Here is a 59,416-nt window from a genome sequence, read left to right as displayed (position 1 = left end):
AGTTCTGCACTTGGTGACAAAATTTTTCTTCCTGCTCTGTCTCAAATACAGTATACACAGCTATGTATATGTATATTGCGATATGCGTGTTCATTAACCAATCAACTAACTCATTCCTGACATGTGGCAAGGGAATGTAAAAAACAGAATATAGTGATAGAAGAAAAAACGAACATTAAGGGAATTTTTCCATTCTTTATGGGTGTATGTTTCTAGAAAAATAAAGTGTACGTGTTTGGATATGGATATTGTTTTTAGATTAAAAACATTCAATCCACACCTTGCAGTTAATTAGATTAATTCAGCATTCCTGACTGTCTGTGGTGGGCTTGAGGGGTTATTGCATAAGCACTGCATCACCGCGTTGGCTGCAGCAGCAGTTGCGTGTGGCTGATGAGGGGGTTTTTCCTGCAGGTTGAGCCAGGTGGACATCCAGACAGAAAGACAGACACCCGCAAGGACCAATGTGCTTCACTATTCAAGAGGACTTTTTTGTGTTACCAGGATGTTAAACACTGTACTGCCATGCACCATTATAGCCAGCAATTTCTCTCATTCCTGAAGCAGATTTTTAGTCATCAGGTACTGACAAAATTTCTTTTGTGATAGATGCACTGATGTTTTGACTAGTTATTGATAAACTACCCCAATGAATGTTTAAGTGTATTTCAGCTGCAAACTGGCATTTCTGATGCAGTGGAGCAGGCAGTGTGAAAGCAATCATTAAGGTGGAGCTGGTTTATGAGGTCTCAGTTCTTGCCAGGTATTGCAGTCTGTGGTATCCAAGATCATGACCCATTACTGACAGGCTGTTTGACAAGCATCCTGCCAGCGTGATAAGCAATCGTGTGCTGACTTCACCCATGAAACATGAAGACATTCATTTGAATGAATATAATGCAATGCATGGCATTTTCTTTCCGTATTTCCCCAGCTCTTTGGTGGCCTTCGGTTTCTTTGACTTTCAACAAGTATAAAAACAGGTGTGCCAAACCACCTGACTGGTGAGGTCATGTGATCTGTGTAAACAGTCATTCAGCTACATCAAGGTCAGTTGTGAGCATTCAGTTTGTCCAATCCACTGCATAAGCATTTAACCAATATACAAAGCTGTATGATATACATGTATACAATAGTTCCTTTTCACATTCAATATCTATACCCATTTAGAACATTTTTAATAAGTACATTTAAGTTGCCTAGCAGGCACTCCAACCCAGAGTGACATGGTATCATGTCACAATATTTACACAATTTGATATTTACTAAGACAATTCAGAGTTAAGAACCTTGCCCAAGGGTACCTCGCCAGCAGAACTGTACCAGAAACCTTTGGTTTACAAGCCACACTCCTTACCATTACACCACACTGCTGCCCTTCTATACCATATAGACCAGTCAGACAGATTAGTGCATATCACATTAAACATTTTGTCTCTTCCTTTGTTGATGCATCTCATTTGCTGGTTCATTCTGACCTTTCTCAAAGGGGCATGGCCTAGCAGAATGTCCATACCGGACATGAAGAGGCAAGACCATACAGGAACTGTCAAAACAAAGGATGGAAGGAATGCTGTAGCTGAATGCCTGCACATAATAAATTTATTTACTTAGGCTGTAGTGCATTTGCATAAAATGCTCACAAACCTTGCCTCAATGTATGTACTGATTACATATTTTGGTTCATGAGGCTTCTCATATTACTTGTGACTACCAGTACAGTATTAATTTCAGCATGTGATTTGAGCACCATCAGTCTAACGAAGAAATGGAAACCTAATCAGTGCAAGGACTAGTCGCAGGTAGTTGGGACCTAGAATGTAGCTGTGGAAGGGCAATCACCTGAACTGGAATACATGCTGTGCCAGGAACCACATTCAGTTTACTCCATCAGTAAACCAGACAGACTGAGTCAATGACTATGCAAACACACCAGTCATTTTATTGAAGCATACTGAGTTCATTTAAGCAGACATGGGTCCACCTCACACTGTAGTGTTCTGAACCCGGAGTCTTGGTCTGCATGCAGCTACCAGGACCACAGCAGAGACTACAAACAGAATGGAGGCAGCTACTCCCAGCAAACCATTGCTGAGACTCGGTGCTGCAGAGTGAGAGGCAACAGTAAGAAAAGGAAACCTCAGGTACCTCTGAAGATATGGGCTCATCCTTTACCTATAGCGCCTGATTGTCTCAGCTCTAGGTCAGTCAGGATCACAGCTCCACTGAACACCACAGCTATTTCCTTGGGCCTGGAGAGGTTCTGCACTGCAGCAGGAGTGCCTCCTGAAAGACACAACCAAGCAAAATGCATGACGCGTTTATAGAATGTCATTTTACTATGATAACGGTACGTGTGGTCGAAGAATTGAGACATCATTGAAACAAATGGGAAAGAACATAAACAATGCGTAGCCTATTTGCTCTGGATTCTCCCTCACATTCACTGCCAGACTCAATGTTGTCTGACGCTAGGGGAGCTGAGTCAGACAGGATCACTTCCCCACTGGAAACCACTGCAGCTTCTCTGGGGGAGTCCCTCCGCAATGCAGAAAGTCTCTCAAAAACCGGACAGCTGTGTGACGAGACCGTAGCTACAGTGTCTAATTACAACTTACTGTCTGTTGCAACTCTGGTCACAGCTGCCAGCAGCAGAATATGGTGGCAAACTGCTGCCAGCTCTTACACTGAAAACAGACATATATGTGGCACACATGCATACTAAAAACACAAGCAGCAATTTACCCTCATTTGCATAAAAACAGGGCGTTTGGCTCATCTGGTCGAAGCAACACTTTTTGGCCTCACAGTATTCTTTGCCGATGTCAGACTCCCCGCACACAAGCCTCTCATCCTCACTGACCACACACTTCTCACTGGTGGCTTGGCACTCAGTCCACACCACATTAAATAAGACTGCAACAGCCAGCTGCCAACACACCCTGTCCATTGTGTGTTCAGACTTTCAGGAGCACTGATGCTACAGTCCTGTCCTGCCCATCTTACCTAACCCTTTCAGAGCCTTGATTGGATAATGGCTGAGCATGTGCCAGTGTCTCTGTGGGGAGATTTGATTGGCTAAGGAGCTCCATTGGAGTTTAAAACAATGATTGAGACATTCATGAGGGTGCTGGTCTGCTAAAACAATGTGGACTCCGTGGCCTACTGGTAATAGGACCACGTATGCTTATTTAAAACGATCAATTGTATATATTATTTTGAGCTCCACAAGCGGCTAATATAGACAGACATTCAACTTTATTGATCAAAGGTAAATAATGATTCAGTCAGGCCTAGTACAAATAATTAAACAAATTGTTAACCTTGGGTCATAATCAATTTAACCGCGCCATTAAACCTAATTAACGGAGACCTCTGAAGGAAGAAAAATCAGAATAGATCACATGCTCCAATACCATGATTGATACGTTCCATTGTTTTGCACTGCGCGTTTTCTCTGAATTAAACCACGCACCTGATGCCCAACAGAAGACGTTTGGTCAGCTAAAGTGTTAAGTTAACCGCCCCGTCTGAAGAGGTGCACCGTCCATCCATATCCATTTGTTGCGGAGAAAGGGGAGATTTGACAGTGGACGTGAAGGAGACATGTTGTGCTTTCTAACGCTGTGTTCTTACCTGAGTGGTCATTTTGGTTACGTCTTGTCCCAGGCTGAACCGATAGCCTCTTACAGTCCAGTGAGAAATGGCGTTCTCCTTCTGAATGGAATTCCGCCCGGGCGCCGTCAATCGGTCCAAAGTTCCGTTTTTGTGGAATGTGGCGAGAAAACCGTCAAGGTGTCAGTGATGCGGGACTTCCTTGGACGCGGCCAACTGATTAAAAGTACTGACCTTTCTCTAGGCGGCTGTGCCTTTGGCCGACTGCCTAATTCCTCAGATCTCTTTTTAGTGTCCGAGCTGCGGGGCTGTGGAAGCCGTAGAACGGTGAGCCAGCCAAGTAGCCTACAACATCTACTGTACAATGCAGTGGTTAAAAGAGAAATTCTAGCAAACGACAAATGGTAACATGAACCAACTCACACAATGAGCCGACACTGCCTGGCTCTGTTATCAGGTAGGCTACTTAGAGAAGAGAATACCGTGCCTACGGCAAACGGTGAAGAACACATTGTGACCTTATTCCAATTGTGGTTTGCAGGTAATCCTTAGCTCAGTTCAAATGTTAAAGTCAGCTTACTAAACATAATTCTGCTGCACAGACCATTCAAAGATAACAAAAGAACTGTGAGAGACGCCTCTAATATCCCGACAATTATTTAAAAATTACATACAACGGTACATTACTACCGTATTACCAATAATGATAACCCCGTGTAACATTCGAGGGACATCCTTTTTTGGGGTTCTGGGCACACTGTCATTAGTTATAGCGTAAAAACAATGCCTTTAACACCATTGTTGTTGCAAAAGCATTTTAAATTCAGTTTGATCCATGAACCCGTGTCCAGTCAAGGAGGTTTATAGATGTATGAGCTATATCTGTAACCCTCCTTGATTCATGCTTTATATCTATACCTTCAGTATAACCATGCATGATTTATTGAAGGAAGAAAAAACTACTTCCACAGATGTCTGGGGATGTCCTGGTTTATGTGTTCTCCCTGGTTCACAAGCCAAGTGTCCAGCCCTCCTCCACAATTGTGAGGACCACAGAGACCCGCATTGGGATTGAGTGTCACTATGTCAGGTGTGAAACTGTCAAGCCGCTGCTTTTCTGCTGTGGTTTGAAGGTTCGACTGTGCCTTGTGCCCGGTGCCTTGGCACAGTCTGCAGAAGTTTGTTTTTATGTGATAAAGAATCTACAACCCATAGAGTAGCTTGTGTATTCGTGTATTTGTGTAGCTGTACCAATTCTCTGTCAGGAAGCACAATGTGAGCAGCAGTACCCTGAGGCCGACCTGGATCTCTGTCACTTCCACTGAGCCTGCAGAACAGCCTGCATTCTCCCTGAGGCTTATGACTGGTAAGGCTGTGGATTCCATTCAGTCTGACTGCATTGCAGCATGTAAGTCATGGCATGATTTTAAACAAATTTGGCCCTCTTTTACCTTGCACAATGAGTTTGACAGTTGCTGAACTTAATCAGGAAATATTGTGTAAGGGAACTAGCTGTTAAAGTTGGTGTTGGTTGATTAAGGAGAAACCACAGTGTCCTAGGAATGAATAGCAGACTCAATAGAGTGTTAAAACACCACTTCAAGGTGACATTGTATGGCCTAATTCTATGCAGATGACTGGAGTTCTGAGAGATCCTCCAACGTCTATTTCCTCGGGGATCTCCTACACATCGAAGCTTCTGTTTCCCTGGACAGCCACCTTCCCCTCCGCCTCTTTTTAGACAGCTGTGTGGCTACCCTGGTCCCCGACAAGAATACAATCCCCAGATATGCCTTCATTGAGAGCAAAGGGTATGCAACAAATGAAATGGTGGCCTCTAAAATCTAACAAATAGGTTACGTAGGGCTAGGGTAAGTTGTAATATTGTGTATAAATTGATGGAAGCAGGGTTTTAAATGCTCCACACACCTTGTTTTATTATAGTCATACTGAGTCAGTAAAGTCTTGTGACTGTTCTTCAGTGACAAGTATATCTCTCTCTACAGGCGGATTGGTAGAGCGTTGCTTCAATCAAATGTCAGGCGTATAGAGACAAAGATCACAAGCCCATTGTGCGAAAGATGCCATTTTTAAACAACAATAACCCTGTGTTTGTAACAACATAAAAAGTACAAATTGCATTGAATAGATGGTGAAAGTGACTAGACACTGACATAGGAATTAAAAACCCATTACTGGTTTTGTGTAATTACTTAAATGTCAGACATAACCCATTTGGGTATTCCAGTAACTTCCTTCTGAACACCTGTTGATCTGGATCTTTGGGTGGACAGTGTGTGACATGTGGTCTAAATCCTAATCCCCTTCCCAGGTGTCTCACTGATGCTAAATTTTTGGACTCCAAGTCTCGATTTCTGCCCAGAGCCCAGGGCAACCAGCTCAGGATGCTGCTAGAGGCCTTCAGGTTCTACTTGGACTCTAGAACCTCTGTATGTATGCTCTAAGGAGGAGTGACAATTCAGACCACTGCTTTAAGACACCAGACCTAGTTTACCCAGCTTTCAAGTTTAGTATTAAGACAGCAGGAACTTGAATGGGCTGGAGTGAATTTTCATGCTGTAATTTAACAACACAGGATCAGAGGTGTGTACTTTGGGGATTCTCTGGCTCCTCATTGGATCTGCTCAGCCCTGTTGTCATAAGAGGAAAACCACGCCGCTTTTGAGATCAAAAGGCTGAGTCTTATGACAGTATTTGTGACAGCAGTTTGAAATGAGATGCACTGTTTTGCACTAGGGGTTCACCTTGCTCTTGCTCTCTCGATCTTGTCACAGTTCTATATCACCTGCTACCTGAAAGTGAAGGCCATGTCGGAGGTCGGACCACAGGCCAAAGCCTGCTCTTTCGGGTCTGACAGGTAGTGAAGGAAGTGCTCTTCAGTAGAGACAGTGCCCTCCATAGTTATTCATGCCTCTGACTAAAAAGGAACAAAAACATGCTATAAAGGAAAGATGTATACATTATATATTTTCATCCAAAAAATGTTGTACTTTAATCTTAATATCATTGCACAGAGCTAAATGGCATGGAAATAAAATATATATCACATTTGTTTCACATAAATATTTACTTTCTTATAGCATGTTTTTACATTTTTTGTCAGGGGTATGCACGCTGTACATCTGCTCCTATAGCTCTCCTGGGCTGTTCTTACAGCCAGGTCTGTCTGTCTTTGCAAATGAGGTGTGCGATACTTCTGTTCATGTAATGTTGGCAGAGTATTGAGTCCTAGTTTGGTTTCCCCTACTGCACAATCTTGACTCGAGATTTAATGGAATGTTTTAAAAGCAGATGGTGCTGGCAATGAAGTGTTCTGCACTGTAACTGGACTTTTATCATGTAGTGTCTGTATGTCCATCCATTGCAGGTGGATATCTGCAGACAGAAATGACCAGGTGTGTGATTGCTGTCACCGTGGAGACTGCATCAGTATTGGAGATCCCCTTGACCTAGAGACCAGCCCAAGTATGGATTTTCTCTGCATAATCCTTTTATTATTCCCTTTTGAAATAAATGTACTGTTGCTTAGAGTAAAAGACATTCCTTTGACAGGCAAGCACAGCTGAGGTCTTGATTCATTTTGTGCTGTTCAAGTTACAGCCAAAGTAGGCATGTTCTTGTCTTAAAGAGAACAGGATTTTCACCAGCCTTTTCTGATAAAATATTAATATATACCCAAAGGAGAATATGTGGCCACTGTAGGATGACTCTACCACTGACATCTGGTTCTTCCATGCAATTTCAAAGTATTTATCAAAATCTTAAATCTCAAAATCTTAAGTGCAGTTTAAAATGGGTTTAACATAAATTACATAAGAGGTAACTGTGTTACAGATGAAAGTCTCACCTTTCATGGTTGTCTGTAATACAGTTTTCTATGTTCAGCCATCAGTGCCTTATCATTCTTTCCACTCTGAGAGTCTCCTCTTTTTGTCCCCTCCAGAGTGGGAAGCAGAATCCATGCTGGGCCCATTCACTATGTTGGATTCCCCCATGGAACCTGAAACACAGAATCGAGATGGCCAAAACCCTGACCAAAATGGTAAGGTGGTCCAATTGTAGAAGAGCTGTCATGAAAAAGTAATCCCATTTACTTGTATAACTTGGGTGGATACACTTATGATCTCTTGTGCTAGAAGTTGTTCTGTACAAGAGTGTCTGTTAAATGCATGTAGAGTAATGTAATTGACGAGGTATTCTAATGTTAAGAATACTGGTCATTGCACTATCACTGGGAACAATAGACATGAAAATACAGGTGGAAGTCTATAACTTGCAGTGTGCATATTTCATCAGATTTATTCACCTGATCTCCCCTGTTTTCCCCCTCCCCCCAGGTTCACACTCCCTCCCTGTGAAGGTGGTCATAATGATTGTGATTGCGGTTGCCCTGGCGATGACTTGTGTCGTCTTGGCGGTGATGAAGCTCTATAGGAAGTGTAAACGCAGTCTGTGAAATAAACTCTCTCAGCTGCAGTGTGGGCCTTCCTGTGTGACATCTCAATGGCCTCACAATTTGAACAATGATTACTGAACTGCTCTAGTTATTCAAGGTTAGGTGAGTTTTTTTTTTTTAATTTTAAGTAGGTCCTTAAACATTCCATTTTTGGAGGTGTAGATACCATCTCAAGGACATACCTACCATACCATTACCTACCATAGGTTACCACCTGCTACACACACACTTACATTTATTCATTTGGCAGACGCTTTTATCCAAAGCGACTTACATAGGTTACAGTTCTTTACAATGTTATCCATTTATACAGCTGGATATTGACTGAGGCAATTGTGGGTTAAGTACCTTGCCCAAGGGTACAGCAGCAGTGTTATGCATCATTTATTAGCTATTCATCATTTATTAGCTATTTGCCTCCAATGGAGAGGTAGTATACTGTTTACAGTACCATTTGCATTATGAAGCTGTTATTTTTGGCATGCAGGGAGTTTGCATATGTAAGGGTGATCTGGGGTTGAAATAGGGAAACAGTTACACTGTAAATCAGTGAGTCACAAATTATGGGTTGTGACAAAGCTGGTCACCATGAGGTTTGAAAAATCAAAACAACTTGACTCCCCAATCGGCACTGAGCATCAGCAAACTATATCTGTGCTTGAAATGTTTACTTTTGCCCTTTTGAGACTACTCCTTACTCCTACTACCATTCCTTAACTGTAATTAAGCATTATCTATAATACTGTATTGAAAGAATAAATTAACACTAAGTATATTAATCTTAGTTTATTCGTAGGTAACACTGAGATGCCCATTGTATTGTTACTTTATTTGTGGAAGAAAACATTCTGAGTAGATTGACTGTTTGTGAGGCTCTGCTGCTGAGGTGGCACAGTAAACAGAACGTGCCATCTGAATGCCAAAAAGTCGGTCAGTGGGCGCTGCGGTTTGAACCGTATAACACCAAAGCAGCAACACACTGAACTGTATTCATCTAGCGCAGGGGCGGAGCCCATGGATCATTGCAGAGGGGCCGAGGACCTGGAGTGGGCCCTTATACTGAGAGAAATTGCATGAGACCATTTTTAAATACCGCGGCGGTGGGAAATAAAACAAGACAGCTGGCGATCGCCTAGTTCCTATACTTTGGGACTCGAACAGAGGACGTAATTTTCTGTTTGTACTCTTACACAAGGATACTAGACAGCGAATAAAGTCTTCTGTAACTCTTGCGTCTCTGCCCATTCAAAATAAATATCGCAGCGAGAAACTTAGCTATTTTGCCGCAATCAAGACACACAAACTTTATTCAAAATATTCAACTAAACAACAAAAATCCATGTTCAGTCAGGCAGATTGGGCCCAAGGTGGGCCCCTTTGTAACTGGAAGAACCATGGACCCGGGGCAACCGCACCCTCTGCCCCCCACTCCCGCTCGCTCCGCTACAGACCTAGTGATATCTCTGATCGCGATCTATAAATGAAAGAAAAATACAAGACCCATAATTCCACAGAACAATCGAGAAAGGAAACGCTTTAATGCTAAACGTGCGTCACCGGAAAAGCGACGTTAGCAGGTCCTCGAACTAAAAAAAACTGCAAAAACAGCTAGCCGGCTAAGTTACTTTGGTAACTACTTCCCTTGTGCCGTACATATATTCTAATTCTGACAATACACCAGTCAAAAATAAAACTGAAATAAACAACGGCTTGGGGAAGTAAATTGAAGATTTCACGAAAACTCTTAATAGCCTGGTAAGCGAGATCTGAAGGATAGCTGACTTAGCTACAAACTGTAGCTATATTAATACAACACTGTATATTTTGATCGGCCAGCTACGTTGAGTGCATATTACAAATGACGCCCATAAACAGAATGGTTCTTGTTATTTTTACGCATATTACCAGTAGGGTAACACAATAGCACCTTTGCTTGTTGAGCTGTACAGCTAACTTCGGCAGAGGACATACTTAGCTAGCTAGCTAATGTTAGATAGACAGGCAGCTAATGTTAACGTATGTGTGTATGCGATCATTTACCAGCTAGCCAGGTATTAAGCTAGAACCCCAGTCAAATTGTTAGGTTCATTTTAATGTTTGAGTTTACAAAGGATACGTAAGATCAATGTGGAAAAGTTACTTCCACCAGTTGTGAAATTCTTTATCGGAGCTGCACCCGCCCCCTTGTTTTTTTTTTTTCCTCCTAAACTTTTCTCTCTCCCTCAGCTGGCCCCGCCACTGACCGCCGCCATGCCTGCTCTGTTGGAGAGACCCAAGCTGTCCAACGCGATGGCCAGAGCCCTACACAAGCACATCATGAGAGAAAGAGAGCGCAAGAGACAAGGTGACGTTCAGTTGCGACCCCACCACCCCAGACAAACATACGCACCGCAGCCACGCAGAATATGAGAAGTCCTTCATCACGCGCATAGTACGAGGCAGTGTACACTGTCGACTGCTTACTCTCATTACAGCACACCCTTACATATATGATGATTACTACCTGCTCCAATGAGCTCGTTTACACCTCCATGTCGCTGGCTCACTGTCCCACAGTGCCTCAGTAAATGGTTAACCTGATGGGTGACAGGCTCACACACAAATTGATGCCGCTAGTGTAGTATCCTTTCTGCCCTAACCGTGGTGTGCTGTCACAGAGGAGGAAGAGGTAGACAAGATGATGGAGCAAAAGATGAAGGAGGAGGAGGAGAGGAAAAGGAAGAAGGAGATGGAGGAGAGGATGTCTTTGGAGGAGACAAAAGAGCAGGTGAGTGATGCGCTGGTGTGTGACAGATAAACAGAAGCCTCCCTGTAGCAACAGAACGCTTCATTTTAGAATGGAACCTGCATGTCCAGTGGCAAATGGATACGGAGCTGGGGCCTAACGTACACTGACCTGCACACGATGGGGCCACAGGGACAGCACTGGAAGGATTAACGTTGCATTACCTTTCTTCTCAAGGCCTGAGGGACTTTCATCGCTTACTGTTTTTAACCCTTTAATCTTAACCATTTATACAGCTGGATGTTTACTTAATTCAGACAATAGAGTACCTTGCCCTAGAGCACAGCAGTGGCTGAGTGGCAATAGAACCAGTAAACTCTAGGTTACCAGCCCTGCTCCTTAACTTCTACAGCCCTTCACCAACTCTGTCTCTCGCCCCCTCAGATCATGAAGATGGGGGAGAAGCTGCAGGGCTTGCAGGAGGAGAAGCACCAACTCTTCCTCCAGCTGAAGAAGGTGCTCCACGAGGAGGAGAAGAGACGCAGGAAGGAGCAGAGGTGAAGGAGGGGAGGGGGGCGGACGGGGGTCCCTTTCAGGACACGCTGGTCCTCGTTTCGTTCTGAGTGCACGCACCAGAAGTGACTCCAGCCGCCACGGAAGGAGATGTCATCCCTTGGTAGAAACAGCCACAGTAAAAGTGAAGCCAGTACCTTTGGCTGGGGACTTTAGTCAGCAAGCTAATCCTGTTTTTCTTGTTGTGTGATTTGGGCAGTGAGGTTTGCAGCCCAAAAACTAGCGACAGGTAGTTACCACCAGGTAGGTACCACTCCCAGTATTTGTCACTCAAGAAGCATGAGTGTGAACTGAGGGTGCGTTTCCAGAGATCTCCTGCATTGGGCAGTGAAGCACAGTCCTGTAGAATATGGAATGCTGGGAAGAGGCACAGCGTAATTTGTGATTCTCATCATCTATCTGACACCCCCCCCCCCCCCCCCCCCCCCCCCCCCCCCAACAGTGACATGACCACACTGACTTCAGCCAGCTACCAGCCCAGCATGCCCATCCACTCCGGACAGCACCTGCTCAGCATGCAAGGTGAGCTGAACACCTGCAGCCCGCTCTGTCATCATGGTTACCCTTGCTGTGTTCATGGACGTCTCCTTGAGGGAATCAAACTCAGCTACATGTACTGGTGAAAGGATGAAATGAGTATTCTGACCAAAAGCTTTTGCTCCTGTGAGTTAGTGTTGCAACACAGTACATACAGTCATATCTGTGACTGTAATTGTATAGTTATTTGCTTTAGTAGTAATGTTAACACAAATGGACAGGCTCATTCGTACACAGTTGGTTACAGGGACTCTGAACTTGTCTCTCTGTGTCTTCTCCTGATTTATCTTTCTCTGCCCTTTTCTCCATGGTGCTAATCTCTCTGCTCCCATGGCCCCCTGCCACAGGCAGTCCAGTGAGTCACGGCCGTCCGGGTGCCCTGTTGGGGGAGCGCAGTAAGCAGCTCTTCCAGGCCCCTGTGATCCCGGTAAGAAGAAGGAGCTTTCTGTTAGAACTGGCTTTTACTCTCAGTACTTGTGGCCTGTTCGTTAACTTGCCTCCACCCACTTCAATAAAGTATTCCTTAACCAAAGGTGCACTCTGATCTCTGATATTCTCCCTCTGAAGTGAAATGTTCACCACTTGACATTTCGTAACTCACGGTCTTGTGCTGTGCAGGGATTGATGGTCTTTTAGCAGTGGAGGATACTGTTTTCTGGTCTACAGCACTTTGCTGCACTTCTCTGTGGATGTACTGTGCATTGTATCATACTGTGTACCATGTCAGTGAATTGTTTTTGGTGCATAGCATCCTTTGGTATTATTTTTGATTGAACTGGTGGGCTTTGTTGTTTGATAGGGGCGGCACTTCCAGACCCAGCCTGGGTTCAGCACAGGAAGCACTGAACACGGGCAGTACTCATCTAGCCAATCAGCACACGGGCCCTATGGGGTCAGCCAACCACAGCATGCCTCCCCCTACGCCACCAGCCAGTCTGTGCCTGTTAGCTACGCTGGCAGCTCCCAGCTCAGAGGTGCGTGTGTGTGTTTGTATGCATGTGTGTGAGAGAGACAGAGTGTCAGGGAATATGTGTTTCATGCAGTAAATGTGGTGTGGACAGATTACAACGGGTGTGTGTGTGTCTGTCTGAGTGTGGGGGAAGTGTGCTTCCCACACATAAACATGGTCACAGTACAAGGTGTGTGTATGTGCTGCGAGAGGGAGCAAGGCCAAGAGATCGTCACAAGGTTTGTGATTGTGGAGATGAAGAGGTTGACTGCAGTTACAGCAGAGTAAATTGGTGCCAGAGATCCCTTTACCCTGGGTATCCATTAGAGTGGCCTGACACCTCATGCTGCGGTGACCTCGGTCTCTCCGTGGGGGTGTGGTGTCTGTCTGATTCACTCAGCACTGCTGTTGCTCTTTCATCTCCAGGTGCGTCAGCTTTCCAGACCATGCAGTACCTCCCCCACCAGCAGCAGGGCTACGCGGTTCACAGCCACTTCACCTCCCAGCCAGGTCAGCGCGTCTCTCACCCCCTGCCTAAAGGCTCACTGGCATCTCAAGACTTTCTGTCGCTTATGTTTATTTCGCTTATTTCCTTAACTAGCTGTTGTCTCTTATGTCACGTGATGCTCTGTAACGACACAGTAGTTTTACAGTGACCAAAAAGCAAGGAAGCAGTACTGCTGTGCTGTGGAGGAATTTGAGCTTAATGTTCCGATAGACAGCTAGCAGAGCAACAGTACATCGTATCAGTTTGATACTTGGCATGTGAAACCTTATTAAAATGGTCAGAATATATGGTTGTTTCTTCTAATTTCTGGGGGTAAGGTGGGTTCGGTCCAAGTCTGAAAACAAAAGCGTTTTGATCTCCTCTAGAAATACTAAAGGAAGAGCAGGAAGCCAGACGATGAACCAGACAGGGTCAGAAAATGGTTCAGCGGTCTCCCCCTGTGCTGCTCTGGCGTTGTCTCTCACTCTCATAGGGTCTGCTGTCCTCCATTCATTTTTACAGGATTTATCCCCAGTGCTGGGATACCCCTCCAGAAGCAGCTGGAACATGCCAACCAGCAGTCTGGATTCACTGACTCGGTGAGTCTACTTGGCACACGTGTGTGGTTCGCTCAGGAGATGGTTATGTTTTCTGATTCTGTTTGTCTATGCAACTGGGATTGTAACCTGTTTTATGCTTGGCAACTTTGGTAACGGCATATATATGTGACAATGTGTGCAGTTGAGACAGTGGTTCTTATTAAATCCAGACTTGATAATCTTTTTGTTTGTAATTGTTACCCTTATATGACCGATGATGTTTTAAATTTCATGAAGCCAAAAAAAGAAAAATGAACACAGAGGTCAGTGTTCATTTTTATGTAACCCAAGGTTTTTGTGCTGTGGAGGGTTGTTCATAAAGTGTTGTATATTTTAAAAAACTTCCATTTTCAGCTGTGAAAAAAAAATCCCCAAATGAATCTCATGTGGTTGAACAGTTTTGAACTTGTACTGTAGTTTTGTTTTATTATATCATAGTTTCTCCTGAGGAAATAAGTTATGTTGGAGGCAAACGCTGTGCAGCAGAGTCTGTGATGTGACGTGCGCTCTGACTCAGTGTGTGTGTGTGTGTGTGTGTGTGTGTGAGATCCAGAGCACCCTGAGGCCCATGCACCCCCAAGCCCTGCACGCCACGGCCGCTGGCCTCATGCCCTCCCCCTCCATCGCTGTCCAGATCCCCTCCGCCAAGGTGAGCTCCCAGCCCCTCCCACCCTCCTGGGTCTCACACTCGCACGACACCCAACTCCATGTCAACCATCTAAATCCAACCCATTAAGAAAAGGTATGGCCACAAGGGGCTGCTGTGCTTTTTCTTAAGTCTTGTGTTTTACTTGTGCTGTATGTACATAAAGTAAACATTTTGAAGTGCAGTTGTTGGTTTGCAGTTTTATTTTGATTTATATCTGATATTTTATTTTACAATTACAACATGGAACCAAGTAACCAAAGCACTAGGAACTCATGTGAGTAGAAAGAGTTAAATATGTTGTTCGCCATAGTATGTTACTAAGTATATTAGTGTCCTTTTATATGGCAACTGTAAGCTTCTTTACTTGTTACTTTAGGTCTGAGAATACAGAACTATGAATAATAGATGGCTGCGGTTGCCAGATCGTGCAGCTTTTACATTCCCTTAGCAGTTTGCAGTTTTCAGCAAATGTCTAGAGCTTCAGCAACATTTATTTTTCCTCCCCATCTCTCTGTTTTGGACAGTCTGGCTTGCCGTACGCCCATCCCTCCCGCCCGGCCTCTCCTGGGAGCTTCAGTCACGGGACGCCCCCTCAGCAGGCCCATGCGGTGAGTCCCCCATGTTCGGTAGGAAGGAAGAGGGGAAACGACTGGGGCCTGTTAAATTTATGGTTTGGACAGAATGGTGAAAACCAACACTGTGAAACTGTTCTCGAATGTCAAGCATGTACGGCAAAATAAACACACAGATAAAACGTGTATGAGGCACCAGTGCTTCCCACAGAGGTTTCAGCAAAGGAAGCAGCACTGCTTTGGGTGGATGTATTTCATATTCTGTCCCCCGTGCTAGTTTTTCCATAACAAACTCCTGTTTAACTCTCACACAGTATTGCCAGTGTGAGAACTTAATACTTAAGGTGGAGCCACAGATTATGTGTTTCACTTTCACGAGGCACAGTGAGATATACATAAAGAAGAGATTGATTTAGCAATCAATCAAAGATTGACCAAAGTGCAAAAGAGCTAAAGCAAAGACATTTAAATTTAATGTTTGAGGGAACACCTTTATTCGTCTAGATTACGCAATGACTGTGCCATAGCCTCCTAGTTTTGCATTCAGCATGCAGGCAATTTACAGTCTCACAGAGGCCCTCAGTCTGTGGTTGTTGTCTGTCATAAACACGTTTTGGCTTGTGAGATCGAACTTGAATGTTTTCATGACAACAGCATTTTACAACAGCTTAGAGAGGACAGACACCCACATGCTGTGCAGTTGTGTTTCAAGTTGGACTTGCGTATTTGAAAGAGAAAGATTTAAAATGGCTAAGGGAATACATGACTTTTTCATGCAGCACACTAATATAGTACCATATGGTAAACTAAAGAAAGTTAGACATCTAAGATAAATGAAGGCTTGTTAGCTCCCCCAGTCTGGTATAACGTTTAGGAGTTGGTTTGGTGTACAGCTATGTAGATGTGTGTCTAGATTTCTGTAGAAATACAGAAAACCAAGCAAACTGCTGTTAGCCACACACTGGTTCAGTAGCCCTGTGGTGGGGAAACTAGTAAGCCAGATGAACATGGTGTTGATATTATAAACCACTACAAATGTTGAAATGTCATCTGAGGACTAGGTTGGGTAGCTAGCGGCGCCCAAATTGCTTTTAGCCTTGTGTCAAAATGAGGGGTCAAATGTGAATGTTTGCAGTGCCAGACCTGCTTTCAGAAAGTCAGTTTTGACAGCTAGTCTATATTTTGTGGCATATCGAGTTAGCCAGTGTTTCACACAGATACAGACTGCAGTTTGGCTGCAGTGGGACGGTTTCCTGCCTTAACGCGGGCTTGAAATTTTGAAAACCGTTAGATAAATTGATGCTTTTTACTGTGCAGACAGCTTTCAGCAATTTATCTAAGGTGTTCCGTCCATGTCCTTGAAACCACCGTTTCGCCAACCGATGCAGTATCTCAAAAAGATACTGCTGCTATAATCACTTTTTAAAAAGTGCCCTACATGCCCAGAAGCTGTCCCATTAACAGTACGAGCAGGTTTGTGTCATTTCGGCAGCCAAACACGCTGTAGGTTGAGAAGACAGCAAGATGGACTGCATCCAAGAAACGAACCCTAAACCACAAAGAATCTAGTTTACTGGATATTTTCTCTGGTAATTTATAAATGGCTGATTGTGTGCCTTGGTCCCCTGTAACATCATACAGGAGTTGCTTATTTATTGATAACGTACCAGTTCCTGATTTAATGAAGTCATACACTGTGAAGACTTCTGAAGGGTGGTTGCCTTTTAAGATGTATGTATTTTTGAAGCGGGATGTTCAGTGTTTGTTTTGCTTGGATAAATTCCTGGGTGACAGAGTGAGTGTAACAGCAGCCGTGCTGAATATCTGAACTTTTGTCAGCAATGCCAGAGGACGAAAGAAGCGCTGGGCTCTCAGAGAGGGCTCCTCATCGTCCCCTAAACCGCACCCCAGATTTCCTATCAACCAAGCGGCAGGTGCAGTGTTGCTGCAGGGCCATGTAAATACATTGCAAAAACAGAGCATCTCTGCTACAGTATTCTACCCCAGCGTGTATTATCAGCTATTTACATGTAATTTTCCGTAGTGTAGAACAGCCATGAATTATCTACATACTTTTATACTGTTGCAGCAACAATGAACAGAACAAATGTCACTGTTTGAGTGGCTCCCCGGTTACAGCCTCATACTTTGAATCTGTTTTCTTGCAGGGATTTGATTGTATTGAATTTAACTTTTTAATGTGAATCTGAACAAGCGTCAATATGCTACATGCTATGGCTAGTGTCTTTCCTGGGCTGTCAGTACTCAAACTGATTTCATTCTTTTTTTTTTCTTTTCTTTGAACAGACCTCTTTCCAGAGCTCTCCTCAGCCCGCACCTCGCCATGCCTACCTCTCCCACACCCAAACGGGGCAGAGGTTCTATCACCATAGCAAGTAACCAAGGTTACCGGCCACCAGTCGACAGGAAGGAAAATCTCATCGGAGGTTTTACTGCTTCCATCTGAACCTGGGGTTGAGGCAGCATGGGTTCCGGCGGCAGGATGAGGCTAACGACCAGCAGAATGAACGGGGAGTGTAATGCGATGCCATCGCCAGAGTGAGATTGCAAACAAGGACGCTTACGCTCTTAATTGATTAGCTTGCACAGCAAACCATCTCATCCAGTTTAATATGATTGGTGGAATGCAGCAGGTCATGTGACATTGTGTGTTCACAGAATGTGTCTTTGCTTTGTGGTTTTTTTTTTGGTGATAACCTTCCACTTGCCTTCTCTGACATGATTATCATCAGCAAGTGTCAAAACACTTGTAATTAATTTTTTCCCTCAGGGGATTTAAAGCATCGTTTGAGTTGATTTTGCCAGTGTCGTCTCTTACTGTTCTCCACCTCACATTTGTGTTAGCTTTTTATAACCAGTGAAGCTCACTGTTCTGCAGTTCATTCGAACGTTACAGCTGCAGTTGCACAGTTTAGCAGTGAGCTGATGCAGGCGTCTAACACTAGAGGCTTCTTCCAGTAAAATACAGATTTGTAGTCAGTTGGGTTCAGAGGTACACTGACCCTCACAGAGCCAGAGAGGCACTTTCTGTGGCGTGTGATTGTATGTTGTCAGTCTGATCCTTCTGTAGTCCTTTTGCAGTCAGGAAATAAAAATGCTGAGTTTTAATCTCATTCTCCAATCTCAAAAGGACTGGCACCCCCATCCAGTATTGGATAAAAAGTGTCCATCCAAAAATAAAAAGCCCCCTAGGAAAACAGCCTTTCTTGCATAGCTATTGTATGTGTGTATTGGTGCGTCTGTATGTGACAAAAAAACACAAAGTATATTTGTAGCTGTATATCTTTGTTGTGCAGTTCTAAAGTTTCATAGGCTTTAACCTGTAGGTGATCCTGACCTGAAGACAGAGGGTGGGGTTAGAAAATAAAGTGCTTTACTTTCACAAACGGAGGAATGCTTCCGCTGCGTGTCTGAACTGAGCGAGGGGGGCGGGGATGGTGCGGGGGGGTGGGAGAAAAGGCTGGCGAACACAAAACTCTGAATATGCGGAACAATGAAAGTGATGAAAGTGCGCGCGTCAGCTGAATCCCTCCCCGCTCTGTAATCTGAGCGGCCGCGGCTCTCGCCAGGGTTTTGTGCTCCGCGCTCAGCAGCACCAGTCAGCTCTTTTTTTGGCCCCGCCCTGCACCACCTCCCCGCATTTCCAAGTCAGCCAAAAGTGCCAAGCTGAATGGCCCCCCTCCACAACCCCCATGTCCCATCCTTTGGGTCTTATGGCAAAACCGAGCTCTGCTTCCCCACACATGAAGTGCACGTGTTGCATTCATTATTACTGTTGTATGCGAAACATTAACATTACAAATTGCACACACTTGTCAGGAATGTCGTTGGCGACAAAGCTGAGGTGCCATTTCTGTGGTCGCCAGGTGAATCTTTAAAAAACACATCATTGAATCATGTTGCTTCTTTGGTTGTTTTTCCATTATATGCGTGTGTTACAAGTTGTGTAGCAGCAAGCTTTGGGGCATAGACAAGGTAAGGTCAAATCCATAACTCCACACAGACGTTCTTCTCTTTCCCTAGTGAATGAAATCACAGGTGTATGTGTACAGTTAATACAGTGAAAGGGTCTATGTCCTCCCTATCAAACCTGTATCCTTAACATTGTACCCCCATTTACATATTTCATTTCTTCCATACACTGTATGTAGTCATGACCATATAATTGCAATTACCAAAGTACCATCTTGGCAACAAAATTGAGTGGTGTCCTTTGCAGTTATAGGATTTATTATTGCAGTTCTTTAATGGATCCTTCAGTTAATTTTTTCCATCCCAGAGTTCCAGAGGTCCTCCACAGCTAGTGTGTTGAACATCACTCAAATGTCTGAAGATGTGTGGACTGCTGACTCCATTGCCCCTCTGTACACCTTGGATTCCTGTGATATGCTCCCAACTTAATATAGTGTATTTGAAGAGGAACAATGGAATGTGTGTGCTTTTGACTGAAATGGTTTTGGAAGAACGCCTACCAAAGCCACTGCCTACTCTAAAACTTGCCCTGACAGGAAACAGCCGTGACTCAGCCATTACACACGTTCACCGTCTTGCTGCATGTGAAAATTCATCTGCATCAACCAGTCACTACGGTCCTGTTACTTGCATTACTTGCTGTTTATTTTACGTGTAGCATCGCAATGCGTTTTGGATTCTGTGAGTGACTGACTGATATATGGTAGTATACTTGGCCTCCCTTGTCTAGTCAGGTTGCACAAATTAACTTCTGGTAGGACTTAAATAGTGTTACTAGCCAGGTCTGACACTGTTGCTCATTCAACTTGAATACATTTCTGTGCATTTTATGCTGTCCAGAGCAATAAGAGCATCTTCAAAATGAATGTAATGCAATGTAATGTTTACCACTGCCCATAACTGTGAATGTGTTTGTACTGTATGTGCGTAATTGCTTGGGTAAACCGGTTCATTGCAGAGCTGGGGTCAATTCAATTTCAAACCAGGGAACGTAAATTTAACCCATCATTTTCCATGAAGATTCTTCAATGAATTGAATTTTAGTTAATTTCTTGAATTGACTTGATTGAAATGGAATTGAGCCCAGCTGTGACTCAGTCAAAGCACAGATACACAGATGTGTCTCTCTTTAAATGAGCACTGCAGTTCCAGGACATTCAACTGGCCTAGACTTTACAAGGACACACTGGTTTCTGCCATCAGTCTGAAGCTTCAGGAATTCCACATATCTGCCCATATGAACATGTTATTCTGAATACACTTTCTAAATAAGGAGATCTTCCAAATAATATAACCCAAGGAAGGTGGAAATGGGCTACTACTACCCCCTAGAATAAAGGAATGTAAAGATCATACTTGGAATTGTAGGTTTATCTGGATCTGTAACTTTATTGTGTAGGGAAAATTGAAATTCACATACTGTACTCCTCATTCTTAAGAATTCGGAAAGCTGGCATGTAAATGCAAACATGGCCACTGGCGTGTCTCCCCCTGCACAGAAAATAAATGAGTGATTATATATGTATTGCTCATTTGGGAATCGACATTTCTTTTCAGTGACTGCATTAATTACAGATAATGGTGTTGCATTATTACAACTACAATTAAGAGTTCTGAGACAAAAAAACTTATGAATGTATAACATACAGTAGTAAATGTGAAAAGTGGAAGTGTAGCATAGTTCAGTTCCCTACTGGGGCACTGCTGTTGTACCTTGGGCAAGGTACTTCACCCACAATTGCCTCAGCAAATGTCCAGCTGTATAAAAACATGTAAACTATAACCTATGTAAGTGGCCCTGGATAACAGCATCTGCCAAATGACAATAATGTAATATAATGCAATGAAAACACTGCTGCTCTTCAGTGACCATAATGACCAGGTGTGTGAATCAGTCATAACAGTGGCATACGCTAAATGGATCTGCTTCACATAGTCTGGTACAAACCTTTGACCACCACCCAAACTCATCACAGCATGCACAATGCAACGATTCCTGTTAGCCGTGAAAGGCTCTCTTTAACGAGGAACTGCTGCCCAATCCCTCCAAAAATAACGATGTGGCCTCTGTGGAATAATACCCTCAGTACCCCCCAGGAATAAGCACCGTCCTGTTCTGTTATTAACTTGTGGGTTCGAAAATTACATTTGGCCCAGGCTCCGAGTGTCCTCTCAGCGGAACATCAGTAGTTTCAGAGTTACGTAACATAATAAAACTTAAATGAACAATAAATAAACCAATTGCCTTATGGTTGGTTTTTTGGAGATTAGAAGCCCTTTTCCCGTCAGGGCAGACTAGTGCCTTTTTCACTGTCTGGGGCGTCCTACTCAACAGGATTCAGAGTTAAGGCAAAAGAGGGAACAGCTGGGAAGTGTCCCGACTTCTGAGGTGACTAGGTTGTATTTGGCTGGTGAGATAAGGTGAGGTCAAATGCGTGCAAAGAATTCGAAGCATGATCACGATGAGGCTGAGTCGAGGTAAGAGGCTGGCAGTCAGAATTGGGCCGAATGGCAGTGACATCTGTGAGAAAAGCAGTTGCCCTCCACCACACAAGCTAATGAACTACCATTCACTCCACACCACCATGGTAATGTGGCAGCACGTTGCTGCAATGCTGCTAAAAAACTGCGTGACTAAAGGCCTTATGCGTAAGATAGTTTCCACGCTCGCATTCACATCAAAAAGGCTCACATAAATTGCCGTGTTCACAGATAGCAAGAACTAAAATACATCAGTAAAAAATAATAGAGTAACAGTACCTGATGAATGCATTTCACTACTCTCTGAAATTGCTGTTATCGAGAAACTGAACCAGCTATTTGGCCCTGATGTGGCCTGTCAAAGATTTTAAAAGGCCAAGAGCGCTACTGAGGTAACTGACAGGGAGAGAGGAAGAACGAGCAAATAAAGGGGAGGCACACTACTCCTGAGAGAAGAAACCCTTTTCAAAAAGTCTGAACAGAAAAGCAATCTGCTTGGAGGGGGGGAGACACACTGCAACCCCCCCCCCCCCCCCCCACTTCTGTTACCTACCCATAGGGGGTGATCTGTGAGTGACAGGACATCTCTCCATTCTCTGTCTTTCCCTGTTTCAGTTTTGTTCATGCGTGTGTGTATTTATGGGGTGGGTGTATATAAAGATTTTTTCCTCAGTCTGCAATTTCCAATTATTTATTAAATTTATTTTCTAATTTAACCCAAAGAAGGGCCAGAAAATACAGAAAGAGAGAGGGACAGCCTGATGAGGAGAGAGAGAGAGAGAGAGAGAGAGAGAGAGAGGAAGAACAGCAATGCTGAGGTCTTTCCATTTTTCGGGTCCAGTGCATCTTGCCAACCCCTGAGAATGAGCAGGAGGCAAAGACAGAGGGAGTGGCGGGAGAAAGGGAGGGGACCGAGAGGGGAGAAGGAGGGAAGGAGCGGATGCAAATAGGGGAAAAGGAGATGGAAAAGAAATAAAGGGCATAAAATTAACTGACTAAAAAAAAAAATCAGCCGACTCAAAAATCCATGAAAAACCTAACCACAGGCTTCAGTCTTCCCTTTGGTGCAATATTCTGGCACATAGCAACACTGCATTGGCAAACATAAAAGCACTCCCAGATACTGTGCGCGTTAGGAGGGGCACCCAGCACTGATCTGATATACAGACACAGTAAAACACCTGAGCTGTGGCTCCTCGCATGTAAAGCATTCACCACTGCATCCTGAATGCTACCTGCTGAGTGATAAAAGCACACAGGAGCTGCCGAAATATTTTAAAGGCTCATGGATATACGCAAGTCTTTTTTTCTAATGGAAAAAGAAATGGACGGCGTTTTCTGTTTGTGAGCATATCTGGTATCTTATTAACAGACGGCTGTGTATATACTGGCTGGAACGAGGTTGCAAACACACTGACGGCGCCGTTCTCCGAGCGTACAGCGCTAACGCGGTGTGACGTTGGTTTGGTGCAGCGCGTGTTGGTAAGACGCACAGAAAGCGGCAACACCCTGGTGCGATCCATGTCGGCTGCAAACGCCTCCGCGCCTCGTAATGCGGCAACCGAGAGTCCCCATTAATCCCCCCCCAGAGGCTGATTACTTAATAGCAGTGCCTGTGATTCCAGCGGTTTGTTTCAGCACGGAACATATTAAACTAAAGCATCAGACGTCTTTGGCGCTCACAGTTCGGTGGTGGCTGAAATGAACAACAACAACAACAACAACAACAACAAAAAAAAACTATCAAAATGAAAATGGCACTTTTCTAACAATTTGTTATTCAAATGCAAGGACACATCACACTGTGGGAGAGGCGAACCAAGCCCCATGTCTAATCTGGCCGCAATTTAAACATGCCTCTAAAAAGCAAGCCATCCCGCAGCTGCTGTGTTGGAAGCCACCCCCCCCACCCCTGTTTTCAAAACAAACAAAATGACAGAAAGCGTGTGCACGCTTGCAGTCCGGCGCTCCGCCCTGACTGCACAGTGTCCCACAGCAGTGTGCGCGGGCTGTGCACACGCACCCGCAGGTGGGCCGGTGGGATGTGCCGGCGGGCAGCCTTTACCTGCAGCACTTTATTTAGCCATGGCTTTGATAGCGACCGCCGACTCCTCGTTCATCGCGGACAGAACGGTGATCTGTGAGAGGCGGGCGAGAACAGAGAGGACGCGTCAGATCCCCTGAACCAACCACGCGGAACATACACGTCACTTCCATTTTACAGTTGAGCTGGACCCGCAGAGGTAAGGCAGAAGAAGAGCACAAGGGGGGAGAAAAGGACTTACCAGGATCTCCTCGCCGCCTTCATATTTACTCTCAATCTCCTTGCCCAGGTCTCCCTCGGGCATCTTTAGGTCCTCCCGGACCTCACCGCTGTCCTGGAGCAAAGAAAGGTACCCGTCCTGTATGCCGATCAACTGGGAGAACGGGGAAGGGGGAGAAAGAGAAAGAGAGAGACATTATTAGCATGAGGGAGACTTCAAAAAAGGAGAGGACATGTTAACTGGGCTGCTCCTTCAAAGTCTCTCACAGACTCTATTCAATTCAATTCAGTTCACTAAGCTTTACAGTCCTGATAATTAAATGTGTTACCAAAGCAGTTTTACACTTCCTTTTATTTCCCTCCCTCCTACTCTCCTTCCATTTCCATTTTGTCTCCCTCCTCCCTCCACCCTGTCCACACCTGGTAGTCCATCCTCTTGATATTGGGGACGTCCATGTTGTGAGTGGAGGGACAGATGTCCTCATACTTCTTGCCAGAGAAGATGTCTATGCCCACCATGTGGACCTGGTGCCGGGGCAAAAGGAAACAGATGTGTGAGTCACCGTGTCACTCTGGGACCCGCGCCCATGTCCACAGAGTCTGAGGGTCTGGGCCTACAGCACAACTTCACACCATTATGTCTGCATGCACTTGTTCCACAGACACACACACACACACATTTTTTTCTCCACAAGCAGCCAGACCAACACACATGCACATATACATCCAGACAAAAACATATTTATCTCCACAAAAAGACAGACTGACACACATGCTCACAGTCACACACACATTTTTTTTCCACAGACCAACAGACACACACAATTGCAAATTTTGTTCCACCCTCAGACAGATAAACACTCAAATGTTTACACCCACAGATACTCTTCTCCCCACACACACACACACGTACACACACACACACCCCTGTAGCATGTCCACATCTCTCATGTCCCTGTGGAGCCTCCCCAACCACGTGGATGGACGGTGTGCCACACAAACCTTAGCGTGTCCATGCTTGCCCGTCTTGGAGGTGGACATCTCAACGATCTTGCAGGGCCGCCCTTTCAACACCACAAAGCCATTCTTGCGCAGGGCGGAGCACTGCATGGGGAAGGTGGCGGATGCCCCGGCATCGCCCGTTGTGAAGTCCAAATCTGCGTCTGCCATGCCAACACTGAGGGGGGAATGACAGAGGTTATGAAGCACAGTAACATCCTGTGGGGGTGTAGCCATGCTGCTTTGGGAGCACAGCCATGAGTACAGGTTATATTACTACATAGGTCAAGGTAATAACTTTACTTCAGGATAATGATGACAATAATAACGAAATTTATTTCTATAGCCACTTTCCATGAAACCGCTGCCCCACGTGCTTCAAGGCACAAGTAAGACAAGAATGTAATGTAATGTAAAAATAAATAAAACAGAAAATAATCGTAAACTCTAATCGTAATAACTGTACAATAAATGCGATAAGCATGTACGTGCACGCTTGAGTGCTAATTTAAATGCCTTTATAAAATCTTTTCCACAAGATAACGTTGCAAATGTATTCTGATTCATACCGATAATTTCCATTATGCCAAAACATTTAAAAAAGTACAGTAACATCTGGTGGTTTGTGTTTTATGGTGCTAATGTTTACGTATGACTGTATTCAACTACTTGGGTAAATTTCAATGTTCCTATGAGAAGACATCACACACATACTCTCGATATTGTGCAACTCAAAACGTGACTAACGTTACTGAATGTGCTAACCACATTAAACGCTAGACTCCGGTATCTGTATGAAATGAAAATGTTGTAAGGTGAAAGAATGAATGGCACATTTTCTAGTTGCTCTGGTTAGACATCATGGTTAATTGCCGTTAACTGAGAATCGGAGTGAGAGGGAGAAAGCTAAATTAAGCTTCAGAAACATGGCACCTGTTAACCGAACGACTGTCTGACACAACTTACCGATTCAAACTGTGTCAAATACAAGTTTTAAGCAGTAAGACAGAAGGAGGTGTCTCCTATACGGCTAGCGAACTAAAGACACGGAATGAAAAGTAAACAGGGCTACACAGTTCCGTGTAGATTAAAAGTAGCACATATTCTTCTTTTAAAATGCCATTAAAGTCTACGCCAAATCATTAAGCGCGTGGCAGATCGGGACATGCACGAGTTCGCAAGGGAGGCCCTTACGTCCAGTCATACTCCGGCCAGTCAACCAAACCTCACCATGACGTTGTAAAAATATAAATCAACACATAAAACCGAATAAATTAGAACTGAAATGTTCAGCAGCAGACAATTCGTTAATTTCTCCCCTCCGTATACAGCGAGCTTTAGTTATTTCTTAAGAGAACTAAGCATGGCTTTCCGTGCAATTACAGGACCGTGCTATCCATTACCCCACGAGATAACTCCGAATGCCGCTGTATGAGCAAGATAATCCACAGTACTTGAAAAATACACGCTCTACGAGACATATTCACGTATTATACCCACTATAACGTTTTATTTGTGTCGAAGGGGAAGCCTAAACTGTCAAAGAGTAAAAATCCACAGCTGCAGGAAAAGAGCATGCGTTCGTTACACGTCGGGAAAGTGCGTTTCTTATACGGCCTGGTGCGCACAACCAGGGGTGCTAGTGACTTGCACGGGGACTGCTTGCGGCCTGAGGCCCACACTCACGGGCACTATAACTCGGCGAGTGTAAGGAAGAGCAGGTGTAATACTCTCAGATATGAGTGATAAACAGTGTATAGTTTGACCTGTCATACATTACTTTGATGCATTAAGATCTTAGATGTGGGTCGGTAATATTCATCGGGATGCTACGCTGCTGCGTTTGTGCTGAATTTTGCAGGAAAGTAAAATGACCTACTGGCTGAACACGACTGGTGTTTGCGTTGACAAACAACTCATTTGTGTTTTAAATAGTATTTAACCGATCGTAGTCTTTGGTAAAACGATGTGGGTGGAATAGGGATTAGCAAACAGCCAAACGCAGTACTAGAGTGACAGTTACTGCTAGCTACTGCTAAAAGAATTTACCATTAGCAGACCAACAAACTCAGATCAAACGCAAAAAGTCATGCCCAAAGGCGAACTTTGGAGACTTAAAATCAGTACTATTGTAGTATAACATCGAGTTTATTTGAAATGTGAGCATCTGGGGAACATTATGCCATTATTTGCCATGCAAAGACGAGAGCTCAGAATAAATGGGAGCAAGTGGATTGGGAGTGACGGTGCTGGGAGGGAGGGGGGGGGGGGGGGGGGGTCCTCATGCGTGATCACGTCTGGTATTGTAATGTTTTAATAAGTTACTTACCCAGTCTGCAAGCTTTCCCTCTGTCAGTGCCTTGTGCGGTGTTATCTACTGCTAACAATTCACAACTCGTCCCTCTCTTTCTCCCCCCTGTTTCTCTCACTTGCTCTTTCCCAGTCCCTGTCGTCTGTCACTGTAGTGTCTGCCGCGGTAACTGTCGTGCCTTTTCTCCCTGTTCTGCTCCGGTTACGCTCCTTTCATTCCAGGCGCTTCTTCCTCGTCTCTCCCCCTTTCCGTATTTTATAATTTTCTGCGGCACCGTTGCTACTGTCCACGCGAACACACACCGCCAGCCGCAAACCGCAAGCCTCAGCGTGGACCCAAATCTCACCCTGTCCGTTACACGCTCCCTCTCACTCACACCCTCAGTCAGTCATCGAAAGAAACCCACGAAATGAATTTCCAACCATCTGCGCAGGCGCGATCACCCCTCAATCCGCAAATTCAGAAGGGTGGGGGTGATCACCGATTCCGGGAACGCGCTTCAACAATAACTCCTCCTTTCTTGCGCGTTTTTTATATGAAGGCAGACCTACAACATGTATGGCTATTAATCGAAAAAACTATGCGCACAGGGTAGTTGACGAGTGCAAGCTATACCAACAGACTGCCGGGTTATGAAGGCCTTGCTCCCTTTGTGCAACAGAGGAATGATTCCGGGTGCGCGCAGCTTTAGGCCTAGCCAGCTAAATCTCTACCCTGCATTCATTCTCCAGTTCATTTCTGTCAGGGACATAAGAACGTGTACACCATGTACGCTCAGCGAACGGTTAAATCGCAGCCCTTTCTAAATCCATAGCAACTTATTTGTCTGTGACAAAGCATAATTTCATCTGTTTTAACTGTTTCTTGGTTGTAATGAGGAAACATTACACCTTCAACTTCACCTTTGAAACTGTCATGGCTGAAAACTACACTTTGTGCAGTTTAAAGCTTTGAAAGATTAACAACAGAATCAATATGTTAGCAGAAAATAAAATTATTTTTGCACTGACTATCATTAGTAGTTAGTCACGTTGGAAAGGCCACACTGACAATTGTTCTGAGGTCCACGCAGTGACGACTAGAAAGGCTTTGCTATCAATCCAGCACAAATTTGAGGGGGTTTTAAGTAAGGAGGGCTGACACTGGACTGTGACAGTGACCAGTGGTTGCCTCCGGGGGAGACTTAACCGGTTGCAGAGCCTCCTGGTTAAATATAGTCCGGTGAAACATGAATCCGATGACCTATGTGTGGAAGGCCAGGGCGAGGCAGAGAGGTAGGGACGGTGCTAGTGGGACAGGCGCTGGAGTGGAATTTTTTTGACGAAAGAGTGAGAGTTGTTTACTGACTAATTTGGCATTGGACCTCAGATTTATAGTCCACAGTGTATCACCTCTGACTTCATTAGCATAAATACCGAGTGACAACAGAATGCATGCCCAGGTTGCGTCTAAGTCTGAGAAAGAAGGAGAAAACACGTGTATATTCCCTTTCATTCTTTCTGTGTATTTCTCCCCTACAAGGAACGTTGCACAGAGGACGGGAGCTTCAATCAGTCGCTGTTGCAATAAATCTTCAACAGTACTGACGATCACATTTTACATTGTCCTAATTGATCCACGGATTATTTGACACGTTTGAAAAAATGTGTCCCAAATAAGAAATAAGAAAACCTCAAAACAAATTACGGCTGTGACATACTAAGAAACGAAGAATCGTCACTACTTTTTATGCTTCGTACTGAATGCGCAATTAACATTTTTTGCTTTCACTGGCATGTCATTCACACAGGTAACTTGTTCCATTTTTAAAGTTTCGCTTTTTGTGTATTTCACTAGCTATATTTTACTGTTATTTGGTGTCGATGTCCTAATGCACGTTTTAACGTATGAGCCATATTGCATGGCAAAATCCTATGATATGCCCTACAAATAATGTCACCAAAGACAAATGATCACAGTCTTATTCTTTATATCATAGATTTACTCTCGAGCCAAACCACAGCCCCCTCCCCGCCTCGGAAATACAAAATGCAATTTTATGAAAACGCCAACTCGCTGACACCGTTTTTTATGTTTCTTTTTTCCCCCTTCCTTTTTTTCCTTTTTTCTTTTTTTTTCAAACCTACCCAGTTTTCCCGCGAGAGCTCCGCACCTTGCGCACTGCCAATTGTTGCGCCTCTTTTTGGCCAATGGGACTCCGCGGATTGGGTGGTCAAAAGCCAATAGGGGTGAGGCTAGCTCGGCGTTACTCGTGAGGCTACGGGCATAAAAAGTTTGCAGTGGCGGCCCGAACAAACTTTTGGAGAGAAAGAGGGAGGGGGGCGAAAAAAAACATTAAGCGCGATTAGAAGCGTGAGAGAAAATGAGCGACGCCGAAGCACAGGGCGCTCAACCGTCGGCGCCGGCGAACGACCAGCCGCAAGTGGAGAGGAAAGTTATAGGTAGGGAAATGACGCCGGCTAGCTTTCACGTTGTTCTTGCATTGAAAAATTACGACAATATTTTTTTCAGTGCTCAGGCGTTTGAAATAGTCACGTTCCACACGCGTTATGACCGCACACGCGTAGGCGGTGTAAGTAATCGGTAAGATTATTCCACCGCAAGAACGCGATCATTGGAGCTGCATTTGCATTAGGCAGTGGTTTCTGAAGGGTTTACTCACCTCTGTATTCACAGTCATAACTAGTTTGGAGTTTTAATGTAGTTGGTTTATATATTATAACATATTTTCAAAATTCTAGAGTATAAAGTGTCTTTGGTTTGGACTGATGAATACGTTGTATTTGGCGTTATACTACAGGTGCCTAGTTCCACGTGTTCTACACTCCCCTTTTCAACCCCAATTTACCAGTGGTCATATAGCTTCACAGGCGTGAATAAGGTCGAGCTGGTTATACGACGATTGTTTTACCTTACAATAAACATTTTCAGAATGCAAAAGTGAAGTGCCGTTGTCATGACAAACTCTCCCTCAACACGGCAATTAAATGTAATTGGTATTTTGACGTGTCTGGGGTACTACACATGACTGTGTTTGAATTGTAGGCTTCTATTAGTAAATATTTACATAAGTTAAATATTTTCGAAAGGGTTGTTCTCATGAATGTTTTTTACGTTTACGCACGCGTGGATTTTGCTTAGGGCTTAGCCTTAGTGCAAGATGTAGTTTCATCCTTTACCCTCAATTAATAGCGGGGTTACTTATGATCGGGGACCGAGAGGGCGGGGGGCTGCTGTTTTTTTTGTGCGTTTTGCTAAAGTATTATACTGTAACTACTAAGACTTACACGTGTAATTCACTCTTAAACGTTGTTTCAGGTGGCTCTTCGGTGTGCTGGTGCAGTGTTCCCGCGTCGTTGTTCAAGTAAATATAATGCTGGGTTTGGTGGCATATTGTCCTTTGTTATACATAACGAAGGACTGTATGAATGGGGTCAGTTTAAAATCGGCACAATTCGGTCAACCTTCGCACTGTGAGTCTTGCGTCCACCTGTTTGCCTGTACTGTATTACCTGGGGGTCCGAATAGCCGTCAAGGGAATGAGTTTCGCCTTTAAGTCCAATCAGTGAACGTCTTGCAGAGACTATTGGCAGATGCTTGCGTCAACGTGGGCGCGATTGAAATGACTAAGGACTGATCTGTCTGAAGTGCGAACTCGCTAAACGGTTGAAATTGGTAATTAATGACCAATTAGCGGATGATAATGCGAAGTTACTCTCTAGCATTTGGCTGATTTCATACCCGAGGGTACCACTCATATGTCGGTGGCATTTCTTGTCCTATCTGACCTAGGTACAGGGGAGAAACAAATCTCAAAGGTCGTGGTTAATGATCAACCAAGAGGCTCACACTGTACAAACAACTTGGATCCATTTTGGCTGATAAAAAGCAGTGTAGATTGTGGGAGACCTGATGGAAATGACTTTGCACCAAGTCTCCTTTGTGTAGACTATTAAAATTGAATGGCACCAGCATATCATATTCCTTACATTTTGAAATATTCCTTTTGGGTCATTCTGAGGTAGGTATTCCCTTTGCTTAAACATAACATACCCCATTCACTCTGCACTTGTAATTAAGTCAGCAGGCAGTATCCCGAGCTTTGTAATGATACCAACTTTGCTTTGATTACCAGTTTGTCTCACTCGCAATTTGCTGGTTGCAGAGAGGGGACCCTTTACCTCAAATGTCCCTTTTAGACCAGACAGAGGAAATGAGTGATTCACTTTGATTGGGAAAGACTGCATGTAACCATTTTCCCATAATTGTATGGCCACCCCCACCCCACCCCCCTCCCTGGCATAGTGTTGAGATTTTCCTGTAACTACTGCTCTTCTGCTGTTGCTGTCTTGCAGCCACTCTGGTCCAAGGCACGGTGAAGTGGTTCAATGTGCGTAACGGCTACGGCTTCATCAACAGGTACTTCATGCTTGGAGTGGCTGTCCGGCACACACTGTGATTGGAATGACTGTTGCATGCAGCAGGACTGTACATTTACGTTCCAAGGGTACTCCTAGGCACTTGCGTATTATTAATGAAGGGGTCCCAAAATGTGCAGCTTTGCTTTCATCGCTTTTTTTTGGATGGCATGACCAATAATGGTCACGTTGGAGACAAGTGTGAAGAAGAAAGTAGCCCCCCCATTGTCTGTTGCTCTGTGGACCCGTGTGTTGTCCCTCAGACTTCTAATCTCCTGATCGTTAATGATTGGACTTGACCTGTGTCTCCTCTCTCTTAGAAATGACACCAAAGAGGACGTGTTTGTCCATCAGGTAAGTGTGCGCAGGGGGGGCAGACTGAGTAGAATGAGCTGTAGGCTGTGCAGGTGTTGAGATTCACATTCACTCAGGGTTTCCTGTGGTTTACAGACAGCGATCAAAAAGAACAACCCCAGAAAATTCCTGCGCAGTGTTGGAGATGGAGAGATTGTGGAGTTTGATGTGGTTGAAGCGGCTAAGGCAAGGGTTTTTTTTTTTTTTTTTTTTTTTTCCTTCCTTCCCCATTTCCAAAAAATTAAAAGCAGTATTGCTTCTCTGACCCTTGTAATGTTTATTTGTTGGGTGCAATTGCTGAATATATTTAGTGGCTTATTGTGTGTGTGTGTATGAACATTGGGGTTCTGAGTGCCCTGTCCTCCACATTTGCAGGGCTCGGAGGCCGCCAACGTGACGGGGCCGGGGGGTGTCCCAGTCAAAGGCAGCCGCTACGCTCCAAACAAGCGCCGCTTCCGCCGCCGGTTCTTCCCCCGCGGCCCACGCCCTGCCGGGGCTGACCAGGACAAGGGGCCAGAGGGCCCCCCCACCTCAGAGGGCGAGGGGGGCGGTGAGGGAGGCGGGCCGGAGCAGCAGTCCGTCCCCCGGCGACGTCGCCCTCGCCGGAGACAGGACGGACTGGCGGAGGTAAGGGGGTGAAGGGGGTCGGTCACCAGAGAGAACTCTCCTGCACTGAGATGTGTCACGGGGATGGAGATGCATTGTGTGGAGGGAGATGTGGGCATTACTGTGTAAATCCACCAGACTGCAGGCTGCTGTGTCTGATTTAATTTGCTCTTAAGCGTCTTACTTAAAAATGTTGCCATTTGGATGAATGGGATGTCCGTTTCCATGGTACTCCAGGGATAAGTAGGTTGGTAGCTGAGGAGAACCGCAGAGCTGGAGGACTTGAGATGCCAGTCCTGTATGAACGCGGTTGTTGCGGAAACCCCTGACCTTCGTGCCGCTCTTTACCTGTAACTCTCTCTCCTCTCAGACGGAGGCAGGCGAGCAGAAGAACGGGGCGGTGGCGACGGCCGGGGACCTGCCTGCCCAGCAGAGACCCCCTCCCCGGAGGTTCAGACCCCAGTACCGCAGGTCAGTCACCAGCCATCATCAGCCCTGCTCTGCCACATTAGTGGGTCTAGTTTTTGGCTTTGGAGATTCATTGAAGCCCCAGTCCAGTAAGTCTCATTGCACATGTGCAGTATGTCCAACTAGTTGTAATTTGGCATTTCACCATTTTTTTACTGTACCGACAGTTGATCTGGTTTGAACTTTAAAATTGTAAACTGGAATGAAATCATTTTTTTAGAATGTGACACACAAATCTGGGTGAAAATTCTTTTGTTTTAAAAATTCATTAACTTTTCATTAGGGCAGCACTGTTGGTGCACAGACCAAGTCTGAACACTAGAGGACAGTAGTCATCAACCTGCAGAATGAGATTAGTACTGAGTGCTTGCTCATTTCTGCAGAACAATGGAAAAAACAGATCAGCTAACTGCCTTTTGTGCCTGATAATACAGGAAATAACATTAACAGTCTGAGGTCTCTTACCTCAGCCACACCTCTGCATTGTAAAACATTATAGCTTTTCTCTCTGCAGTAAGCTCAGCTTTCCTACATGTGACTTTCCTGTGTTTAGGGCTGTTCATCGTACAGGCGGGCATGCACATGTACACACACAACGTACAGGTCACACAACATGCATCCCTGTGTGGTAGAGCTCAGTCCCTGTAAATTGCTGTCACAGCACTGCTGTGGATCTGTGTCCATTGTGTTGCCACTAGTGGATTCTCAGCTCTTCCCACAGAGGCTTCATAGCTGGCATAAACATCACTCAATGTGGGGAAATTATTTGGGTATTAAAATACACCAACAATCAATGAAAGGGAGGGATGCTTCAGATCAGTAGCTGTATTTGACTTATGAAATGTGCGCTAGGCAACCCATGGTTTTCACTGATGGCAGTCATTTGGAGCCATAATTCATGTCATTCAGGGAGTCTTGGGAAATTGACTGCCTTAGAAATTGCTGGCTTAAAGATGGAACTTTTTAGCAGCTCAAGGATGGAGGAAGGAAATGCTGTTTGAAAAGACTACTTGATCTGAACCTGCCATAATCCTTGAAATATGCTTATTAGTTGAACATGGCTGAACAAAGCAGAGTACACATCTCGGAGCAGGATCATGTAATGTCAGTTTGAATAGAGTATGTAGGCGTTTTCCTCCAGAATGAAATGCATCCTAAATGGATGTGTTGAGTTGGCTGTAGCCTGAACAGGTTAAAATCTTCCACATGTCCTTTTACTTTGTTAAACGTCCTTTTGTTCGGGGTTTTCTATTGTAGGGAGCACCTTACTGTTTAAGTCAATTGTAGTTCTCTGCTTATTGGGTGCACCTCTGCATGCCACCCTCATAACTGCCATTAATCTACCCCCAGGCCCTTCCGCCCCCGCCCACCCCCGGGGGAGCAGCCCGCTCCCCCAGATGGGCAGGAGGGGCAGACCAACGGGACGCAGAGGCCCCGCAGGCAATTCACCCGCCGCCGGCAGAGGAACTCGGAGTCCTCCAGTCAGCCGCCCAAGGTGAGCACCCCGCAGGCCTGCTCTCCCCGATCCATGGTGCAGTGCATGCTGGGAGGGGGGGAGGAGTTACAGTACAGCAGGTAATGCCCCGGCAGGCTGGGTGATTATCAGAAAAACATATTGATGGTTGCTGGACAAATGGTTGACATAACAACCTGGCCACTCACTGCAATTTTGTCTCCCCAAGTGCAAATATTGCAGTTCCTCATAGAAGCCAGGGGTCCAGAAGTGGTCAGCATTTTAGTGTCTATGTGACAGTTTTGTTTTGCAAGCTGGTGTTTGACACACACTGGATTACTACACCTGGTCCTCTCAACTTTATGTTTCAGGATGGGACAGACAAGCCCTCAGCAGATCCCAGCTCACCTCCCCAAGCTTCCAAACCTGCAGACCTTAAGTCTTCACCCAATCCCTCCCCTAAGTCGTCTCCTAAAGAGTCACCAAAAACTGACAAGGTAAGGGTCCAGACAAGTCACTCACAATTTCCATTGTATTCACTTGTATCAAAACTTTGAGGTATCAGTCTGGATCAGCAAGTGAAACTCCAACAGGGACAAAATCTGGTGAGTGTAACTGATGTATTGAGTAGCTCATTCGTTCATTTGATTCCATTTAGTGATGAGAGTGCGGCTTCGCACAGCCCATTGAAGGTCATGTCACATTTCATTTAAATGAGTTTGTTTAAATGGTTGTGGCTGAGTTTTCCACAAACCAATGAAGGTATTTGCTAATCAAAATAGTTGGGTTTCAGAGTATCCTTTCTCATACAGGTACCTGCCATGACAGTGACTCCACCCTCAGAGTGATGCTGTTGGGCTGTTGGATCATGTGACCCTTATGAGAGGTGAGTAGCTCCATGCTGAGCTGTAACCTTTGATAAAGGAGGAATAGCGCTAGGCAGCCAGGCCGATGAGATCCAATCATTGGGTAAATGAAGGGAGGATGTCACGGTCTTTAGACAGGGGTGCATTCTTGTACTGATTTTACAAGAATAACATAAAAGCAAAACATTTGGCTTCAATATGGTGTTGCTTAAAGGGAAATCATTATTTGCTGTGGTCTCTGGACTTTCCATTGTTAACCCTATAAAGTGTGAATGGCTGCTTTTTTTTTTTTTTTTTTTCTCTCCTTGTGTTAGCAGCTCCCATAAAGGTGATGTTCTGTAAACTGAAACCAATGCTGGTTTCTTTGCATGTGGTATCACAATGGTAGGCTTCTGGATGTGTGCACTAATACTCAATTTGGAAATGATTTTGTGCAGAGGCAGAGAAATTATGCCGTGAACCTAGACAGGTGTCCATGTACACCTTATCACAGACAGTGGGAGGATGTAACGTGTCACTCCCTCCTGTCGCTGTAGTACCCGTGCACAAACAGTCAAATTTTGAAAGCAGCAATATCTTATTGCCACTCAAAGCAGTGAAGAAAAACTGGCTGCAGTGGGAACTTACCAAGTCTCATAATCTTGTTCAAAAATAGTAGCCTAGTTGGCTAACATTGGCCTGATGGCCAACATACTTTAAAAGACAGTTTTGAGAGTTTAGAAGGAATATCTGTGCGGATTTGTACGTACCTGTGACAAAATGTTTGCTGCACACTACTGCACATTCCAGACTCCAGAGATCTCCCATCCTCAAGAGTGGCTGGAGATGCTGGTTCAAGATCAGTTTGGCTATTGATCTTAAGGTTGAAGGAAGGTATGCATGCGTGTGTGTAAAACCTGATTTTTGGGTCAAGACAATGTATTTTTGGGTTAAGACAATGTATTTTGTGGTTCAGTATGATGCAGTACAGGCTTTTTTTTCCCACCACAATTCAGCAAATCTTGGTTTCCCAACCAAGACTTTTTCCCTGCTCTTGCATGACGACGAATTTGTACAATAGATGGTACAATTCCTCTGTAAAAGTCAGATGCAGAACTCCTGTTCTTGCTCAACTTCAAGAATGTGGTCTCCTTTGTATTTTCCTCTTGCAGGCAATGAGTTGGTTGTAATGTAATTGTAACCCTATGTTTGTTGAAGCAAATGGCCCCGCTTCCTTTTTATAGCAACCGCTGCTTCTCCATGTACACCAGTTTGAAGGTGCAAGATACTTGCATCTCCCTTAGAAGCAAACCCGCATAAGTCATTTTGCTGCTGACTGAACCTTGGTGACGTTCTACGTGTGTCTACTCCTTGTTCTGCGCAGATTGAGCATACCAAAGTTTGTGTAATATCATGCTCTAACCCATCATCTTACTGTTCTTTCTCTTCCTCTTTTTTCCTCTCTCCCTTCCTCTCCCTTTCTCTCTGTAGGTTCCTGGGTGGTTTTTTCCTGGGGTTCGACCAGGGCTGTCTCACCACTCACCCACTGTGAACACTACCCCCTTCCCCCATATCCCCCACCCCCCCAACCCTCCCTGACCCTCCCCACCTGACCACCTTGTCTTGTCCGGACCCTCAGCTGGGTATGTTTTAGGGAGGGGAGGGGAGGAAAGGTGTACATTTAAAAGTTTAAGGGTGATGGCAAATTGAAAATTACACCGTGAAAGAAAAAGGGAAAAAAAGTGAAAATGAGAAACCTGCACTGACGGCCAGTTATACCACGTTCCCCCCAGTTTACGTTGATCTACCGAGAATGGGTACGAGTGGTCAGGATACGAGAGCCAGAACTCTGTGGCTATTTAAGTTAAGGGATGAGGAAAAGCCATGTTGGGGTGGAGGGCTGTATTTGGAGGAGGGTGACTTGCATTGAGACCAAACCCCTCCTTGCTTACCTACCGCTCAAGGGAACTAAAAGAACGCCGCCCCCCCATTTAGTAATCGAGGCCTGAGCTTGTTAATTTCCCCCCTTTTGTTTTGTTTGTCTTTATTTTTGTTTGCACTTTGGAGGGGATTATGTGCAATGCAACGTCAGTATATCAAATGTATATTAAAAAAAACTATGCAAAAGTGTTTGTCTCTGTGTTTGTGTGTTCCCTGCACTGACAGCCCACATTGCACACACTGTCCCATTAACTGAGCGGAAAAGGGTCTCCTCAGTCTCTCCTTGGATTACAAGCACTCATTTAAAACCCCCAAAACACCACTGAGCCTGTATTTTTACCTCCTAATTTCTTTGAGAGCTAACATTCTGGCAACATTCCTGAAGCACCACAGCCTAGGAAGGCTTTTGGGTCTTTTTGGCTTCCTGTTGTCTGTCAGAGCCGCACATTATGGTTGGAGTATGACAACGCATCCTTGGTTATAGATACCAATGCTAGTTTCCCTTGTCCGCATCTTGTGTCTTGTACTGAATTTCCCTGAGTACCTATCAGCTTGAGGTCCACTAAATTGACTCACTTGCTCAGTGCTGATACTGTCGTGTTAACAGTTTCTCTGTGACTGGGTTCAGCATTAGGGGAGAATAACCTGATGTTGGGGATAAAGTAATATTCTCACAACTGATTTTTAATTCACCCTGAGAGAATGCTGAGTATTTTTCTCTGGCTGCTAGACATTTAAGTGTCTGGTTTTTGTAAAAGTTTTGAAGTGGCCACACAATTTGTCAAGGTCCATAACCTGAAAGGAGATGTCCAGTTTTATGCAAAAGAATGGATTGCCTCGTACACATACCATAAAGGTCACCTCGTCACTTCTCTTTATACAAATTGCAGGTCCTCTTTACACGTTTTATAAGAAATCACCACAGACACACAGAGTGGTACAGACTGGACAGCAAACGCCACACATGCTTAAAAAGTTTGGGACTGATCAATGGCAAACATAGCACATCCTACAATATCTGTATATATAATGTTTATATTTCATATACCTACTAAGCTGTGATGGTGATATTGATAGTGCTTATTTGTGAGTCATCAAAATAGAAACCATAAAATTATTTTAAATGGAGTGGGTAAAGTTTGAATTTATGTTGACCCTTGTTCCTGTACTGAAAAATTTCAAAACACTATATACATTAAGTACTAATACACAATTTACTAGAAATAACCTTTTGGATGGCTTGTAAAGTAACAGGAATCCCACTGATATGTTGCCCCACCCCCTATTGGAAAGTCCAGTCAATCACATGCCAAGGGGTGTGGCCTCAATGGTAACCCCTGTGGAGCTGAGCCTGCCTTTGGATTGTCCTGAAAGACTGAAGTATTAGCCCTTTTGTTTACGGCAAAAAGAATCTCCACTAAGGCAAAGTGTAGCGGTATCGTTTACTTGGAGTCACTAAACTATATATTTTACGGGCAGCTTCTCATGTGAAAGCCTCTGCCACATAGAGTAAAGTGCGGGAGTCCATCTCTTGTAAATAACTGTGCAAAATCCCAGCTCACACATTTCAGCCCACCACCCGATCACCTCTGACCTCGTCCAAGGTCTCCTGTCCCTTCATCCCCTGTGTCCCTTGTGTCATCCCCCCAGAACACCTCTAGATTTGTCCCAGCACCCTCGCCAGACCAGGTTATTTGGTTTAGACTCCCCTGCCTAAAAAAACAGCAGGTCCTCTCCTCCTTCCCCTTCCATCTTCACCTCTTCTCCAAATCCCAACCCTGTCCTCTTAGGCCTCAGTCGAGGCTGCCCCCTCCCCCTCTTGTCCTCTCCCCTCTCGGGCTCAGGCCGCCCTCCCCTGCTCAGTCTCAGTTGAGGCTGCCCTCTCCCAGGTACTCCAGCTCTGTGCTGGTCTTCCCCAGGTCCATGTCCATGTCCATGTCCAAGTCCATCATGTTGGCTGGATGCCGCTGGAAGCTGGCTGAGATCTGGTCAAAGGTCTTCCCCCGCGTTTCGGGCACTCGGAAGAAGGTGAAGAGGAGGAAGAAGAGGAGGAGTGCAGCAAAGATGAGGAAGACGTACGGACCGCAGGCCTCCTGTGGAGAGAGAGAGAGAGAGACAAGGAGGGGGAGAGGGGTCACTCGTCTGTAATCAGCCAGATACTGATATGAAAGGCAGAAGAGCTGGGATGAACAAGGGTCTATAGAATATACAAGGGTGATCAATTTTTAATGTATCATTCGCATTGTAGGCTCGGGTTATTCCCAGAGTGGAATGAGCTTGATAAGAAAATGCATCGTGAAAGAACAACTGTGATCCATTAAGTGAATGAAATTCTACCATTGATTCCACGCAACAGCTCACATGTTATTAGCATAAGCATCAAAAGCATTTTGAATAGAAGTAAAAACACAGGTAATGATAACAAATTTTTATTTGGGATTAGTGGGAGAGTAAAAGAAAGCTCTCCAATACAACTTTTTCCCCCTTTATGCAACCTTACAGTGAAATGGGCACCAATTAGAGGATGGGCATTACTCCACTGAGCAACTTGCACGCACATAGCAAATCACAGGGTGGCTGAGAGCAGTGAGACGGGGAAACCCAGGTCAACCACTATCCCCACCAGTTTGTTCAGCCACTGTGGGGTCCTGGTTTTTATCAGCAGAGGGCACGACTGGTTCTGAACCCCTGCCGCAGGGCTAAGCCCACACTGAGGATGAGTGCTTTGCTGACCAAGCTGCTCGGGAGTCAAAGTATTTTAATGCCTTATTCTGCTGCACTCACAGCGATGTACTGGAAGCCCATGCCGATAATGAAGTTGGCGGTCCAGTTGGAGCAGCCGGCGACGGCCATGGCGGCCGGCCGCGGGCCCTGGGAGAAGAGCTCGGCCACAAAGAACCAGGGGATGGGCCCTGGGCCCACCTCGAAGAAGCCCACGAAGCCGAAGATTGCCAGCATGGAGATGTAGCTCATCCAGGGCACCCTTTCCTGAATTGGCAAGAGAGACAGAATACAGGAGTTAGGAGTAAGGATTTAAAGTAGGCTTAAACATCCCAGAAATATTAACCCCTTCCCAAAAAACTTGGGACTTGGAGAAACATTGGATTTGTTTGTGGACGAGTAGGCCCACAGAGGGCTGAACATCTTGAACAACAACTTGAACAAAAAAAAGTGGTGCCCCTCTGCTTGGTAAGGCATTGGAGATGTACACTGTGAAATAAAAACGTCTTTTTTGTCTTTGTCCTGGAAAAGAATTGTGCTGAAATGGTACTCGTCAACAGCTTTCATTCTGAGCACAGACCATTCTGAAAGTGATACAAAAATGCTGGGCCTTGCGGGATTGTTTCCCAGCATGCTCTTGGCTTAATTCCTGCCTCAGCCTGCGCTGCTGCATCTGCTGCCCCACAGACAGAGGCATGGAGGGAAGAACGGGTGGAGAACACAGACAATGCAAAGAGTGGCAAAAGGGAAATGATGCAGTCTGGTACAGTGGTATGGGGTAGAGCCTTATAACCCAAAAAATCCAGGTGGGTCAATGCTGTTGTACCCTTGGGTAAGGTATCTAATCTGAATTACCTCAGTAAATATGTAGTTGTGTGAATGGGTGACATAAAAATTATAAGATAGCTATTGCCTGCTAAGCAAACAATGTAATGTAGCTGTAATGGGGTGACTGACAGTGCATAGCAAATGGGACAGGGAGTACTGGACAGAACAAGTGTGTGAGCTGAGTCTCATTCATATGTGTTTGAGCCCTTGTCCGGACTGACCAATAGGGCGAGAGCCATGGTCATGATGACGGCACACAAACACATGCCAGCCAATCCCAGCATGTGCAGTGTCCGGCGACCCATCTTCTCCACCAGGAAGAGCTGTTGACCGAACAGAGACAGAGATAACATTAATCACCTGCTACATAACACTTGTTTATCAGCGTGTGACATGCGTACTGTTTCACTGCAAGCTGTTACTCCCACCCTTTGAACTTTTTCCATTATAATGGGATGCTTTTGGCTAACCCTATGTACATTGTGATATATGGATGTTTGCTGCAGTGTAAGAATGGCAGTGTGAGGGAGAGCAGCCTACCGAAACCACGGTGAAGGCGCAGTTGACCGCTCCAGCGCCAATGGTGGCGTAGACCGGGCTCTGGACCCCCGCCTTCTGAAAGATACTGGTGGAGTAGTAGAATATCTGCACAGGGGAATAGAGGAGAGAAGAAACATTGGGAACAGGATCTGAGTGACAGTGTAGACCTCCCCTCTGTGCCACCCTTCTTAATTCTCCCACACTCACTCTTCCCAGCTTCCCTACCCTCAGGCTTCAGCACTGCTAGAGACTGAAGTGCTCACAGTAACAGCAGTCCTACAGTCTCCCAGCCCCAGCGTGCTCACAGTAACAGCAGTCCTACAGTCTCCCAGCCCCAGCGTGCTCACAGTAACAGCAGTCCTTCAGTCTCCCAGCCCCAGTGTGCTCACAGTAACAGCAGTCCTTCAGTCTCCCAGCCCCAGTGTGCTCACAGTAACAGCAGTCCTTCAGTCTCACAGCCCCAGTGTGCTCACAGTAACAGCAGTCCTACAGTCTCCCAGGTTCCAGGCATACAGAGTTCACCACAGTCCCACACACTCACAGTGCTGACGCCAGTCCCACGCACTGACAGCGCTGACCCCAGCCCTGCACACTCACAGTGCTGACCTCAGCCTCACACACTCACAGCGCTGACCCCAGCCCTGCACACTGACAGCGCTGACCCCAGCCCTGCACACTCACAGTGCTGACCTCAGCCTCACACACTCACAGCGCTGACCCCAGTCCCACACACTGACAGCGCTGACCCCAGCCCTGCACACTCACAGTGCTGACCTCAGCCTCACACACTCACAGCGCTGACCCCAGCCCTGCACACTGACAGCGCTGACCCCAGCCCTGCACACTCACAGTGCTGACCTCAGCCTCACACACTCACAGCGCTGACCCCAGTCCCACACACTGACAGTGCTGACCCCAGTCCCACACACTGACAGCGCTGACCCCAGCCCTGCACACTCACAGTGCTGACCTCAGCCTCACACACTCACAGCGCTGACCCCAGCCCCACACACTGACAGCGCTGACCCCAGTCCCACACACTCACAGCGATGACCCCAGTCCCACACACTGACAGCGCTGACCCCAGCCCTGCACACTCACAGCGTTGATCCCGGACAGCTGCTGGGAGAGCTGCAGCAGGATGGCGATGATGATTGGCTGCCGATAGAGTGGGGAGCGGAAGAGCTCAGCGATAGACACCTTCCTCTCCATGTCCATCCTCCTCTTCTCCTCCTTCATCTCCGCCAGGGCGTCTCCCACTTCCTGTCGCCCTGTGAGCCGCCGGAGGCCTAGAGCATGATAGGGGTGACAGAGACATGGATGTGTCAGTGTGTGTCTCCCAGAATGTCACCATCACTGTCGGAAAACGCTTTTGGACCACATGCCATCAAAATCTGGCCTTGTTGTACTTTTAACTCGCCTTTACATTTTGACATCTACATTTTATCACTGGGCGCAGTTGAAATGATTTTCATGTGGATAAAAATGTGTACTAGAACACATAACTGAATCTGACAGCACAAAGACAGAACAAGATTAAATCTGTCATCTGGAGGAGAATATGAGAGAGGCTGGGAAATGAGAGAGCCAGAAGAGGAAGACAAAAAAGCAAAGAAAAAAGGGCAGATTTTGTTTTATGTCAAAGGCATTTGAATGTGTGTTGCCTTTCTTAATTTAGCTCGCTGTTTTCATTCAGCAAACTTGTGAGCGAGAGCTGGAGATTAGTCAATTTAACGTTGTGAGTGTGTTTGCTGGCCAGATGACAATAATTTGCATGTCGATGTTCTGTCATTACCGAACTGTCACACTGTGTGTCACAGTTCTTATTATTCATGCCATGATTCCTGTATAAGTACATTTACATGTGCAACACCTCATACAGTAGCAATATTTACTATTGTATGAATTAGACAAGTCAATATGCAAAATCTAAATCTGTTCTTTTTACTGTGAAAATGTTGCTTTGTAGTTCATGTTCAGGAATGTAACCCCGCTTACAATGCTGCATCTGTGGGAAAATAAGATTCATTTCCAGACGTCTGGTTTATTACGGGGAGTGCATTGTATCGTAAAATCGGAGACTGCCTGCATATCCATTCCTCACTAGCGCTCGGTCCCTGCTCTTAGCACAGTGTTGAGTCTGTGTGCAGTGCTTTCATCGTGCTCAGTGTGGGGTCCCCACCGCTCTTGGCGTGGTGCTCCTGGCAGCGGATGATGTACAGGTAGCGGGGGCTCTCTGGGCAGAAAGGCAGGAGTGCCATCTGCAGGACAGTGGGCAGAACTGTCACTCCCATTAGCACCGGCCACAGCTCCTCACTGCCAAGCAGGGAGTCCAGCCCCAAGATCTGGACCGAAAGAGAGACCAAGAGAATGAGCAAGCCATAGGGGGTAGCACACACACACACACACACACACACACACACACACACACACACACACACACACACAAACACACACACACACACACACAAACAAAAATAAGACCCAACACACACACAGGTACCTGGGCCACAAGTATCCCAGTAACAATGGCCAGCTGGTGCAGGGTGCCTAACGCCCCCCGGAGGCTGGTTGGCGCAATCTCACCCACATACATGGGCACCAATCCGGACGCCAGCCCTGAGAATGAGGGAAGGAATCAGGGAGACAGCAGAGGAAAAGATAGAGGATGGTTGGAGGGAGAAGGAGAAGAGAAGCAGAACAGGGAGAGAACAGTATAAATATGACCTCATTGTTATCAGATAAGAAACATGTCTTTCAATTCACTACGAAACATTCCAATCACTCGGCAGGCACTCTAATTTAGCCATGCTAACAGCGCATTGGGACACACAATTACAGAGAATACTGTAATAAGCACAATTACAAATGCGAATGGCCAGCTGCACTGAAAACAAGCAGAATTATAATTCACAGCTAGAGGTTACTCGCCCTCATAGGCTTTGTAGCTGAAATGCAAGTGTGACACACTATAAGCCTCAGAGCAAGACCTGAAGGTAATGCAAAGGACAGTCCAGAATTTGTGCAAGAGAGCCTCAAGCTCATCAGTGTGTTTCGTAACTCAGTGTGTATTTGCCATGCATGACACAGCCATTATGCCTTTAGGCTGAGTCAGTCCTAATCCACATGTCAAAGGGGTGTTCTGTTATGAACATATTTGCAAGATCTGAGGGTCCTCTAAGGGACAGAAAAGTGGTTCCCAGGCATATAAAACATACATTTGTTATAGGCTAACAGCCAGCTGAGAGCCACAGGTAAAATGTTCAACTGACTGTGAACCTACCACTACCAGGATCATTTGCATGGTATAAAGAAAAGGAAAAATGTCTGTCACTCGTTTGTAAGTATATCCATCATGCTACATGCATTCATCAGTATGGCTTCCATGCTACCTGACCAATATTTAATGTCACAACAATTTTAAGGTTACAAAATGTTGATTGCTAATTGAGATTCCCATATCAATGCAGTATTACATTGTGCATCTCTTTGCAGGAAAGTGGAAAAATGGCTGTGACCCCATACTCGCCATACACACAGAGAGCAGAATCATGCAACATGCACTTAATAAAGGCAGAAAGTATCAAGTGCATCTTTGGAATTCAGCCACATTTTAGCAGAATTTTGGAAAGCTGTCAAGAATTATGCGTGAGAGAAGAGGAGAATGCCCAAACACCCCTTTTCAGTTGGTGGGTGTAAATTAAGGTGTGTAGCATCCAAGATGAACTTTAACCAAACTTTGACTTGGCTCCACACTTGGGATAATGTATGTGCACACAGAATCAACCATCTTTGATGCATAAGTATCATCTGTGTGACTAAATGTTAATCTGTTTTGATGGTGTAGTGGTGGTATGAAATATAAACATGAATGAGAAACAGCGTGCACACATTATGTCTGACACTGCTGCTCATTCAACTTGAATGGATACACATTTCTTTTGTGCTGGAAGACACTCTGGATGAGAACGTCTGTTAAATGACTGTAATGAATGAATAATGAATTATGTTTGTGCAGAGCTTAAATGTTCCAAAATTACACTATCTACTAAGGGCAGACTCAAACTCTCACTGGAGCCCAAGTAGGATGGGTGAGTACTTACCGCAATAGGCGCCGATGATGAAGCGTCCCATGATCATCATCTCAAATGAGCGGCAGAGCTTAGACATGCCCATCATGCCTCCACCAATGAAAGCCATCAGGTTGTTGATGAGCATGGCTTTCCTCCTATCAGATTACACAAAACATTAGCGTGGATAAGCCAGGAAGTTATTTTAAAAGAACTACTGCCCTGTGTTTAACTTACAGTCTGCCCAGTTTTTATTATTTCCACATTTCATGTTTTCATTTATTTGATTTTCCTTCATGCATAATAACCTTGAGTAAATAAAAGATAAATACTTCATTTAACAGGACTGAGACTCACCTAGAATCCATCCAGAACACTTCTGTATTATAAGAACTTTAATGACAAGAACAGGTTATCCAGCCCAGCTTGGCTGACTGGCCAGACTGACGATGCCTATAGCTTAGAATGCATGTAGTAGTGTGTTTAGCCTGGTCTCAAACATGCTGACTTTCTGTTTCCATTGTGAATACTTGTAAGCTATTACAAACCATGTGCTTATAGATCTCTGAGTGAAAGCATACCTACTAGTGTCTGTGTGAAATTATTTGTCTCTCAATTAGCAAATACAGACCATTTTCATTACATAACATGACATATTCATCTGTATTATTAAGGGTTATTAATGGTCATTAAGCACATTGCTCTTCAACAATTACGATGTCAACCACTAGGTGACAGGTTTGTGCCAGAAAACAGGTGATCCTCTCCCTGAGGTGCAAAATGTTAAATTCAACAAAAAAATCAAATGCTCGACAAATAATAAGAATAACATATTTTTATGAATGGAAATGGGGTCAGATAGTAGGTGCATGTTGTAGTCCAATGAAAAAAGGACTGAGAGAAAGGCGTGTGGTGTGTGGGGGGGGGGGGCACAAGGGCGGTCAGGGGAACTGTGCCCTGTGACACGCTGAACTGTGGCATTTGCGGTTTGGGCACGTGCAGAGTGTCTCCTCTAGTGTACTGTGTCCTCGGTCTCTTGAGGACTACGTTGATCCAACTGAACCCGTACAAAGGGGTCAAGCCGACCCCGTTCTCCCTCAGGATCCTCTTTCACAGCCTGCGAGCTCTGGGCCCGGGTCCAGGTCACGTCCTGGCTCAGGTTGCAGCAGGAGACTGGGACGGGCCTGGCTGCATTGTGTCTATAGAGGCCTTTTTGAGAGGGTGCCCTCATTGACTACTACCATATGGAGGAACACGCAGCGGGGTGTGTTTAAATCAGCCAGAGCACTGTGACTGTACTTCTGCACGGGGAGGGCAGGCCATATCAGTGGCTCCAGGGGCAGGGGGCAATCAACACCTCTAGACACCTGCCGTTTCAAATGTATAAACTGATCATGACCATGGGGTTAAGGATCGTGCTGCAAAGTGACTGCCTAGATCCCTTGGTTTGACGAGAGGGTGGGTCATGATGCGTGTGTGCATACATGCTCACGTTGGTCTGTGGAGCTGTATCTGAGCTGTATCTGGAGCTGTATCTCTATTTGTGTTTGCATCTCTGTGTTTATGTGTATATTAGTATCTGCATGTATGTATGTGCACTTGTATTGCACGGACTTGCGTGCACGTGCTTGTGCTCCCTACCTTCCCAGCCATTCGGAGATGACACCAACACAGAAGGAAGACAGCATTCCCCCAACGGAGAAGATGGCCACTGAGAGGGACCACAGGGATGTGAGGGTGCCGACGGGGATGGGCTGCCCGTACCGGTGGATCCATGTGGCGTTGTAGTCCTGCTCGATGATCTGCCCGGAGAGCAGAGCGTGAGGGTGAGCGTGAGGAGGGCTGTGTTCATCCTTCACAATGCACACACACCACACAGCCATGGCAGTCAAAGCTGAGGCTCTGCCTGCTGTATGGTGAGGTGTAGTGACTGCTTTTTTGTCCTTTGAATCATCTGAAGCACACAAGCTGTACCTGGAGTGTGCTAAACTTAAAGAGATGAATTGTGAGAGAGCAAGAGGAAAATTACAGGGCAGTGGTCAGAGCATTGAACCAGCGGACTACGAGCTCTAACCCCAGTACAGGCCCTGGACTTGAGGCCTTGAATGAATTACTTCACCTTGAATGGCTGAAAAACGACTGAAAAAAGAGTACAAGAAAAGCAAATTCAAGTCCTGTGAATAATTAAACTGTTGATAAACTTCAGATGAGTTTTTCTGAGTGCAGTGCTTAATATGGCTGCTGTCTCTCAGTGATACTACAGCACGCATACATTATATGCAAGTAAGGGCCTGTAGTTTATACATGCTGTTAATATTATCACAGTAATCACAGCAGTTATCAAAGTGGTTACCATGGCAGTTACCAAATTGAAGTGACGAATCTCTGACACATTGTGTTCACATGGGCCTCTGTGTGTGTGTAAGTGACTGTCCTGTGTGTCACCGTCTGAATTCTGCAGCATCTCCTTGTCTGTGTCACCGTGTGAACCCTGAACGAACCTTCTGAGTCCCCCCCCAAAATAGCGCCTCTTTCCCATGACACCAGAATCAACGTTCCCCTCCTGCCTCCAGTTGCACCCCCAGCTGTGGCGGACACTTGAGCCGGGGGTTATTTCGAGGCGGGGGGCTAGCAGGAGGGGGGGTGGAGTGCAGAAGTGTGAGGGCCAGCGGATATTTTTGGCTGGTCAGTGTTTCCGCAAACTGCACGTTGCACACACACCCCCTCATGTTGACATTACTGAAATACTCCTCTACCCCCTCCACGCTTATTCTCACTGCTCTCTCTCTCTATCCTCGCATACTCTATCCTTCTCTCTCTCTCTCCAACCACACTGTAATTAAGTCTCCTGATACATGTGACCTGATGACGGCAGATTCCACGCAGCTTAAGAGGAACTTTCCATTTCTTTCTTCCTTTGATGTCATTACTTTAAGAGTGCTAGTTGAGACGGAGGCAGGGACTAACGTATGGTACTTCAAGGCACCATGCATTTATACAGTAAAGCTGATTGGCACAGCAGGAAAAAAGAGCTTGAGTTTGGCCTTTTAAAAGCCTTACTTTTACATGAGTCTTCTGTATGCACTATTATCGCAGAGGAGAAATTATGGGTACCTTTAATAAAGATGAAGAAAACCTCATTTTCCTCAAAGAATTTCACAATCACTGAAATAGCAGTGGAACTTATTACAGCTGGTATGAGGACTGTACATTAAGCTAATCCTGCCCTTCAAAACAATAAGCCAAGCATTAGTAAGCGGCAAGGCTGAAAACATCTGTGCAAATGTCATATCTATATTCTACCCCCTCGCATGTGATCACTGCCTTTTCTCCCAAACCCCAAAGGTGAGCTGCACCCTATGTAAAACAACTGCTCAGTTTTAGCAATAGGCTGAGGCGGCACTGCGGCTCGTCTGGTTCAGCGGAAGCTGCTTCTCAGAATGGGTTTCCTTTTGCAGGGCTGAAACTCTATTAAGCTGAATCCTTATTTCAGAAGAAAAGTTCATTTTGTTGCACTATATCACAGTTTTGTACCACAAAATATCTGTGAGAACCTCATTTCTGTCTGCATGAGCCATGAGCGGTAGGTATTTTATGGCTTAACTAAGGATGTTTTTTTCCCAAACAAAGACGATTGTTTCCTCTGTGTGTTGTCACACAGTGCAATCGGAGCATGGATTAGGCTCATGTTCCTTTTGTACTGAGGAGTGAAAGCTAAAATGCATGGTAGTGGAAAATAAAGCATGGTCTTACCTTTTGGGGAGCATTGATGACACCAATGTTGTACCCAAACTGAAGGGACCCCAAAACCGCCGTGAACACAGAGAGGGCAAGGGTTCCAGTCACTCTCTGCGGAAACAGAATGCCCCGTTAACATGATGAAGTCACACAGCTGTCACTGTGGTGAAGCTGGCCCTTGAGTATGTCTATGTTCCTCTCCCTGCCAATTACTCACAACAGGGGTAGGCAACTCCGATTGGCTACAAGCTGGTCTGAATGTCAGTGTACCTCATGTTGAAAACGTTTTGAAGATCTTACTGGAACACATGGTAAAATCACCTGTGATTCAAAGCCCGCTTAACAAACGTTACCTACAATGCCAGCACCAGACACAATAGGGATCTCATGGAATGGTGTCATATGCTTGGCTAGTGAGTGCAGAAAAAACCTCTTTTGGAGGTAATGCAGCAGTTAGGAAACTAGACGAGAGGGCATTGCAGGTTCAAATTTCAGCTGAGGCACAGTCATTTTGGACATGACGCTTAACATGAGTTCCCTCAGGATTTTGCTAAGATTAACTGGTGATCTGTAAAATGTGAGCAATGTAAGTGGTCCAGGATGGGGTGTCTGCTAAGAAGGTAAATAAATGTTCATATTATAGCTACATTGTCATACCACGATACCAGCCCTGATTTATGTATATATGTGCACGTGTATGTGTGTATGTTAGTCATGCAGGTAATGACCAGACTCAACCCCTTTCTCCCTCTTTCTAGCACTTCTGGTACCTTGTACCTGTCCTCCCTCCGTCACACTCCACTCCACTCTCCTGCTCTTGCAGCTGAAGCCCAGCAAATTTCCAATGTTTCCCTGGGTCCTGGTCAGAGGCAGGATCTTATAGAGATGTGCGCATGTGTGTTTGCATGTGTGTGTGTTTGACATCTGTGCCCATGGCAAGGAAGAACACAGACACACATGCACGTCATCACGAGGACCTCCCATCATCTGTCACCCTATTTTTGTCAGTCACACAACTCACACAGGAAACAACAAAGCCTCTGTTATGTAACGGCCGAGCAAGATACTTTTCTTCATGGCAATAGAACAGCCAGAATTTTGAATGTTGTAAAATGTCTTTGTAGATGTTTATGCTTGTTTCCCAAATAAAGACTTTGACTCATTTGTCCTGGGGAGCACATATATTCATACACACACTCACACACACACACACACACACACACACACACACACACACACACACACACACATGCACACGCACACGCACACACACGCTATATATATATATAAAATGGTGACAGTGACGAGGGAGAATCTACTGACCGGTGCCCTGGACTTTACCGCGTACCGCATGATTAGGAGTTGAACTTTAAGTCGCCCCTTTCCTGCTGTCAGTCCAAACACACCTGTCCCCACGCTGACTGACAGAGTCTCCGGGAGAGACCAGGGTTTCCTTCTGTTTACCTCTGTTTATTTTCAATATGGCTGAGCGAGAGCTAGGAGGCCCACAGACCGTCCCTTGCTGCATCCAACACACGCACCCCCTCGCTGTTTGTCTGCATGGTCAGAATGGCCTGTTACGTCCTTAATTGCTTCCCAGCTTTCCTTTCCACAAGCCTTTCCCACAGTGCACTGCATGAGGTCCTCTCCATTAACACATGCAATGAGAATATTTAATGGTTCTATACTAATGGTTCTATACTAAGGGAGTAACAACTTCTGAAAATGAACAGCATTGTTTGCAATGACTCATAAGTGTGTACACATAATCTGTAGTATATGTACATGTATATGTATGTATATGTAAGCTTTTGTATTTTGTCTCCATATGCATTTATGCATGGATGCGATAAAGCTGTGGTAGTTGTGTAAATAATATAAAGATACAAGCACATATTAAACTGATCTAATCTCAATTTAAGCCATTTTAAAGATATCAGAAAGAAGAAACAGGCACGGTACACAGTGTGGGACAGGCTTTTGCCGTGTCTGCGTTGCTATGTCCATGCTGTGACCTTGCCACGATGAATTGGAAGGTGAGTTTTGTTTTGTCATCAGAGAGGAAAACAGCATGAAAAGAAGGTTAAAAGAAATAAGGCGAGCCCACAAACATGTCCTATTTCCCCATATAAGGGCGCTGCTACCTTTTTTCCAGTAAACAAAAACAGAAAATTGAAGGAATGCCAATGGCAATCTGAGATTTAACACGAAATCATTGTCATGTCAGCAGTAAACATAATGGTTTAGGAAACGATTATGTAATAGGAAAAATAATGTCTGGCCTTACTGAAAAGTGCATCTATAGGGAAGCAATAACTTCACAACCCTACTTCTACTAATTCCTCACTGTCACACCCACTACCATCACCACTGTACCTTCTCATCAGCTCAACATACAGAGGAAGGAAATGTATGTGATGGCCAGCTGCCATAATGCATAGCATTATATGCATAGCCATGGCCCTGAGAATCACTGAGCACTGCTGGAAACAATCTAACAGTGATCAAGCTGGCTGTGCAGATTGCACTTTGGCTTGATGAAAACCCTCATTCAATTAAAATACTTTGGGTGAATGAAAACACAGCTAAAGTGTGAGGGGAGTTTCCCCTTATTCTGACTGATATTTGTCATTCATTCATCTGTAGAAGTTCTAGACCATTTTTAGCATTTTCATTTGATTAGTTGGAAAGATGATGAAACATTTTACGAGAAAATTGTCTCTTCTGTTCTGCCTTAAATAGGTTACACTTCCTGAGAAGACTCCTGTGCAACACATGTGTAAAGCCTCTATAAACACAGCATACTTTCATATCCACTGCACTGGCATTATTAAAGGCTTAGGCCAACTGACATTGTCTGACATCACCATCACATGCCAAATCATCATGCCATGATAACATCACTAAACATAGATGGTTACAGTTTAAATGATCTAACAGTCAATGCTACATGTTTATGAATGCAGCACTTGTAAATATGTTATATAGAGCCTATGAAGGCCCTCTGTTTTAAGAACGTTGTGAAAATTGTGTAAAAATTGACTTCATGGACAACATCCACTAGATTGACAAAAATAGACGAATGACACTAAAAATCAAATCCATCCTGAAAATTTGCTGTGTTCACAGACTGTCATCTGTCAGAATAATGAAGATTTTAAAAACATCGTTGCAAATTTTAATTATTAAATTAATTTAATTATTAAAATCTACCTTACCTGGACAACTAAAAGTTAATCCAAAATAATTTTACGTAAAAGCACGGATACGAAATATGTGCTAAATTCAGTTAACCAAGTTTGAAATATTTTTTGACGATTCATATTATAATTTTGTGTTTGTAGTGTGACCTTGACATTAGAAATCCGCGAGCCTGCTTTCTAAAAAACCAGTGCTCTGTCAAAGAAAGAGCATATATATTCCAAACATAATGATCTACTTTTAATCTATAATTCATTTACCTTTTATCAATGCAGCCTACAGTATTTTTTCATGGAATGGTTTTGTTAAGGATTAGACTGCCTCTCGACAGACTATGCAATAAACCACTGATGGTTATTTCTCAATAAGTCCGTGTTGATGCAGATCCATCAATCACAGAATAACGACAAGGGGGGAAGCGAGGTGTGAGTATAGACGTATCTGTGTTTTGAACCAGTGTTAGTTGTTCGTGGCGATGGTGGTGTGATCTGCATGACAGTTATAAAATGCGCTTGTTGTTGGACACTTGATTTTGATTGATGACGGTGGGTGTTAAAGTATTTTCTTCTTAACCAGAGCTGAGTAATTGGCTCTAATTTGCTCCAATCAGAATCCAATGTGTTGAGTATTCGCTGATTAACATCCTTCCACCGGTACTGTGCTGAGTTCTGGCCACCGCCCCCTCTCCCCGAGAAAGACCGGTCATCACTCAGGTAAGCGCAGCAGAGCAACGTACATAAAACAGGTTGGAATGGGGGGGGGGGGGGGGGTTTAACGTTTGGATACAGGTATTTAAAACGTGTTATGCGAAATCGTAAAATCAAAGACTACAGAACATCGCACCGAATGTGAGGACCAAAACTGCAAAGCGAGTGAAAGCGACTTGCTGCCGTTTCTGATGATTTATTAAGCATACACAAAGCGTACAGAGTTATGTGTTCATGAAAAGACGCTGTCACGGAGTATGTTGACAGAATGCTAGTCAGCGATGAGAGGAATGACTGTTAAAAGTTTAATTACTGATAATAGGTAGCCTAACTCGTGGAATCGCCTTTAGGGGCCATCCTGCACGGACAAGCGCATTTAGAATGCTGGCAACTCAAAGTATAGTTATTTCAAAGTGAAAATGAAAAAAAAGAAAGTTGACATTACCTCCCCTCCGAGTTGCTGAAACCCGGCCGGCATGACTTTGACAGTGCGAGACACTTAACTTCTCTTAAGCGCCTCTTTCTCCTTGTCTCCGGCGCTTCACGCGTTTCCCGCAACGTTGACAAGTCCAGGTCGAAAAGGACAGGGAGAAAAAACTTCAATGACAATGAGAATCGTAAAAAAAAAATACAATCCAACAGCAAGAGATATGAGTAACTGCAACCCGATTAGAATGGATGCCCCGGTGGGTTCTGAGATCCAAAAGCAGCGAGGGCGCGTGAGTCAGTACTGCTAAGCGTTCCGTTTATCCTGTCCTCTTTTAAGTTTATCGTGTGTCTCCTCGGCCTGGATAGAATGACATAGGCATACACACTCGCACACCTCTCTCGGTATTTTTTAAAGGAGGGGGCGGGGGGGAGGGGAGGAGGCATGAGACTGCGCGAGAGGGCGACAAGCCTCCCGTGCCGTTCCAGGACCTAAAACAGAGGTCGTCTCCTCGGGCCGAAACGGCAGCAGAAATTTGTCTTGACCTTATCCGCCATTGGCTGGCGGATAGAGGAGTTTGTTTGCTGTGTATACAGAACGAATGACCGACAGCTGAGCGCAGGCTGTAATAATGCACTTGTTTGATTTCCAGTCAAAGGAAGACAAAAGCCTGCCGCAATAGTGTTAAACGTTAACTTAAAACAACGCTTTCGTTCTCGAGGCCTTAAATGAGATTTGCCACCTTTATCGTAGTCTTGAACTACTTAAACATTCAGCACTTTCCCCAGCATCCCCCCCCCCCCCTGAACGTTGACGTTCCTGCAAGGATAACTGAAATTACAAATAGTCAGTGTTCCTTGGCTTTGACTTGGATTCCACTTTATGAGACATGATTGATAGCTTTAAGATTATGTCACTGCTGCACAAAGCAGTATATGTGTGTGCACAGGTAGGTTTTAGTATGGCTAAGACAGGCAGTGGCATCCAACCTCCTGTGGGCCTCTGCTGAGATGCCTCTTAATACATGCGACAGTACAGCTCAGTGAAAAACGGCACTCAGCTGTTCTGAATGTTTTTATGGTTCATATTCAATGACACTACATGTGGGTTCATTAATCAGTAATTACACTTGCTTTGCAAAAGGGTATGGGTATAGGTTTGGGGGAGTGCATGTCCAGAGCAACATTTAGAATAGTGCTCAGTGTTAACAGCACACAGCAATGTTCTTATGAAACCTTCACTCCTTCAAAAGTGGTATTACAAAGTAAGTAATATTTGTGACAGACACACTCGAAATATGTTTTTTTGTGGGCCTCACAATCTCCAGAACAGGCTTTATGTCTGTGCAATTAACTGCCAATATATTGGTATATTTGCATTTTTAGGTTACCATCCAATAGGCTGATAACCTGTCTCTGTCATGAAGTGTTCATGAGTTCATGAGTTGTTCATTTATAGCTAAGTCTTTCACACCACAAATGTGGTCATTTTAATAATTGTACAAGAGGGCCCAATATCTTCAGACATTTTTTATTTACTGTAAGGTTAGCTTTCCTTTTTTGGAAAATATTTGGAGACTTTAGCCTATTAATAAAGATAAGAAGCAGACAAGACCAAAAAAACTTACAAGTCTTATTTATTATTTTATTTTTTTTTTTTTTCAAAAAATGTTCCTACAGTTTTCAGTAGATGGTCTTAATGCACTGCTGCTAGTACCAACCAGAAGGGTACTTTTGGCCCAGTGTTAAAAGATTAAAATGTTGTAAAAATTGTATCTTGAATTTTCATTTTCACTTTCAAAAGGTCATTGCTAAATATGACCTTTCAATTAAAGTAATACAAAGTCATATTTTGTTCTTTGCCATGCCATGACCTTTGACCTTTCATGCATTTCAAAGATAAGATCACTATAACTTCAATACGTTATATGATGTTCAATGCACAACTGGAAATAACTAAACTTATCAGATTTTGTTCATTGTCTGTGTTTTCAAAAACAAAATCTTGCCTCAGTCAATACCCCTTTTTAATGCCCACATGTATCCCAGTTAACCTAAAGAGCCACAGAATGATGACAGCTCCCATGGGTGACTATGTGCATGACATCATATGGAAATGAGAGAAATTATTTTAGGGGCAGATCGTCAATGGGTTGTCTATAATGTCTACTACTGCATGTCTGACTACTAACATTGGCTACATTTTATCTGGCACTGCCATCATATTTCACTGGAGCAATTGGGGACCATTTTGATTAAACCTCAAATGATCTTAGGGCTGCAGTCAATGGAAGTATTTGCCATGTGTCAGGCAGATCCATATTGACATGCCAGCTTGGCAGAGCAGAGAGAACTTGTATCCTGGCAGCAGTTCGGCTGTCGCGGCAATCTTGCTGATGCATGTAGCTGATGACATATTGAGTCAGGTAACATTGGAACGTTGCAAATACTGGTCACCATTGCCTTTGGTACTATCCCCAGTCCATACAATGCATAGGGTGCAAGAGGCTGGGTGAAGGCCTTAATATCCAAGGTATGTGTGACATCAAACGGCTTCACACTGAGAGGCCAACATCCTACTTCTAACAGGGTTCCATTCCAGTTGGTGTAGGCCCACCACACCATCGCACACACCATTATATTATCTATTTGTTTAGCAGATGACTGTAACCAAATGGACATAAACAGAGAACATGTTATCCATTTATGCAGGCGAGTGCAGTTAAGTGCCTTGCCCAGGGGAATAAAAGCAGTGCCTCATTGGAGAACTGAACCAACAACCTTTGGGTTATAGGGCCTGCTCCTTAACCACTACGCCACACATCATGCACACATCCAAGGGCAGAACCTATAGGAGCTGGTGGAATGGGTCTGGAGCCCTACCAGGGAGTGTCCGTCACTGGAGGCCGTGACTCGACACTTCTGGGCATGGCCCGCCACAGACCCGCCCCAGGGCGGCTATTGTCTATCTTTTCATCAGCCATAAATCCGCTGCTATTTCAGAACACATGCCAAAGGGGTCAGCCGCTTAGCCAGTCCACCGCCACCCACCACCCCTCCCCTATTCCATATGAAAAAGATTAACCCCACTCCTAGGCAACAGGTGCTCCTCAATGGTGGAATATACCATGTGGACCCACTGAGAGGGGTGGGTAAAGTAAATGGCTGTGGAGTGGTGTGGGGATTAGGGGGGGCGGTGTTAGAGGGTGGCGGCAGCACAGGGTAGTAGCTGCCAAAAACGCAATGGAAAAATGTATCCGCGCCTCTCCCCCTGCCAGGGCCGGCACATCCCCACCTCACGCCACTCTCTCCTTCCCTTGGTTCGCCTGCTCCCAGCATGCACCGAGTACCGCGCTGATTGAGAAAGAGGCACTGAATCTGACACCGGTTTCCAGAGCCAGGGCCCCAGTCAGAGTCATGTGTGTGGCTTACACTAAATGGAGAGAAACCTGATCCACACACCCCCCAGAACAGTGAGCTGGGCCTCCAGCAAAGGGCCAAAGTGGAGGCGCGTGGAGCTAGCCAAAATAACACGGGGTATTATTATTAAATATTATTATCCGGGAAGCAAAAGAAACAGATGCGCATCTGTTAGTTTTTTGTCTGGGTGTTTTTTTTTTAAAAACAAAACAAAAGGCGATAGACGATTTTGTATTCGCCTGGACGACCGCGTTCAATAAATGACTTTTGTTTTAACCTCAGTGGAAACGGATCCGCGACGTTTTGCGAATGCCACCTCCGTGAAACAGACGTCATTTACTGTACACTATGAGGAAAAATGAAAAGTTCAGAGAGTTCAAATGAAAAGTTCAAAAGTTTAGAAACACGCGCGATATCCTTCACTGCGCACCTGCTACCCCAGTAGGGCCACAATTAATAACCATAATATCATCATAGGCTTACTGTAAAAATGTACATCATTTTGTAGACCATCTCCAAGTCAATTTGAAACTTTTCCCCAAATTGTCTGCTTATTACCGAGTCACATATATCTCTAATTTTGACTGTTACTGTATCAGTTTCCGTTCTCAGAATGACTAGGAAATGGTAAGTGAGAATAAGAAGTGTCGACCTAAGAGAGAATGATTCTCACAGAGTGTGTCGCACAGGAGGCAGAGGAAAGGGATATATCTCCGGCGAACCTACTGAAAATATCTCCTTTAATTTTCTCATACTGTCTGAAAGAAATCAAATGCGCACACCATCAAAAATAAGTGCGAACTACACGTTTTGGTTGGTGCATACGCTGTAACGTAATTTACAGAATGTTAGATGCATATACAATATGGTTGTAATAACTGTCATCAAAAACTTTCTCACTGTGAATTGTTTTCCGAATACTTCTTTTAGTGCATACTATTCCCGGACTGTTGCTTTAGCGCAATGAGATATCACAAGTCGAAGTGCACATGATTTAGGTCGATGTTTTGAAAGAAGACGTCTTTAATGAAAACGACAACAGAAATCCAGTCTGTCCGTCTTTCTGTCTGTGTGAGTGCCAGTTCTGCCTGGAAGGTCGGACTGTCCTTTCTGGCACAGTCTGTGTAAAAGTAGGACAGAGAGACTGCAAAACCCCCGGCTCCCACAAACACACCTTTCGAGACAGAAAAACGATCTCGCGGACTTCACACACAGCAGCATAAACGCGTCTTCGTCAAAATAGTTTTTTTCTCCTCCCCTGAGTTTTGAAATACCGAGAAAACCTGCGATACTGCAGGTACATTCACATGCGTCTGAGCGTGTCACATTGGCCCACACAAACACATGAATCACGTGACAGGCAGACAAACAGGTGACGCAAGCGATGTGAATGTGCCCACTGTGAGCGTGGACGTGGGAGCCTGACGACACGCTGATGGAGTTCGGGTCCATTAGCTACATTACGATTCGGTAAATCAGGAGAATGAATCGAAATTACATTAATGAAGTGAAAATTGCCCGTTATTTCCCATGAAGATTTTTCAAATGATTGAATTTCAAGGGTCGCATTTTGTATTAACGTCCGTGACACGTCCAAAATTTGAGTGATATTTGTGCTGGTCTGTTATGTGAGCTGGTCAGTAATTAAATTGCCCTTCAGTGCATGGACCAGATCAATGTTGAACTTTGTCGCCCCTTGCAGGTGAGAAATATAGCGTGGAGTTTGAGAAAACTCGGTCTCCATTCATTCACTTACAGTATCCTCAACTTTGGGGTTCACTTTACGTTGTGCTTCAATATCATACTAGATGACCATCATATCTGACTGAAGACCAATGAAACTCATAGATCCGTGAAACTGACAACTTGGCCAAAGGAACTCAACTTCCTGAAAGATGCAAATGTGAAATGTGCAACGAACTAGGAAAAATGAAATGTTGTTCAAAAAGGTCTGAAAGAAGCTGATTCTTCACTGGTAGCATGCTACCGTGATATGCTCTTCCCAAGACATCATATTTGGAGGACATCACAATGCACTTCCCTTATAATCTTTTCATAATGGTCATGTGAGTCCACATGAATCTGACCCTGTAATTGATATTTTATCTCTAGGTAAATTTCTATTCAAAGGCACAAACCACAGCCTACTTAAAATTTACCACATTGTGTTCTTCACTTTCAAAAAATGAGGAACTATGTTACGTCAGAAATTAAAGCAATTGGAGAGAGCATTTGAAAGCGGGGGTTTGGGGGGGGCAGGGTGTGATGACTTACTTTGAAAATCGCTAACCTCAGCAACAGGGCTCTGATTGGTCAAAGCACATTCTGCCGTTGCTTCTGCCTGTATGTGTGACATTGACTCATTTCTCTCTCCCCCTTGCTGCTTCCATTCTCTCTCTCTCTCTCTCTCTCTCTCTCTCTCTCAAGCAAAATGAAAACAATGAAACCAA

The 59,416-nt window shown here is 44.8% G+C and overlaps 5 protein-coding genes across 6 annotated transcripts; 3 read left to right on the top strand and 2 right to left on the bottom strand.

Moving 5' to 3' along the window:
- The first annotated feature begins 1,506 nt into the window (after positions 1 to 1,506).
- On the top strand, positions 1,507 to 7,994 carry LOC118791177 (zona pellucida sperm-binding protein 3-like). Its single transcript, XM_036548459.1, has 10 exons — positions 1,507 to 1,529; positions 2,030 to 2,111; positions 3,670 to 3,942; positions 4,587 to 4,705; positions 4,881 to 4,981; positions 5,249 to 5,426; positions 5,948 to 6,065; positions 6,411 to 6,452; positions 7,580 to 7,678; positions 7,974 to 7,994. The coding sequence occupies exons 1-10, from the start codon at positions 1,507 to 1,509 to the stop codon at positions 7,992 to 7,994; spliced, it is 1,056 nt and encodes a 351-aa protein (XP_036404352.1).
- Positions 7,995 to 9,672: 1,678 nt separating this feature from the next.
- LOC118791354 (G protein pathway suppressor 2-like) lies at positions 9,673 to 18,588 on the top strand. The gene is made up of 12 exons (XM_036548686.1): positions 9,673 to 9,847; positions 10,319 to 10,436; positions 10,750 to 10,859; positions 11,262 to 11,374; positions 11,833 to 11,912; positions 12,275 to 12,354; positions 12,727 to 12,901; positions 13,303 to 13,386; positions 13,886 to 13,962; positions 14,516 to 14,611; positions 15,136 to 15,219; positions 17,491 to 18,588. Exons 2-12 carry the CDS (start codon positions 10,343 to 10,345, stop codon positions 17,581 to 17,583), a joined length of 1,086 nt encoding a protein of 361 aa, XP_036404579.1. The 5' UTR covers positions 9,673 to 9,847; positions 10,319 to 10,342; the 3' UTR covers positions 17,584 to 18,588.
- A 1,940-nt stretch (positions 18,589 to 20,528) lies between these two features.
- Positions 20,529 to 27,680, bottom strand: LOC118791633 (eukaryotic translation initiation factor 5A-1). 2 transcript variants are annotated; one of them, XM_036549071.1, is made up of 6 exons: positions 27,249 to 27,680; positions 24,923 to 25,097; positions 24,341 to 24,445; positions 23,943 to 24,074; positions 23,723 to 23,795; positions 20,529 to 20,667 (listed from the first exon to the last, which is right to left on the bottom strand). In XM_036549071.1, the coding sequence occupies exons 2-5, from the start codon at positions 25,088 to 25,090 to the stop codon at positions 23,733 to 23,735; spliced, it is 468 nt and encodes a 155-aa protein (XP_036404964.1). In that variant the 5' UTR covers positions 25,091 to 25,097; positions 27,249 to 27,680; the 3' UTR covers positions 20,529 to 20,667; positions 23,723 to 23,732. The 2 variants fall into 2 exon arrangements, with proteins under 2 accessions (XP_036404964.1, XP_036404963.1); XM_036549070.1 differs by lacking the exon at positions 20,529 to 20,667 and adding an exon at positions 22,399 to 22,514.
- A 1,806-nt stretch (positions 27,681 to 29,486) lies between these two features.
- LOC118791386 (Y-box-binding protein 2-A-like) lies at positions 29,487 to 37,454 on the top strand. Its single transcript, XM_036548732.1, has 10 exons — positions 29,487 to 29,671; positions 31,586 to 31,649; positions 31,969 to 32,002; positions 32,099 to 32,188; positions 32,378 to 32,629; positions 32,979 to 33,079; positions 34,427 to 34,571; positions 34,901 to 35,026; positions 35,342 to 35,415; positions 36,866 to 37,454. Exons 1-9 carry the CDS (start codon positions 29,593 to 29,595, stop codon positions 35,375 to 35,377), a joined length of 927 nt encoding a protein of 308 aa, XP_036404625.1. The 5' UTR covers positions 29,487 to 29,592; the 3' UTR covers positions 35,378 to 35,415; positions 36,866 to 37,454.
- Positions 37,455 to 38,179: 725 nt separating this feature from the next.
- Positions 38,180 to 53,890, bottom strand: LOC118790924 (solute carrier family 2, facilitated glucose transporter member 4-like). The gene is made up of 11 exons (XM_036548067.1): positions 53,566 to 53,890; positions 49,228 to 49,323; positions 47,116 to 47,276; positions 45,508 to 45,632; positions 43,908 to 44,023; positions 43,587 to 43,749; positions 42,506 to 42,693; positions 41,405 to 41,509; positions 41,086 to 41,187; positions 40,100 to 40,303; positions 38,180 to 39,408 (listed from the first exon to the last, which is right to left on the bottom strand). Exons 1-11 carry the CDS (start codon positions 53,596 to 53,598, stop codon positions 39,181 to 39,183), a joined length of 1,521 nt encoding a protein of 506 aa, XP_036403960.1. The 5' UTR covers positions 53,599 to 53,890; the 3' UTR covers positions 38,180 to 39,180.
- Between the last annotated feature and the right edge of the window lie 5,526 nt (positions 53,891 to 59,416).

This window comes from Megalops cyprinoides, chromosome 16, assembly GCF_013368585.1.
Source record: "Megalops cyprinoides isolate fMegCyp1 chromosome 16, fMegCyp1.pri, whole genome shotgun sequence".
Lineage (NCBI taxonomy): Eukaryota > Metazoa > Chordata > Actinopteri > Elopiformes > Megalopidae > Megalops > Megalops cyprinoides.
The sequence above is the reverse complement of the archived record's forward strand: the minus strand, read 5'-3'. Positions and strand labels throughout refer to the sequence as shown.

Bases quoted from the DNA above. Each gene is read 5' to 3' on its own strand.
- LOC118791177 (XM_036548459.1), top strand. From the start codon at position 1,507: ATGTCCATACCGGACATGAAGAG. The intron at 4,982-5,248 runs GTAAGGCTGTGG...AATTCTATGCAG, and splicing joins CTCCCTGAGGCTTATGACTG to ATGACTGGAGTTCTGAGAGA. The intron at 6,453-7,579 runs GTCGGACCACAG...TGTCCCCTCCAG, and splicing joins AAGTGAAGGCCATGTCGGAG to AGTGGGAAGCAGAATCCATG.
- LOC118791354 (XM_036548686.1), top strand. From the start codon at position 10,343: ATGCCTGCTCTGTTGGAGAGACCCAAGCTGTCCAACGCGATGGCCAGA. The intron at 11,913-12,274 runs GTGAGCTGAACA...CCCCTGCCACAG, and splicing joins GCACCTGCTCAGCATGCAAG to GCAGTCCAGTGAGTCACGGC. The intron at 13,387-13,885 runs GTCAGCGCGTCT...TCATTTTTACAG, and splicing joins CCACTTCACCTCCCAGCCAG to GATTTATCCCCAGTGCTGGG.
- LOC118791633 (XM_036549071.1), bottom strand. From the start codon at position 25,090: ATGGCAGACGCAGATTTGGACTTCACAACGGGCGATGCCGGGGCATCC. The intron at 24,075-24,340 runs GTGTGGACAGGG...CCGTTCTCCCAG, and splicing joins TCAAGAGGATGGACTACCAG to TTGATCGGCATACAGGACGG. The intron at 23,796-23,942 runs GTAAGTCCTTTT...CGCCTCTCACAG, and splicing joins AAGGCGGCGAGGAGATCCTG to ATCACCGTTCTGTCCGCGAT.
- LOC118791386 (XM_036548732.1), top strand. From the start codon at position 29,593: ATGAGCGACGCCGAAGCACAGGGCGCTCAACCGTCGGCGCCGGCGAAC. The intron at 31,650-31,968 runs GTACTTCATGCT...CCTCTCTCTTAG, and splicing joins GGCTACGGCTTCATCAACAG to AAATGACACCAAAGAGGACG. The intron at 32,630-32,978 runs GTAAGGGGGTGA...CTCTCCTCTCAG, and splicing joins GACAGGACGGACTGGCGGAG to ACGGAGGCAGGCGAGCAGAA.
- LOC118790924 (XM_036548067.1), bottom strand. From the start codon at position 53,598: ATGCCGGCCGGGTTTCAGCAACTCGGAGGGGAG. The intron at 49,324-53,565 runs GTAATGTCAACT...CTGTTTCCGCAG, and splicing joins TTCAGCAACTCGGAGGGGAG to AGAGTGACTGGAACCCTTGC. The intron at 41,188-41,404 runs GTAGGCTGCTCT...TTCGGTCAACAG, and splicing joins GCGCCTTCACCGTGGTTTCG to CTCTTCCTGGTGGAGAAGAT.